The sequence below is a fragment of the Nothobranchius furzeri genome, chromosome 4 (genome assembly GCF_043380555.1).
Source record: "Nothobranchius furzeri strain GRZ-AD chromosome 4, NfurGRZ-RIMD1, whole genome shotgun sequence".
In the NCBI taxonomy this organism is placed as follows: Eukaryota; Metazoa; Chordata; class Actinopteri; order Cyprinodontiformes; family Nothobranchiidae; genus Nothobranchius; species Nothobranchius furzeri.
The window spans coordinates 12,462,331-12,518,517 of NC_091744.1; the positions used below are offsets into that span (position 1 = coordinate 12,462,331).

Sequence of the window (56,187 nt, forward strand, 5' to 3'; positions counted from 1 at the left end):
GCTGGATCCATCAACGGGTTCGGGTGGAGTCATTCTGTCACGACGTACTGCGGAGTGGAGCGGAGATAAGGCGAGGATCCAGACCGGGGAGGAAGCAGGCAGGCAGACAGGTAGAATTAACTTCACAGGTTTATTAGGACGCACGCTGACAATGAAACAATGACTCCACACAGGACACAAAACAGACAGGTATGGCGTCAGAGGCATGCCACAACACGTGCACGCGGATTGGGTCCACATCGCGCGTGTGAACGGGACTCGCGAGTGAAAATATACATAGCGAGAGGTCATTTGTGCACTGAGAGGGAGCAAACTGTGTCTGTGAGCGCACAAGGATGTGCACAAGTGACAAACCTGAGTGCGCGCGTTGCCAACGAGCACACGGCAGAGGAAAACGTGCGCGCGCGGCAGCCTCTCTGCGCGCTCGGCAGCCTCTCTGCGTGCTCGGTTTCTGACTCTGCTCGCTCGGCTGTAAGGGGTTTTGGCACTCTGGAGGCGTGGCCTGTGGCAGATCTTCTCCGTCCTCTGATTGGTTAGTTTACCCCGCACTTTACCCTCTACCTATCTATATAAAGAAATCTGATATTCAGTAGTTGTTGTCATAGCTCAGCTGGTAGAGCTGGTGACTCTCCCCCCAGAGGATCCAGGTTCGAGTATGGGCAAGGTAAATAGAGTAGATGTTGTGTAATTTTTTCCTAATTCCTGTGATATTATTTTACAGTTGTGACCGTTCAACTGTCATTAAACGTCCGAATGTTTGCTGGGCAGTGTTTTAAAAAGTGCACATAAGCTAGATGATTTTAACCATATAAAATTAATATTTTTTGTGATACTGGAAAAATACATACTGAAATAAAACTACTGATTGAAAACTTTATGACTGTGGTTGTATAATATATGACTCACTAATACACTGCAAAGGCCCTTAGAGTGGGGCTTCCAGAGAGAAAGAGAGATAATTTGTATTCTGTCAAAGTAGTAATATTACTTCAGCCACTCTTGAGAGGAGACTCCAGGTAAAAATAGACTTGTGGGTGTAGGTATGTTCAAGTTTAAAAAGTTCTTGCTTCATTAATGTATTGTTTATTTTTTTCAGCATTTAATTGACAAATTATCCTTTCAAATAATTAATTGATGAGTTACATAATTGTCCATTTAGAATTGTTGAATGGACTGAGTCAAGTTTGGTGCACTTTATATATTTCAAAACATGTTTTTTTATTTATTTTAATGATTCATATAAATAATTTAAATGTTAATTTAATGAAATATTTCTATTTTTTCATTACCTCACCCTTGTTTTGACAAAAACGGGACCTTGCTGGATAATATCATGGAGAAACTATTTGTTCACAGTACTTGGCTCAGTGAGGATCTGTATACCAAAGGAGGAGATACTCAGAAATCTGTCTGCAGATTGTTACAACCATGGACGTCACTAGGATTGAGAAATAGGGGGGGCTTAGCCCCAGGAGCTTGACCTTGAACATTTTTTTCACACCCTGCAAAAACTTTGTCAATTAATTCATTATCTGAAGAACATTTAACAAAACCTATTATTTCATCACTTTCTTTTCCTTTCCTACCTTTGTGCATTTTCTCTCTTCTTTTTATAAATAATAACGCTTAATCAGTTCATTGGTCGGGTCTATGTTGAAGAAAGATTTTATATAAGTCCATTAAAAATTAGATATGTTATATTTCCAAATAAAGCTATTCATTTCAGTTTACTGCACTTAACATGGGGAAATGTTGCAGTCATTTGTTTAATTACAACTTGCTTAATTATAAATGTTACTGAAATTTGACAAAGAACAAATGAATAATTGTCAAACTTGTATTCTGCCAAATGAGTGTGCAGTTGACAGTTTTAATATATGAATAACACTGATATGATATGGAATAAAGGAGTATGTAATTAACAATTACAAGACAAAATAACAATATATATATAAATTAGGGCTGGGACTTGATTAAAATTTTTAATCTAATTAATTAGAGGCTTTGTAATTTATTAATCTAAATTAATCGCATTGTAATCGTTCAGGAAAATGTGCTCTCAAAGCAAAACTTAATTAAAATTATGAGACAGAGAATTAAACATTAGACATAGTTACAGTTGTGGTCAGAAGTTTACATACACTTGTAAAAAATATAATATAATGGCTCTACTGAGTGTCCCGTTATTTCTAAAACTCTGATTTTTCTCTGATAGAGTGATTGGAACAGATACTTCTTTGTCACAAAAAACATTCATGAAGTTTGGTTCTTTAATGTCTTTATTATGGGTTAACATAGTCACTCATAATCACTCACAAGAAGTTAAGAGGCCATGCTATGAAGCTCAGTTCACTGACACGTTTCTAAGTCACCAAAATTGCTAGTTCATGTTGCTGTATGTATATTTGTGACCCAGCAAATGTGATCACTTTTCTCTGTTAACCCATAATAAAGACATTAAAGAACCAAACTTCATGAATGTTTTTTGTGACAAAGAAGTATCTGTTCCAATCACTCTATCAGAGAAAAATCAGAGTTTTAGAAATAACGGGACACTCAGTAGAGCCATTATATTATATTTTTTACTAGTGTATGTAAACTTCTGACCACAACTGTATTACTGTAAAACTAAAGATTTTAATAAAAAAATGCATTTTAATTAATCAAATGTCACTGTGTGATTTGAAACAAGACCCAAATCAACTAAAATTTATTATTACAAATAGAAAATGCCTGCAAAGGGTTCCTGAGCCTTTAAATAGTCTGTCTAGTTGAATGACTGAAATAAATTTGACTTTGCACCAGATTCTAATTTTTCCAGTTTCACTTGTTTGTATAATTGGGAGTTTTTATTAGCATTTCTGCTCATAATGTAGTAAAAACACACATATAAATAATAATCCTTCAAAATGACAGTAGAACAGGCACAAATATGATCTAGGACTTAAATGTGCTAACTTTTAACACCAGAGCAGGCATGGCATATTCTGAGAATGGTCAGGAACACTAACTGGTTCCAGTTGGATGACTGGAGGATGATGGGAAGATAAAAGATCATGGCGAGGAAATAATGATCTGACGAACAGGTGAGCGGACCTTCCTTACATGGGAAGTCCTGCTGTCTCAGGGATGCTGCAGACCCGCAGATTCACGCCTGCAGCAGCGAATCTGGTGTGATCTCCAGCCTGATCACAACTTCCTCGTTCCTCGCTGCCCCTGATGCACGTAAGCATCCGCCCCTTAGCTGATGACAGCTTCAACACACCTGCTGCTTAATGATAGTAATGCATGTGATGTTTAGACAGAGACTCGTCTCAGAAACGTATGACTCCCCGACAGAATTGTTTAGAAAATCATCAGAAAAGTTTCAGAGTGTTTCTGTTTTAACTTAAACTTCTGTTTTCAACTTTAAGACACGTTGTTTGTGATTGTTTACAGAGCAGTGAAAACACGGAGCGTTCTCCCAGCGGCAGCCAGGTGCCTCTCGTTTGTCTGACTACTTTCATAAACTACTGTTAGGGCACAGAATTATTCTGTCTGGTGCTTTCAGCGCTGCACAGATGTTACGTAAATGTTAAAAATATAGCTTACCACAACTTTTGTAAAGTTTCTTGTGCCACCGGACAGCTGCAGCAGTAACGATTTCTGAAAAATGTCCGTGACACGGACTCCGTTGTTGTCTGGAAGTTTTTTTTTTTCAAGTTAAGAAAAGAGGCGGACGGGTTTCCTAAATCCTGCATCAGTCCAAGCAAGGCAACTTCTTTCCGTTTTTATTCCGTTAGTAGCCATTAGCACTGTGCATTGTTGTGTGCGTCAGTGATATTCAGTCTACGAGGAAGTCGTGCAGTGACAAAGGTTCCGCCGTGCTCGAAATGCAAGCTGCGATTAAATGCGTGGATTTTTTTTAACGTGTCGTTTTTTTATAATTAATCATAATTAACGCGTTAAAGTCCCAGCCCTAAAAAAACTCAAAATGATAGGGGGGGCTTGTGATTATTTTAGGGGGGCTGAAGCCCCCCTAAAACGGACCTAACGACGTCAGCGGTTACAACCCAGACTGGAAGTGGTGGGCTGTAATAAGAAAGGAGACCAAACAGAGGAGTGGGGGGTTCAACAACTGATTTATTTAACCAAAGTAAGGATTTACTAAAGCAAGTTAGTGAACAGAAAATGGCCATCTCAAGGTTTTACTCGGATGTCCCTCAGCAGGGTGCAGCACTGTTGAAGGTCATCTGAATGAAAGCTTGATATGCAGCTTCTTTATGAAAGTGTGTAAATATACAGTGTGGTTGCTGTACATATGTTGAGGTTCTCAGACATCAGGCGTCTTTGCCCAGGCCTTCACTAGTGGGCTATTTTAAAAGTTGGTAAGGAGAAAAACCACAGCATATAGCTGATTGTTTACAAATGCAAGGAGGGGAATAACAATCAAAAAGCTTGTGTTCTTGGACCAGATGAATGGAGTGCTCCACATGCACTCTCAGACATGTTATGGCTTCTGTTTCTATAACTTCACATGCAGACATTTGAGTTTTGCCAGAAAGGAAAGGACTAACCTGGGAATCTGGTGTGTTGAAAATGCTACAACTAGAGATGGTCATCATGGTAGACAGGGGTTTCTTCATTGATGACATTGTGCCCTGCAAAGTGTACAGGCCAGCTTTCCTTTCTGGCAAACCTCAAATGTCTGCATGTGAAGTTATAGAAACAGAAGCCATAACATGTCTGAGAGTGCATGTGGAGCGCTCCATTCATCTAGAACAGCTGAAAAAGAAAAAGAGATATTATGGGTGGTGTGTGTCAGCCTTCAGAAAGATGCTGATCAACTAGCTGAACAGGCAGAAAATAAACCGAGCACGCTCATGGCTCAAATGATAACAAAATCTAATACTCTAAGGAAGAGATACAGGGACAAATGCAGTGAACTGACAGATGTTGAGTCAGAGCTGGAATCAAAAACTAGTGAGCTAAGGCACATGCATTAATCCTGTTGTGTGTGAAAAAAATGCTGTAGCATGTTCAATAACATGTAACTTTCCATGCAACTATGTATTTGCTATGTTCCAGGCATACATTTTTTTGTTGTTTATCTCAGGGTACATTATAATACATTGAATTCTCAGAGGATTTTTTTATGTACATATATATCCGTGGATTCTCATGTGTGTTTCTTTATGGCATTAAAAAGGTTAAAAATGGCATTAAAATGGCATTAAAAAGCATTAAATTTGTTTTGCTGATTTCTGCAGAAACCCTGGATAAAGAAAGTCACTCATCCTGCCGGAAAGATTACACACGAGTGTAAGGTGTATGGAGCTTTCAGTGAACTATTTTCAGTTGGTGAAAAAAAAATCATGAATGAAAGAATTTGGAAAATCAACAGTTCATAATTGTTTTTAAGAATAAAAACAACAGGTTTTTTTCAGTCATTCTTGTGAAATTGATATTACTAATATTATTTGAAACACATGATCAAAATACAGTTCAACCCCAATAAAAAACATAAGAGATGTTTGATGCTTTTGGTGCTAAACTTTGGATCCATGACAGGTGGTCACTAGACTTTTAAAACCAGTCTAGAGCAGTTTCCGTTTTTATCTGCATGGCACAGCATGATGGTTGTTTCTGTCCTCCAGGTAAAGGCACAGTTGAAAGGAACACAAGGAAATCATGGATGGATTGGATGATTTTACAGTATCGATTCTAAATGGTATGTCAACCTTGTGTTTCAAAATATATTCATCTGTGTAAACTGCTGAGTAACTGGATTGTTTATGCTCACAGTTGTTTAATTTAACTATGTTCTGTAATCCTTATTCACATAGATTCTGAGATTGGAGATTCTCCTATGTTTTTTAAATGTTTGTTATGTTTTTTTAGCTGACAAGGATAGTCGAGTAACGCAGGCCAGGCATTACAAGACTCTGCAGGCAATGTATAAGAAGCCAAAGCCCAACCAAGACGCTGTCCGGCAAATCCTTGACCTTGAGTTTCAATCAAGACGAGCCTTCATTGACAGTGATGTTCTGAAAGAAGAGGAAAGAGCCGGAAAGATTCTCGAGGCATACCCATGTTTCAAGGAGCTTCACAATGTAAGTGGCTTATTTTTTATTGTTTCTTCCCCATAAAGCAAGCATATACTTTTTTGTTTCTTTCACTATAGGTGATGGACGAGCTGAGGCGCATCCTGGATAAAGGCAACTGCACATTCCTGACAGAATTAAAGAAGCGATGGGATGACTTCTGCTCCACGGTTCAGTTTTACGGTGTTTGGAAGAAGGTGTTGAAGCCACCCATGAACCTGGATGAAGGTTAGTCATTGTGCTGTCAGCCACACACCATGTAACTGTTGCTACAGATATAAGTATGATTATCGTTATGTATATTGTTAACACTGATGAAACTGGAATAATTGTACCATATTGGTTAGAATGTCAGATGACCCCTCTTTAATAAAGTATATAGTTAAATATTTCTTAAGCTGAGGAGACCAAACTTTCTCAGAGAAAAAGATGATAGCTGGGGTGCACTGTCACATCCACTCCTGCCGGAACCAACCGGACTCCACCTCCCATCAGGCCAGGAGTCGAACCTACTGCTCCCGTCAGAAGCCAAATTTCCCGCTCCTCTCGGAAGCACACACCTGGAGCAGCTGGCTTTTTCCTGCCTCCCGCTCCAACTCCAGCCGTGGGGTAATTCACCGTCTGTGACAGCATGACTGAGCCCTGTCACGGATGGTGACTTACCCCACGGCTGGAGTCGATGGAGCGGGAGGCAGGAAGAAGCTGGCTGCTCCAGGTGTGGGTGGAGTGTGCTCCAGAGAGGAGCAGGAGGTTCGGCTCCGGATCGGAGCAAGGAGTTTAGAGTCTGTTAAGGTAAAAGAGGCTCTAGTCTTGAGCTTGAAGAACCCTCGATGACTGACGGCGTCTGGAAGAATGCTTCCGGCTTTTATGAGTGGCGTAGGGAACGTTGGCGAGTGCCGGAGGCACGAGGCCTGATAGGAGGTGGAGTCCGGTTGGTTCTGCTGGGAGTGGATCCGGCAAGAGTGGATGTGACAGTGCACTGTGTGTCCTTGAACATTGATAAGTTCGAGGGGCAACAAGAACAAGAAGCTTGACCTTTCTGTACATTACATCAACTACATTTAAAATTAAACACAACAAACCATAAAAATAGTCTACAGTGTTTAAATTTATTTATAATTTTATTTATATTGCTCTTTGTGACTGCTAGGATTCTGGGGCCTCATTCACCAAAACTTTGTAGAAATATTCCTAAATTCGTTCCTATGAAAGAAATTTAGATTGTTCGTACAAACAGTCAAAATCCTGATTTATGAAACATGCGGTGGCCTCTCGTACACACGTTCCTCTATACTCGTCTGATTAAAAATCACACATGCATACCCAGGTGCTCATGTCTGTTCAGTCATTTATATACAGAAACACCCTCAATTAACCATATTTGGTCACGCTACGTCCTCAGCACATTAAGGGATTCCTGTGTTCTACCCAGAAAAAAGAAAACTTGCGAGATCGAGACACTGGCTGCCAAAGTGCAAAAGAACCAAGCTAGTTGCAGAGGTTATAAACACAGTCGGGACAGAGGAGAGGTTCCTGTCGGGAATAAATTAAAAATAGAATTGAATAGCTCGTAGAGTAACGAGTTGTTATTTACATTTAAGAAGTCGATCTGCCTGGTGTTTGTTTTATTTGGAAATGTCTGAGAGTGCAGCCTCTTCTGAGCTGTCATTCAGTCTGGTTACCTTGAAGCGTGTGATTGGGGAGCAGAGGAGGTTCTGGAGGGTTCTAGTTGTAAAATAGAATATGGACTGGATTCGGATTTGTGCGGTTCATCTGTCGCTCCACAATGGATCCCAAATCACAGCATAGCTCCAGATGGATCTCCTGCCAGTGCATTCAAGGACTCGAGAGCATGCTCAAATCCTTAATAATAACATAGAAACAATCTTTTATTTAATTCAGGCAGTAAGCAAGTGCCGACTGGCTTGAGATCCAGTCAGCTGCGGAGTCGATGCTCTTGTGATTGACTCTTGAATGTCTAGACCTATAATATAAGATGAACAATTTTTGTCAAATGAGTGTACAAAATAATGCTTTCTGGTATTTAGAAAAATACAGGACTGTTAATGGTGGCACGGGATTATTTGTGAACTCAAGATGAAGCTGTCAATCAGATTTAGGCAGAGTAATGTTGAACTAAAAGTTGATTTACTGTGTTCCAGTGAAACACAACATAGCCCTGTTCAGGGCACTCCCCATGCTCTTCCCATCACCAGCTGTACCCCCCAAGAAGCTGGGACATGCCAGTGAGGCATTAATTCATGTCCTTCAGGTTAGTTTTCTCATATCTGTTGAATGTCTGCAAGTGGTTTTATTTTGTACATGCAGGGTTTTTCCTGACTCAAATTGAGGCAGAGGTGGTACCATCCTGACCATGCCCCACCACATACTCTGTGCATTCAACTGCCTCAATTTTTTAAAAGCCAAATATGTTATCGTTAAGTGTTTGAATCTAAGCTTCTGTGGATTAATTGAATATTTCATTTGACAACGTTTCAAGTGAAACAAAACTGGTTTGCTGCTAAAAAATATGAAATAAAACATCAAAATGATCAGGCTGAAATAACAGACTCTTATTATGAAAGGCTCAATAATATGCATTAGATTAGTGTTTATTTCCTTTTTACCATCTGATATTTATAGTTAAAATATTTTTATATATTTGACCCACATTTCAGTAACGTTTTAGGTTTGTATTAATAACACTCATCTTAGTCTAAATGACACATAAATATATGCAGTAAAATATAATGTATTTCATTAACATGCATTTGTATTGGAAATGGTAACAACATTTAATTTCTGCTGCTAACAATGCAATGATGGCATGTCTATTATGTACGGGTTGGCAATAATACAGTTTAAATTATGTTCACTACAACGGCTTGCTGTACTTCCTGCTCCTGTGTGTGGAGCAGACTTGTAGCAGTAATGTGACTCGTATCTGCAGCGGTTCTGATCCGTAGTGCTGCAGGATGCAGAATAAACAGGATGGTGGGGACTTTTCATCTCTCTCTCTCTCTCTCTCTCTCTCTCTCGAGGACTTTTCATCTTTCTCTCTCTCTCTCTCTCTCGAGGATTTTTCATCTTTCTCTCTCTCTCTCTCTCTCTCTCTCTCTTGGGGACTTTTCATCTTTCTCTCTCTCTCTCTCTCTCTCTCTCTCTTGGGGACTTTTCATCTTTCTCTCTCTCTCTCTCTCTCTCATAATGTAATGTAATTAAAATTAGTATTAGACAGAGTCTCTAAGTAATTAAAATTAAATGGTCAGTCATGTGGGGACAGCAATTGTGTCTCAAGTAGTTGGACTGCACCAGTAACATTTCAGATTCTCTGTTCTACCATGAAGAAATAATTTGTCCTTTTTCTTTAGCCAACAGAAGATCCAGCCATGTACCTCCAGAAGAGATCCCTCTTGGGCCCGGTTTTGCTGTTTGATGGGTCATCCTGTCTTGTGGCACTGGAAACCACTCCCATCACCACATTTGCAAAAGAAGACCTCGGTCAAGGTTTGCTGTATCTAATGGCATACTGCTACACCCTGCATCTCACTTATCCAAAGTGTGTGGCAACCCTTCTGTCTGTCATTCAGACTGAAGTTTTAAAGGACAATATCCATGAGCAAGACACCACAGGCTCATACAAAAAAGCCATGGCAGAGTGGAAAAGTTTTTGTTAGAAGTAGCACTGTCCAAGCTAGACTGTCATGTTTGTTCAGAAAAGTTCTTACCCAACATTTAGAGGTTGTGATGTAGACATTTACAACTACATTCTTAATTTTTTTTTGTTAGATTCTTCCTGACACTGTATACGTTACCAAAAAAAAATCGGTGTCTAAAATGTTCATCTTAAAACAAAGTTTTAGTATATGAAATGTTGAGGTTCTTCATGTGTTAGAGGAATACAAAACAATACGCTTAAAATTAAGATTTGTTAAGAAAGTCGTTGATCTGTGCGATGTTTGGAAAAATTTTTGACATTTGAAAAGAAATTTCAAATAAAGGTTGTTTATTACACCCTGTGCCTAATTTCTTTTATTATAAATTCTTTGTCTTGATTTAAAACAAAACCTATTAATGATTCTTGATTGCAGAAGATTAATCTTGTACAGTTGCTTGTTCCAAGATTGTTCATCTCAACATGAGAGGGATAAAAAACTGAAAAAAGCACCAACAGGCTAGTTTTGAGTTAATTTTATTTAATTTTGCACTTGAAATTAGTGTTTCACTACTTGTATTAAGAAATCTGTCACTTGTCTAAAGTGTAGATATTTTTTCTTATTTCAAGAAGTCTTACCAAGTGCAATTATCTTGCTGCACTGGCAGATTATTTCACTTAATTTAAGGTCATTTAGACTAAATTCAACTATTTTTTAGCTTATTTTAAGAAACCTTCAACTTGCGTTTTGGATCCAATCCCATCCAAATTATTTAAAGAAGCATTTCCTTTGGTTACTGCCCCCATTCTACATATAATAAATCTATCCTTAGTAAATGGATATGTACCACAAGATTTTAAGGTTGCTGTAATCAAACCTTCACTTAAGAAGCCTTCTCTGGATCCAGATGACCCAATGAATTATAGATCAATATCTAACCTTCCATTTTTATCCATAGTCCTGGACAAAATAGTGGCCATCCAAGTATGTGAGCATTTAAACACTAATGCTCTGTTTGAGGAATTTCAGTCTGGTTTTAGAGAGTATCACAGCACTGAAACTACATTAGTGAGAGTTACAAATGATATTCTCATGGCCTCGGATAAGAATCTTGTATCTGTTCTAGTCTTGTTAGATCTCAGTGCTACCTTTGACACAGTTGATCACAATGTTCTTTTAGAAAGACTTGAACATGTTGTAGGGATCAAAGGAACAGCGCTAGGCTGGTTTAAATCCTACCTGTCTGACAGATTTCATTTTGTAAATGTACATGACAAATCGTCTTCATACTCCAGGGTTACTTGTGGAGTACCACAGGGTTCAGTGCTTGGACCAATTCTTTTTACTATATATATGCTCCCAATTGGTAAAATCATTAGACAGCATGGGATAAACGTCCACTGTTATGCTGACGATACTCAGTTATATTTATCCATTAACCCTGATGAACCTAATCGGTTGGGTAGATTACAGGCTTGTCTTGAGGACATAAAAAATTGGATGACTCTAAACTTTTTGCTTTTAAATCAAGACAAGACGGAAGTTCTCATCTTTGGACCATAAATCCAGAAAAGGAAATTGCTTAGCCAATCACCTGACCTGAATGGCATTACATTAATCTCCGAGAACAAAGTAAGGAACCTTGGTGTTATCTTTGACCATGACATTCAAATCCCAGGTTAAACAGGTTTGTAGGATTTCCTTTTTCCATGCACCTTCGGAATATTGCTAAGATTAGAAGCATCCTTTCCAGGAGTGATGCTGAAAAACTAGTTCATGCATTTATTACATCAAGACTGGATTACTGTAATTCATTACTCTCAGGAAGTCCACAGAATGTAGTTAAAAGTCTTCAGCTTGTCCAAAATGCTGCAGCTAGAGTTCTGATGAGAATTAAAAAGAGAGATTATATCTCTCCTGTCTTAGCTTCCCTACATTGGCTACCTGTTAAATTCAGAATAGATTTTAAGATCCTTCTTCTCACATAAAAAGCTCTTAATAATCAAGCTCCATCATACATCAGTGATCTGATTGTTCCATACGTTCCTAACCGAGCATTTCGCTCTCAGACTGCAGGTCTACTGGTGGTTCCCAGAATATCTAAAATTAGGATGGGAGGCAGATCTTTTAGTTATCAGGCTCCTCTCCTGTGGAACCAGCTCCCAGCCTTAGTCCATGAGGCAGACACTTTGTCTACTTTTAAGAATAGGCTTAAAACATTTTTATTTGATAGGGCCTATGGTTAAAATCTGATGTTAGCCTAAATCTGGACAAGTGGGGGAGTAGAGGGAGGTGGAGTGTACAGTCGGTAAAGACGGCTCTCCCTTGTCCTGACTCCAACATGCCTCCATCTAAATAGGATAGATTATCATGAGTTATCTCTGTAGTTATGCTGCTATAGACTTAAGCCTGATTTATGCTTCTCCGTCTGCGTCAGTGCGGAGACACGCAACGCCATTATCTGTCCTTGCGTAGGGCTTCGGCAGGCACGCAAGTACGTACGGAGTCGAGCCCACTTTTTTAAACATCCGTCGAACGAGACGGATTACGCAAGCTTGTGATTGGTCAGGACGCAGCTGTTGTTTACAGCGCCGCCATTGCAAAGAGAGCCGAGTTTAACTAGCGGCAGACATGGAGAAGCTTGAAGAATACCTCGCGAAAAAACTCTAAAAATATGAACGTTTAAATCCCGTGACTGGAGGAGTGAAAAGATGCGCAGCAAGCGTTTTATTTGTGGACGGAAATGACAGGAAACGTGGGTTTAGAGGTGGGGAGCGCATGAAGAGGTGGGAGAATGAGAGACAAATATGTCCGTGTTAAAAGTCTCTTATATACCCAAAAACACAATATAAACACACGATCTTGGACCGATACATGACAGGATACCACAGAACAGCGCTGCACCCTCTGTTGTCCTGCCCGGCAATTGCTTTGCAACACTCTCCAGGAGACGGAGAAGCACGAGAGCAAAACGCTTCCGTCAATCCGTGCGTATCTGTCCCTTGCGGAGCTGACGGAGAAGCATAAACCAGGCTTTAGACTGCTGGAAGATACACTGACCACTTTTCACATTCTACTGCTTTCTTCCACAATCTGCTCTTTAACTGTATTATTTTCTGCAATTTCAGCTGTTAACTTTATTTTCTCTCTGTTTTTCTCCCCAGAAGAAGCTACAACAATGTTCTGCTGAGCTGTGGTGGCCTCATGGAGGGGGCTATTGTCTAGCACACTGCTGCTAACCACTTAAACTTTCTCCCTCTCCTGATAATAACTTTTTGCTTTCCTTGACAGTGGATGTGCTACTACTAGTTTATCTGTTTAATTATAGATCCACTAGGATAAATATAATAAAGTTTATCTCTCACCAAATTGAATATTTACTAAGAAATCACAATATAACTATAGACATATTACTTTGTCTTTGTGTGTGTGTGTGTGTGTGTGTGTGTGTGTGTGTGTGTGTGTGTGTGTGTGTGTGTGTGTGTGTGTGTGTGTGTGTGTGTGTGTGTGTGTGTGTGTGTGTGTGTGTGTGTGTGTTCTCGATCCCAGTGAGTCGTGGAGGATGGCTGCTTATACTGAGCCAGGATTCTCTGGAGGTTTCTTCCTGTTAAAAGGGAGTTTTCCTCTCCACTGTCGCTTTATGCTTGCTTAGTATGAGGATTGCTGTAAAGTCATTGACACTAGTCAGTGACTTGATGCAATTTGCTGGGTTCCTTATATAGGAAACATTTTTTCTGATTGGCTCAATGAACTGACCTGAATTGGAATGTTTATTATGTGAAATGCCTTGAGACGACTCTTGTCGTGATTTGGCGCTATATAAATAAACTTGAATTGAATAGAAGAAAACTCCCCAGTCACCACTAACTATCCTGTTTATTTATTGCAGATGGCTGCACTGATTATTTTTACATGATTTGTTCTGTAAAAGTTTGGCATTTTTGGTAGTCTACAGTTTTTTTTGTCAGTTTAAATTACAATTACAGAGGTAATTCTAAAATATTATGGATCATGATAAAGATCTATTGGAGGGGGGGGGGGGGGGGTTCAAAGGGGGCCTCGCACGGGGAGTAATTCCATGTAGAACCGCCACTGGTTGTACCTCACGTGTGTTGGTCTCTTATTATTATTATCAAGCATAAAACCTTCATGTGTAGAGATGAACACCGGCGATCTGATTTATGTGCAAGTGTCTTAAGAATTCATAGCTGGTCTGATCCTTAGCGTAACTACGTACTGTACGAGCAGGAGGACACTGACATGAGCAAAAAGCAGGGACTACGCACACGCTCGAAACAACAACACCAACAATAACAGCAAGAGCACCAACAACAACGTGAGAAGAGACGACACGCGGGTCAGGAAGTCCAGCGAACCACTGGCCTCCACTCGTACAGAGGAGAAACGGAGGCTACGACGAATCTGGAAAAATGAATCCTTTTGATATTTTAGAGGAGAGACGGACGCAAAGAGAGCGGTCTGTGTTTCAGTGTGCTTTTATAAATCCTCATCAGAGCGTGTCGTGTTTTTTCATCTCTCCGTCTACTTGCCTTTGAGACAATTAGTGTGCTTAGTTTCTTAAGACTGCACCCGAAAGTTTGTCTAAGCCAGCCTTTTTTGTGTTGAGATGAATTATTGTGCTTCTCGGTCCACGCAGCAGTCTGAGGCTGGGTGGAGGTAACGCGCTGGGCTGCAGAGGTCAGAGGTTGTGTGGGAGCAGCTTCCTCGCATCAGGAGAAGGAGCCAGAGCTACTGCACCAGATAAAGAGGACTCCCTCTTCAAGGCTACTCAGGAAGCACTTAACATGGGAGGGCCAGACGCTCAAACACGAGCTCCCCAAAGCGCCAGCATTTAGTCTTGGGAGCGCCGTCTTCTCACACACCTACATGTCATGAGGGATGGGTCAGGGGGAGGGGGGCTGGAGTGAGATCAGTCGAGCATTGCATCCAGTTTGTCTGCCAAGTCGTCAAACATGCTGCCGATGTCATCCAGGATAGAGACGGTTCCTTTTTGGCTGGAAAATTTTGAAAAAGAAAAATGGAATAATTAGCTTTTATTGAGGCTTCGATAAACATGCTGACAGAATCAATGAGTCAAGTGTGGAGGTGAGTTCCTCCACTGATGGAAAGCATCTTTAAGATTCAGTTTATGGGTGACATTCAATATTTTCACACACACACACACACACACCTGACAAACTCAGAAACATACAATAGAGTCGACTAATTGTAAAGATCAACAAAAAGTAATGATAAATCCCAAAATAATAATATAAATCATGATTTTTGTTTATTGTTTATACTTAAAAAACTCATGTTTTACAATTGTTTTCATTTTATAGGAGAATGACGTTTTACAAAGACCAGTAAAGTACATGAGAAATCATGTTTTTATTAGGTGTCATGGCTGCCATGGAGCTTCATAAAGAAAGTAAAAATCGATTAGACTATCTGGACAATGACTGTTTTCTTCATTTGAGTTTTTTAGTTTTAGGTAATGTAAAGGGGGAAACCTGGAAGTAAAGATGATTTTCTAGATTTTTGCCCCTCATCCAGACCTAATTTCTGAAATTTCATATTAGACTTGTTTATTTCAGAAAACAAAAAGATAATGTGATGTGTTTTATTTACCCGGACATCCTATGTAGAGGATTCTATTTGATTCTACTCTCTAGCATGACTTCATACTCACTCATTTGGCTTGTCCTCCTCCTTTATTTTGTGCTCTACAGCCTGCAGAGCTGCAGCCAAGGAGGCGCTGGTCTCCTCCAAACGATTCTGAATCTCTCCCTCTTTCTCCCCTTCCTCCACGTGACCCACCATCTCCTCCTTCGCTCCATCCCTCCTTAAAGGCTTCCTCGGGTTCTGCCTCCTTCTCTCTCCTCCCCTCCTCCTCTTCCTCCTCCACCTCCCTTCCTGCCAGGAGGTCAATAGTGAGGCCAGCGATGGAGGAGCGAGGAGGTTTGACGGGGTGAGGCGACGGAGTGGAGGGACTCTGAGCTGGAGACGGGGAAGTAGGAGGGAGTCCCGGAGACAGACAGGGGCCGGAGGGGGTGTCAAGAGCTGGAAGAGGGGCTACAGAGGAAGGCTTAGGGGCCGAGGTGGGACTGGCTGCAGCCGGGCTCATGGTAACTGGAGACGCTACAGCTTTGCCGGGTTTGGGAGCTGTCGGAGGCCCGCGAGGCTTCGGTGATACTGGAGGAGGAACGCGCTTTGGCTCTAGACAGAGAAAATGGCAGAAAATATTTTGAATTGAATTAAAACAAAACCAACTGGGTTATAGGTAGGGCCAGATTAACACTTTGTTGTACCCTGGGCAACAATATTAAAGGGCCCCATCATCACGACCCAAGGATCACCATAATATGGTCACATACAGAATATTTTACTGTAATATGCAGTAAATATACTCAATACTTGAATGCCTGACATCACGTAACCCGCTCAGGGTATGTTTATGTTTATGCTTATTTACTTAGCAGATGCTTTTATCCAAAGCGACTTACAATTTATAACCTATAGGGCATATTGTGATCTGTGGGAGAAACCGGAGTACCCGGAGGAAACCCACGCATGCATGGGGAGAACACGCAACTCCATGCAGAAAGGCCACAGCCGAGTTTCGAACCTGCGACCTCCGTGCTGCAAGGCAACAGTGCTAACAACTGCGCCACCATACAGCCCAACCTTTGACCCACCTCGTGTGGATTGACCAATGAGGAGAGGTTCTTAACTTGAGGCCCTCTCTTCATTGGTCAGTCTGCATGAGATTGACTCTCAACCGCTCTCAACTGACGTTCAAAGTCGTAGGCAGCGAAGCGTCTCTGTGCAGTGCAAAAGCTCGGGTGGACAGTTTGTTTATTATAGGGTGACCATATTTCCATTTCCAAAAAAGAGGACAGGGGATCTGTGCCTATGACGTCACACTATGGCAACGCCACACAAACCATGTTGGGACCCATTTTTTGTAAGAACTAAATTAATATCAGATTCTGCCAATAAAAGGGCTCTAAAACAATTCATGTGTAAATATTTAGCATATTTATTACAAAATGTCATTTTCTGCTGTAGTGCTGCAAAAAGGTTTTATTAATAAGAAATTATTATACCTTTTGTTTTACTACAGCATCGGTAAGCTTCCTGTGCACAGATTATTAAGGATGCTTGTTTCAGCTGTGAGATTAGACGATAGGATCAATGAAAAAATAAGTTGTCACACACTCCATGGAAACTTTCAGAGAATCCACAAATAGTGGCTTTCAAATGGTTTTGTTACTTTTTGCAAGTTTAGAAAAGCAGCAGATGAGACATCATGTCTGATAATTTAGTTCTATTTCGTCTAGTCTTAGCCCTTAAGCGAGCTGCTATTGGAAGGGTGATCTCAGCATCAGCCAATCATGAAGAGCTTAAATGTACGCCCACCACGTGGGCACCCCTTGTGGGTTATATAAGTGGAACGACCCCACTGTTCGCCTCCGTTTTCTCTTCACGCCAAGCTTAAGAGCTTCCTTTAAGAGCAATTATACAAGAAAAATCTACTCACCGACCATGTCCAGCGACGCCAGGATCTGCCCGGCCTGCCAGACGGGCTCCATCTCCAGCTGCGACCTGCACGCCAAGTGTAAGGTCTGTCTCGGGGCTCACCACGCTGGCCTGGCCTTGACCCCCAGGCCTCGTGCCCGTTTTGTACCGCTCTGCCCGTGGCTGAAAAGGTCCGCCGGGTCGAGTACTTCACCCCCACCACCGACGAGGAAATTCCGGTGGCTGGCATGTACTCGCTGGACAAAGCGTTACAGTTCTTCAACGTTGGCCAGGAGCCGGCTGGCTCCTACCGACTGGACGATGTCATCGACAGCAAGGAGTACGACGAAGCTGGCTGCCATAGCCCTTTTTCCCTCTGGTACGACACGGAGGTCGACCGCAAGGCTGGCTGCCATAGCTCTTCTTCCCTCCTGTACAACACGGAGGTCGACCGCGAGGCTGGCTGCCATAGCCCTTCTTCCCTCCTGTACAACACGGAGGTCGACCACGAGGCTGGCTGCCATAGCCCTTCTTCCTTCCTGTACAACACGGAGGTCGACGAGCCTCGTGAGGAGTACGACGAGGCTGGCTGCCGCAGCCATTATTCCCTCCTGTACAACAAGGAGGTCGACGAGCCTCGTGAGGAGCACGACGAGCTTGGCTGCCGTAGCCCCTTTTCCCTCCTGTACAACACGGAGGTCGACAAGCCTCGCTCAGCGGGTCCTTCTGCCCCAGTGGCTTCTCGCTCCTCCCTGCCAGCAGTTAGAGCACTGCTCCAGGAGCTGCCCACCATCATCTCCGCGGCTGCGGCCCGCAAGGGGCTAGCCGTTCCAGAACCGGCTCCGCCTGAGGCAGATGAATTGACGGGAATTTTTGGGGCGACGCAGACGCGCTGTCCAGACCCCGTCTGGCCACGCTTCCCCGCTGCCATGAGCTGCTGGTCCGCCGCCTTCTCCGAGCCTGCCGGGTTCAAGGCGCCAATTTCCACATATGTGCCCATTACCAAGGTTGAGGGCTTCTCCGACCTGGGCTGGCCATCCGTTCCCTCACTGGAGCCGGACTTGGCTTCGCTGTGTGGCGTCGAGGCCAAGAACCACCTTGTTGGACCGCGAGCAGTTCCCTCTTCTAAGCATGACCAGCTGCTGAGGCAGCTCGCCGATCGCACACACCAGTGCGCCTTCCAGACCGGCGCTGCAGGAAATAACATCGCCTTCTCGCCTTTGGCGTTCCCAAAATGGTGGAGGAGGTTGACGCTCCTGTCGAGTCAGAAACCATCATTACTAAAACTGCTGATGCCATCCTCAATCTGTGCGTGGCTGTACTCACCGGTTCTCCTCGCATTGCTGCCTGGCAGACCCTTATCCAGCGGGCCTTGTGGCTCAAGGCCCTGCCCTCCATTCCTGAACACCTGCACAGGGAGATGCTGGAAGGCCCCATCACCTCTGACGTTCTGTTTGGTCCCCATCTTACGAGCGTCATCGAGAGGGCTCAGACGGCGGCTGAACTTTCAGCCACGGTGCGAGACCTGGTCCACTCTTGGTCAGCCTCGCACTCCGGCCGTTCCCCCAGAGGATGGGACGAACGGCGAGGAAACTCCAGGCGCCCAGCTGCATGGCCAGCCCCGCAGAGCCGGCCTCCCACTGAGGCGGGACCAGGGAGTTGGCGGCCAATGGTTCCGAATGAGCCAGCAGACACAGCCTTGGCAGTCTCAGTCACAGGAATCTCGCCGAAAACAACCACGAAAATGACTCGTTGGAGGAATGTGTGTATTTATGACTAATGTTAACTCTGTGAATGATTTTGGTTTTGAAATAAAACCCAAAAAACGTCACATCGAGAGCACAGTCCTACAGTCCTCTGCAGAACCCTCTGCCGAATCCTCACACATGATGTTCCCCGCACCAAGCACTGCAGCACATCTGCATGTTCACACAGTCTGACTCGGTCATGTTACACGGCTTGCTGTAAGGGTGCGCTCCATTTGCGCAATGGCCCCAGCCTACGGCCGGGCCCGACTCATCCCGCTTCCCCCACAGCGTTGGGTGGGACGGGATGTCATGGTGCTGTCGCGACCAGGCGCAAAGCGCGCATGTTGCGCGGCTCCATCCGCTGGCACTTTGTCGTTCCCATGCACGGGCCCGGCTCCCACTCGTCCTTCATCCTTGGACTCCACGCTCTGCGGTGCGGATCAGCCTCTTCCAGCTGTTTCACACTCGCCCTTTCGAGCACAGCCCTCCATGGGTCGCTCCCAGTTCTCTGGTACAAGCGACGGCGGTAAGGGCGCGAACCCAATCCTCACGTGACCTCGAGCACACGTCCGCTGTCGAAACGCGCGCACGAATGCCTCCCTTTCGGCTACTCGCTAGCCCAGCGCACTTTCTCCAAATGTCTGGAGACCGCGCTGCAGCCACTGCGCACGGCGGGAACGAGGGTTTTATTTTACCGGGACGATCTGCTCCGATGCGCCTGGTCCGAGGACGAGGCGTCAGAGCAAACCAGGAAATTAACAGAGCATCTGTCAACCCTGAGGTTTTCTATAAACTGGGGGAAGAACTCCATCCTTCCATCCCAGTCGATTGTGTTTCTCGGGGTGGAGCTGAACGCCTCCCTAATGAGAGCACGTTTGTCGCCCGTGAGAGCGGCAGATCTCACCACGGTGATCTCCCGCGTGCAACCCCGCAAGATCGTGAGAGCCCTGTTAGTCATGAGACTTCTGGGCATGATGGCTGCAGCCCACTCGGCGGTGCTACTAGGGTTGTTGCGCTCGAGGCGCCTGCAACGCTTATCCGCCTCCGGGTACACCCGATACGTCAGAAGAGACGTATGTTGAGGGTTCCCCCCTCAGTGGGCGGGGGCCTCGCTCACTGGGGGAACCCCTGCATCCTCTCACACGGGGTCCCCATCGGAAGTCCTACGTCACACGTATCTGTGTTTACGGATGCGTCACTGTCTGGGGTGGGGGGCACGTGCTTGTCCCATACGGCGGCAGATCGCTGGCCCTCCCACACGCACGAGCACATAAATGTGTTGGAGCTTATGACAGTGAGGAATACACTCAGACACTTTGCTGCCCTTCTCGATGGCCGTCATGTCGAAGTTCACACAGACAGCCAGGTGGCGACAGCCTACATACATCGCCAAAGGGGAGTTCGATCCCTCCCACTATTGCGCGTAGCCACAGGTTTACTGTGTTGGGCACATGTCCACCTGCTGTGCCACCTACATTCTGGGGATCCTGAATGTAGCGGCAGACATCCTGTCGAGAGGGGTCCCCGCGACTCCGACTGGCGTCTGCATTCCGCACATCTGGATAAAGTTCGGGGAACTGTCTGTGGAGCTGTTCACGGCTCGCGAAAACGCTCAGTGTCGCCTGTGGTTTTCCCTGAGTCCCCGGGACCAACCCCCGTTTGGGGCGAACGCCTTCTCACACCAGCCCTGGCCTCGAACGCTCCTGTATGCGTTTCCACCAGTTCCTCTGATTCCCCGTCTCCTGGACCGAGTTTGGTCAGAACAGCTCTCGGTAATTCTGGTGGCTCCCAGACGCCTGTCTGCGTCATGGTTTCCGGACCTGCAAGCGCTACTGTCCGGCTCCCCGTGGAGACTCCCGCGAAGGGAGGACGCCCCTCCCCAGGCGGATGGGATAATCAAACATCCTCCAGAAATAGGCCAACGGCTGTAAGTCTGGCCGCTGAGCGGTCACGCTTAGGGGTTTGTTTCTGGGCTGCCGCATGATGTGGTCACCACGATTCAGAGTGCGCGGGTGCACCATCACATCTTATGCTGCTAAATGGGCAGCTTTCCAGAAATGGTGCACAGAGCGGAATTTTCAAGCGCCCTCCTGCCAGCTGGCGGATGTCCTATCGTTTCTACAGATACTGATGGACAGGGGCCTCGCATTCAGCACTATTAAAACATGCTGCAGCTATCTCATCCTGTCACCAGGATTTTGGTGATGGGTCTGTTTTCAGTCATCCCCTCACAAAACGTTTTCTAAAAGGTGTCAGAAGGCCTGTGTCCCGCCCGCTAGTTCCCCAGTGGGATCTAACGGTGGTTCTGCGTGGCTTATTTGAAGCCCCATTTGAACCCTTGGACCAGGTCTCACTCAAGTTCCTGTCACAACTGCCTTGCTGCTGGCACTGGCATCAGTCAAGAGAGCGAGCGACCTAACTCGCCCTCTCAGTGGCTCCCGCATGCCTCAGAATCCGGGAAGATGGAGGGTCTGCTGTTTTATGCCCCAGCCTTTGTGCCCAAAAACATTAATACTTCCTTCAAATCCAGGTCAATTTTCATTGGCTGAACTTTTTCCTCCTCCCCATAATTCTGATGAGGAGGCGACTTCCCATCTTCTCTGCCCGGTGCACGCGCTCGCATGATATGTGTCACGCACTTCAGGGATTCGCCGCTCACAAAGCATGTTTGTGCGCTACAGGGAGTCTTCCCTTGGGCACGCGCTGTTGGCCCAGTGCCTTTGACTCTGACTATGTGACGCCATTTCACGCTTACACATCAGCAGGGCGGGATCCCCCTGAGACACTCAGGGCTCACTCAGCCAGAGGGATTTCCTCTTCTATGGCGCCCCACAGTGGTGTGTCAATGGAAGTCATTTGTCAGGCTGCTTCATGGGCTTCACCCTGTTCCTTTACTTGTTATTATTTATGAGATGTGTCTTCAGGATCCATCACTCGTTCAGTGCTTGGACCTCAGCAGGCTGAATGAATGCATTATGGCACCACATCAGCCTTACTTGAATGAATTTCATCCTCTTGTGGATGATATTTTTTAGTGGGGGCCTCACTCTTATCTCTGGCTGCGTCAGCCTTTTAAGCCCTGGGCTGAGGCTGAGCGACCCTCACTAAAAGGAGACTTGTTGGGTGTGTCCATTGGTTGAGCTAACCAGTGTGGCGTAAACCCATCCAGCTGCGCATTATTCCAATAGCAGCTCGCTTAAGGGCTAAGACTAGACGAAATAGAACATTGGTTACGTATTGTAACCCCAGATTCTATGAGTCTAGTTGCAGCCCTTAAGCCACTGGCCCCACTGGTTCTGTTAGGACTAAGAGCCATCGGAGGCAAACAGTGGGGTCGTTCCACTTATATAACCCACAAGGGGTGCCCACGTGGTGGGCGTACATTTAAGCTCTTCATGATTGGCTGATGCTGAGATCACCCTTCCAATAGCAGCTCGCTTAAGGGCTGCGACTAGACTCATAGAATCTGGGGTTACAATACGTAACCAACGTTTTTCATCTGATGATATTAGAACATGTCAGTGATGTCTGAGGAGCTTTTACAAACACTGTATAACTAATACTCCTGGAGAGGGTATGAATTACAGAGGCTTCTGGGGAGCCCAGTTATTGGGGGGGGGGGGGTGTCATTTTGCCTTGGCCCCCAAAATGTCTTGAAACAGCCCTGGGTGTGTGACTGAGTTTTGAAGGTGATCTGAGCTGTATCAGATGTATAAATGTGACATGTGTATAACTTATTGCTTTATACAGGTAAAAACGTGTAGTGGAGATAAATCTACCTACATTTTACTTTTTGTTTTGTTTTCTTGTTTTTATTGAACTATTTTCCTGTCCTGTCTGTCTCTCATCTTCCTGCATCTCCTCTAAACTCTCCAGAAAAACTGCTGCCTGGATTCTTACTTTTTCACCTTATCACTGTAAACCCGAATAAGTTGACTGAACTTAAAATTTTTGAGGTAATCAGTTTCCACAAAAGTTTTAAGTAGACAAACCATATGTTTTATGGTTGTACTCAAAATTTGTATTTATTGTTAACTTAAAATTTTCAGATAATATTCTATATTTAAATAATTAAGATAAACTTAAAACTTATATATTTTAATTTTAACATTTTTGTGTTACTTGTAGTTAAATTATTTGATGCAACAGAATGTAATTATATTACAACCTAAACTCAAGTAATATGATTATTAACTAATTAAATTACCTTTCTTTTTTAATTGTGTGTGGACCACTCAAAAAAAGTATATGGCGATTCACTTAACATTTTGTTTATTAACATTTTTATGGACTTGTGAAAAACATCACATAAATGTTTTTTTTTATAAAACCATCAACATGGAACCACTGACATGGACTGGAGCACAAGTGAGCGTACAAAATGCTGCTAATAACATTTAATAACATTTTTATAAAATCATAAAAGAACATCAGTCCTAAAAGTCATCTTTCTTCTAATATATAAAAATGAAAAACAAAAGGTCAAACACAAAAGAGATTTTTTTAAATAAACAAAAATTAAATAAAATAAATATTTTTTAACAGGTTCAAATAATGTTTATCGGCACCCAAATAACCTTGTATAAAAAAATGAGGTAAACTGATGGGAATTACATCCACCCAAAGCCTGTAGAAAACTTAAAAGTGCTTTAAATAAAATACTTCAAAGAAGGTGCTCAGTAACAGTGTGCCTGTCCTAACAACCAGTTGCCTTGCATATCTTTCATAACTACTTACTCTGTAACAAATCATTTCTAAGAGCATGAAGGCTGGGTTTCAGTGGTTTGCCATCATCAAGCCCCATGAAGACTTTCTGGACAAAGGTGAATGTGTGAACTAGTTTCCTGGGGTAGTCCAAATGCAGAGCATAGATCAAGCCAAACAATAAGGCATATGCATCAGCAAATCTGGCAATATCACGGATCACCAAGTCGCCTTCCACCACAACAGCCATGCTTGAAGGACTGAAATGGACTGGACTGGTCTCAGCAGAGCCGTCAGCAACCACTGTGAGAAGGGCAACTGGAGTGTCAGTCAGGTTCGTCTCATCCAGCGTGCCCGCCTGGAATAAACACAGTATCAATAAGTAAGGTTGACTTGAAGGGCCGTGACAAGCATTATTTGTAATCTAGCAAAATGTTCTGCAGTCTTGTGGGTAACACGTTAGTGACACATCAAGAGTCCTCTATTTACTATTCTTTTAGAAAATGTGTAAATTAATTAATTAGATTTGTGTGTTTATAGCAACTAGGGTTGGGTATCGAGCGGGAGACGAAGGCGGGCAAAACAGGAAAGGAATCTAGTAGCGGACGGACATTGTTCCGGGTCTTCGGTAATTGGCGGAGATGTTAGTGAAGGCGGAGAAGAGGGCGAACTAGAGGAAAAACAGGCAGATTCCTCCTCTATTTACAAACTCCTGGGGATGCAACAAGTGGGCATGGTGCGTCGACTACTGGATCTGACGTCAACGAATTTTTAGAATCAAGCCGTCGACGTCATCAACGCTTTGCTACAAATCTACCAACAGGTATGGTTTTGTTGGTGCGTTAACGCAAAACTGCAGTAAAACATAAGTCGGAGAAACAGGATGCCAACTCATCACATGAAAAAGAGAACATCAAAAAGAATGTGAGAAAGAAACAAAACGAAGACACAGGAGAGCAACAAAACAGGAAGCAGAAAGTTTGTGCCCCTGCCCCGCGAAATAGGAAAATGAGCGCCGACCAGAATTAACGAGTAGCGTTTAGACTACCGCGTTCTTGCTTCAAATTTAAGGAAGTACCTGGCTGATGCAGAGTTGATGAACTTTTCATGGACAAGTGTTTAAAATATAAATATATGAAAACACATCATGACATGAGAATAATACTTGTAAAACAACGTGTTTTAGCTCTGCTTGTCAGCTACAGAAGAACATTTATAAACATAAGACGTACAGTCGCCATCTTAAAAAAACGGGGCGACGGAATTCTGGTGTAATATGCATGTTCACTACAGTGGACGGTACCGCGGTATGCGTGCGTCTTCCATGGTGAAATATCCATCAGAAGAACGCATCACATTTGTCCCTGTCCTCGTCTTGAATTAAATAAACGTTAATTTTACCAGGTAAAAACACATTCGCTGTAAACCTGAGGGTTGCTAGTCCGTTTGATTGATAGCTGTAGTTCATCTCCGTCCTCAGTCTCAATCAACGTTATTTGAAAAAAAAAATAAAGAAATGAGTTGACTTTACATCCTTCTGTTAGTGCAGCTGGCCACGTAGCAAGTTGTTACCATTTTACTGTGAAACCAAGTAAATAAAAGCGATAAAGGGCTACAACGGGCTTGTTTTGACTAGCTTCACTGGAATTTTGACGTGTAAACGGTCTTTTTGCCGACCATCATGGAGAACGGGGCAGTCTCGTGCAAAGGGTCAATAGCGAAATCAGGGTTTCTGTGTGTGCGCAATCTATTTGGGTTTGCCTCCTCCCACCCCCACTTGTGACACACACACCCTAATTTGAACCCAGGTTTGATCCCCCCCAACACACAAGTCTAATGCAATGTTTGTTAAAGCAATTGTGAAGCTGCTTTGTAATAAAACCATATAAAATAATCCATGGTATGTTATCTCACTGGTAGAATTTAAGTAATGCAAGAGACACTTACATCACATGTCTTAAAGAATTCTGGGTCTTCCTCCCGCAGGTATACTGGAAGGGCACGTAGCACTGCAGTCCGTTTCACATCGACATCAGGTGCTTCCTATAAAGGGAAAAGAAAATAAGAGTTAATTTAACACTAAGTTTACAGGTGTCATTGCCTGGGAATAATACATGTTTATGACACATTAGGCTCTGCATAATTTTGGAGACATTTATTTTGAGACACAACCTGTCTCTCATGACAAAGAGCTTGTTTCTTACTCATTTGACAAAAATCCTAAACATTTTTTTTCAGGGTTATCTAGACTAACACTTTTGTTTTTGCTCCCATTTTTTAGGCCTGTTGGATATACTGCCAAGTTCTCTGAAACGCCTTTAAAGACGGCTTATGGTAGAGAGATGAACATTCCTTTCATGGGCAACAGCTCTGGTAGACATTCCTGCAGTCAGCATGCCAATTGCACGCTCCCTCAAAGGTTGCAACATCTGTGGCATTGTGCTGTTTGATCAAACTGCACATTTTAGGGTGGCCTTTTATTGTGGGCAGTCTAAGGCACACCTGTACATTATTCATGCTGTCTAATCAGCCCCCTGATATGCCACACCTGTGAGGTGGGATGGTTTATCTTGGTAAAGGATAAGTGCTCACTAACACACATGTAGACAGATTTCAGAACAGTATTTGAAAGTCATGGGTGTTTTGTGAATGTGGACAAAGTTTCAGATGTTTGAGTTCAGCTCATGAATAATGGGAGCAAAAACAAAAGTGTTGCATTTATATTTGTCTTTGGTGTATATAGAAAACAGATGTTCCCAGCAATTAACAGTAGCCCATAGGCAGTCTAAAAACAAGCAAAATTGAGTGATTAACATAGAAACTTTTTACATTTGTGGTAGCAATTTTATCTTTATCAATATTCACCTGATGATCATAATGATTCAGAATGTTTCGCAGAGCCTCCGATATCTTGCCAGTGCATGTGGCCTTCTGTCTGTATAGAGCCATAAGTCGTGGTGTGTGTCTGTCAAGTTCAGCATAGAACTGTTTCTGCAGGTTGATGTTTGTGACTCGGTGGAACTCCGCACAAACCTAAAAATACAGGAACATGAAAACATCCAATATAAAGCAAAATTACTGGCCAAATTGAGAAATCTTATATTTAAAGAGGGATTTCCAAATTTGTGCCCAGTTTTATCTTAATGCTGTCATTTTAACATTTGTTTTTCAATTTGAACTTAACCTTTCCAACACAACTGTATCACAAATCTGAAATAAATTTTTTGGCATCATGAGCCTAATGAATGTAAGAAAACTTCTCTTTAATTCAAGAGAACATCAGTTCCTACATTATAGACTCAGCAAGTTTTATCTGTGGTTGCCTGTCTACTTAAAGCCGGGCATACACTGTGCGACTTTTTCACTTTTTTGAGCTGATTTTCCACTCGTGCGACAATCCACAAGATCGGGGCGAGTTTTGCGCCGAGTGTCGTGTAGTATACAGGGGGTTACAAGAGGCAATTAACACCACATGACCAGCTATCGAGAGCTCGCACAAACTTCTGGCGTGTTTAATATTTTGCTCGTCCCTCGTGAGGGTATCGCACTTTTGAAGCGGCGCTGCGAGCAGCTGCGACGCAAAAAGTATCAGAACCGCTCACGACGCATACGCAATCCTGCATCAACACCGCTCGCCCGCTATTTCCCTAATAACACACTTTGTTCATTTTAATTTCTACACGTTTTTTACTCACAAAGACTGTCAAGAAAGAGTGTTTGTCGTGTTCATGTCAAATTAAACTGATCACAAAACACAGATTTACTTTCTTTATTTCATTTTACTCATCCAGCCCCCATAAATCCCTGTGTGTCCTGCAGCACTCCCGAAGGACAACAGGCAAAACAAGACAAAAAAGTCTCACGTGTTGAGTAAAAACTGCTATTTTTAGCATATTTTAGGGCCGACGTGTTGCTACCAGACGTGCAGTGTGAGCAGTCAGATCGCATCCAAGAACTGGGTCGTGCAGTGTGAGCACATGACTCGTGAGATCTGCCCTGCGAGGAAGTCGTACAGTTTGAGCTGAAGCTGAGTGCTACGAGTGAAAAAGTGGCACAGTGTACGCCCGGCTTAACTCATTCACTGTCATTGATGACTAAAGTCGTCATTTTAGATCCCACCGTTCACTGCCAATGAAGACTTAAGTCGCCATTTGAATGTTTTTACTGTGTGGGCATTGGAATGAGCCCCCGCATCGTGACTGAACCTCTCACCTCTAAAGCCGATCTTCATCCGCATATATCACACATGACGTGATCAGGAAGTAGAAAATCCATGTGTTAGATCGTTTTGGGTGGCTGCTGTAAAAAAACTGTGAGGTGCGAACCGGAAAAGCTTCTGCCGATCACAATTCAACAACGGATTATGAAAGAACGGATAATGCTCGAAATGCGCAGATTCTTCATGCTTTAAGGTGAGTCTCCACTTTGTTTTGGTTGTTTTGGCGTCAACATCCTAGCACACAACGTTCTGTGACTCTTAAAAAAACTATAAAATTGGTGAGAAACACTGGCAGCGAAAGGGATTTACCGATCAGGAAACGGCTGGCAGCGAATGAGTTAATGTTGAAGCACCACAACTAATAGGGTGCTTAGTTGTAGCGCTTTAAGATATTTTTTCTACCTATTTGAACAATGTTTATAAGAAGTACTTTGTTTAACATGTTAAATAAATAAATCTGAATCTGAAGATCTGCTGAACTTGCATTGTTTCAAGTTAAATTGAATAAGAAAAAAAAATCAGTGCAACACCAACCTGTGAGTGAAATCGCAGAGCTGGCCATTTCTCTAAGAAGTCCTTCACCGTTGGGTTTTCTTGAACGATCTCATGGCGACGCAGTGCAAAGGTTGTTTGCATCAGTTTTTCAATCATTACTTTGTTGGGCTCGGTCTTCTCAACCTCATTTTTTATCTGGACTCTCAATTCCTCCAGACTGGCCTTATCTTCTCCTCTTGGAAAGTTTGGGAGGTAGTTTACCTCAGCTTTTCGTGCTCTTTTTATGTTGGAGTGGGGATACTCTCCTTCTGGGTTGTTGATACTCCTTCTACCAGCATTCACGGACACCTCCGCGCATCCGGCTCTGGCTAGCTTGGTGCGGTAATTTCCCATCTTAAATTTTAAACTGGTCTTCCAACCATAACTTCCAGGCTCATTAAGACATGGATGAGTGGTAACAAGAGCTTTTGCTGCCAAACACACATCTCTGTCACTCGGATAGGCTTTGAAGGTGTGCATCACTGAAGCCATGGTCTCCAAGATGTTGTGCTTTTGGGCTCGTGTCAATTTCAGTTGCTTTCCAGACATCTCGTAGGCTTTATTTCCCTTCTCAAGGACATGTTCGACTTCGTAAGAAAAGGTAGGTACTGGGAAAGTGTCAGGCCAACACTTCAGATGCTGAGCTAAAGGCACATGAGGAAGGATGTCTGTGTCAGAACTTGCACAAGAACTGGCATCACTTTCGGATCGCACTATTTTTAATGTGCTCTTCTCTAGTAGCTCTTGAATATCATGTAGACAGGTAAGTTGCCCATCAAAGTCAGGGTCTTCGTATTGTAAGGTAAACTCAAAGTCCAGCCTTGGGTTGAGCTTCTCCCGGAGTATGGTGATTAGTTCTTCCACTGACTCAGGCCGCTTAGTTAGAGAAACCTTCACAACAACATCTGTAGTGCTGTAAACTCTCAGCAGGAATTTCTGAGATGCTGCCATCATCCTGTGTATAAAGCAAGGAATGGAGATGATTAAAAAATACTACAATGGTCTCAACACATATAAAAACAATGAACATCATACCATTAACCTTTTTTATGAGTCATTTTATGGCAGAGTGGTACTCAGAATTGGCATCTGAGTACCAAGCAATAGCCCAAAAGATTTACTGTCACAAGTGGAGCAGTACCTCTTGTGGTAATGCATACACATAGCCTTTACAAGGTCTGATAATTGTATACTCAGCAATCATTACAGCTGTCAAAAATGGGGGGTCAAATATACTATAGTCTTGTTTTCCAATTTTAATTTAAAAAGTACACTGTAAATTTCATAACAAAATAAACTTACTATTTATGCTGGTTACTTTGGGTGCATTCTAGCATTTTATGGCCAATCTTTCAACAGTCCAGAACAAAGGTAAGTATTTTACATGTTACATAGTCACAGGCATAGGCGTCAGTTTAACCGGGGACACCGGGGACATGTCCCCGGCAAAATTTGTAATTGGCAGCTGTGTCCCCCCCACTTTCAAAAAAGCCTGCTGATGAGGATTTTTGTTTTACCAGCTCAGATCTTATACCAGGGGTCGGCAACCTGTTCCCATCAAAGAGCCATTATTACCCATTTCCCACAGTAAAGAAAACACCGCAGCAGTCGCATCGTTGTGGGCAGGGCCTACCCTCAGACAGCAGAGAGCTGCTCACAACCAGGTGACAGCAGCCGGTACCATGGGCGTCGCACCCGTGGGGGATTCAACACCCACACTTTTCCAGCTGTTTTGCTCACCTCCACACCAGTCTGGTTTCTTTATGTCACACTCACTCTGTTTGCCTCATCTCCTTCTTCACCTCCGCTTCTGACAGCCGATGTCGGGTTTCCAGGAGAGCAGGAGAGGGAGGGACGGAAGAGCTCGACTGAATTCATAATTTTACATCTTGACATTAGCTGTACAAAGTCTGAGTTTGATAAAGTGAAGAACAACAATTTGCAGAGGTTTATAACTGGCGCGGTGCCAGGTTTTCATTTTTGGGTGGGCCACGGTAATTCTGGACCTTAATAAGCAGTGACTTAGTGAAGCAGGCAGGTCGCGCTAGGAAATTTAGTTTAAAAAGACGTCATAAATGTGTTCCCCCGTCCTTTTTATTTATAAAATATGAAGTAAAAACTCCCAATTTAATTTTCATTCATTTGTCATTAATATTTAGTCTACACCCGTGCGTTAAGTGGACCAACTTTCAGTAAACGCAAAGCATCCAGCCCATCTCTCCAAATGCGTAAAATGTGCATCAGCCGTTAGGCGTGCCGCGCGCACCATCAGCTACGCTAGCCCAGACAAGAGCAGAGCAAATAGAGAAAGAATAGAGGATAATTGTGTCTGGATGTGGATGGAGATTACATTTTACAGCAGCCTAATCATCATTTAAATACGTAAACCATCACCTGTCTTCTAGTCCATGCTATCAGCATTGTTTTAATTGGTGTGTGTGTGTGTGTGTTCCACTTCAAACACTGGTCTAACCAACCAGACCTGCGTGTCCAGTAACATATTAATGTTACAATTAAACAGTTTCACTTCATGTAGGCTAGGAACGTTTCACCTGCCGTGGCCCGACCGCTTCTGCTCCACATGAACTTTGTGCGTGATCAAATGTCTCTACAGGAGCTTTCTGAGCTGAAGAGGCGACTGGATGTGTCATGCGTCTCCATATTGGAGACAGGAACAAGCGCTGTTCAGCCAAACTTTCATAATTTCATAAAAATAACATTTTCCAAGTGACACATCCCTCAGAGACCGGGTTTCCTCTTCAGTGGGAGGAAATCAACGAACATCCTTGAGTTTATCCGTCAAAATAAAAGTCAAATGGAAATATCTGTAACCTGTCATTTAACTGTTTTGCCTTCCTGTGAAGATTGTTGCAAAGAGAAACAACTAAACTTGATTAACCCCAGAGCCATGCGCACTGCGCTGTATGTCATGACTGTAAATGAGGGGGAAACGATTTAATGGGATCCTTTTCTTTTCAACATGGTTTAATGTAAAGTTTCATTCAGTACAAACTTTAGTTACACCAATCTAACGAGACAGAGCCTGGATTTGTATTCTGAACAGTTTAAACATGTTTAAAGCGGAGACATGCGTGACGCATCTAAAATTCGCACCTGCTCCGCTATTATGGAAATTAAAATAACAAGATGAATAGCATGAACTTATTTTAGGCACAGACAACATCCCCCACACTTTTGAAAAGTTTGCAACGCGCCTGGTCGCTCGTGTACGTCAAAGTTATCTTTCGTAAGACGATAATGAATAAAACGATTTATATAAAGTGGATCCAGAAGTTGTAGCCCGTCTCTGCCTACAATATTTAGATATTTTTCACCCTGTTGGTGGTTTTACTGAGCAGGTGCCACTTTTGTCACGCGATTCTTTTTAAAACATGTTTAGACTGTTCAGAATACAAATCCAGGCTCTCAGAACCAGAGCGCATGCGGGAAAGTTCCTCCCACTGAAGCGAGTGTTTTCCAAACCCGGTCACTCAGAGACTTGTCACTTAGAAAATGTTCCCTGATTATGAAACTTTGGCTGAATAGTGCTTGTTCCTGTCTCCAATGTGGCGACACATCCAGGAGCCTGTCTGAGGAGAAGCCCAGAATCTGACATCCTCCAGCTCAGGAAGCGCATATGATTACGCACAAGCGTGACGCGTCAACCCGGTCTCACAGTCAGACCGGGTTGGACCTGTTCAGGTTTACGCAGACAATCTTTACATTTAGAATTGGCATACAGATGTAAAATTAATGCAGTAAAATATAAAGCATTTTATTTAAATATCCATTCATTATTTTAAAAGTACAGAGAGCCGCATCAGATGGATGGAGGAGCCGCTTGCGGCTCCAGATCCGCGGATTGCCGACCCCTGTGCTAGTCTACTTTATTGTCCCCAGCAATTTTTAAACCCCACTCAAGTGTATGGTTATTGTCCCCAGCAATTCTGAAAACAAACTGACGCCCTTGGTCACAGGCCATCATTTAATTTAGTCACGGTAAAAACTAACCCTATTTCAACATCATAATCTACATTTTCTCACCAGGCATACAAACAATACATAAGAATTTACACAGCAATTATTTTACAAAACAGAGACAAACTGCAGGAGAAATATTTGGAAAAACACATCATGTGATATTAAATCAGTGAGATACATCTAAAAGGAAACAGAACTTCTAGTAGCAAACTACTTTTTACAGACTACTGTCTAATGTTGCTCTCTTAACCCCCCCCCCACCACCACCACCACCACGCACACACACATAGCATCTGCATTTTGAAACTTTGGGGTGGAACAAATCTTAAAATATATGTAAATCACATAATGCAAATTCACTTTCAGTGTAGAAGTATAAAACGTTTTGGTGTCAAAAGAAGTTTCCCTTCCACGTAGTATGCAGAAAGGGGTAAGCGGTCATTAAACTCTGACATGCAGTGGATAGCCATACAACTTGGGTAGAGTTCATATGACCTCATATGTTCAGTGTAGTTTGACCTGTGTTCTTTGCAAAGAAATGCAGCATCATTGTTAACAAGGAGGATTTTTTTGATCTCGCTAAACTGTGGCAGTCCCCCATCCTCCCCCACAGACACAAACATTCCAGGGCTGTAAGTTGTGACATCAACAATGATCTTTGATGTGCTGTAAATAATTCTGCTGTCAGTTTTATCCTTTATGTATTCTTGTGCAACTTCAGGAAGATCTGAAACCATGACAGAAGTAACGTGTGTCGTCTGCTGATGCGGCTGAAAAAATGAAGGTGCACTGAGGTAGTAGGCCACCATGTGTTGGTGCCGTGTTGCTAATGTTTTTAACACATTCTTAAAGTTTTGTGTGTCATGTATTACCCTCTTGAAAAAGCGATGCTTACCCTCGAACCTCATTGTCCATAAGTGAACAAGTGGCCCAAAAGCACGTATAAGAGCTGGGTAGTGCTCTATATAATGATGTTTTGGAAGCAGTCTTAACTCAGGAAACATGTCCTGCAGCACTTTTCTGTGGTCATCTATCTTTGATTGCAAATACTGTATGGACTCTTCATCAAATCTTGGGCACAGCATAAGCTCAACAACCTCTTTCAAATCCATTAACACTGTCCAAGCAGCATCTTCCTCAGGGACTACATTACCGTTCATGAATGGCAGTACTCTCAGCAATGTGATATTTTCATGACCATTGCCACCAATGGTCCTCCTTGTAGAGAAGTTCTTTGAGATGGGCTTTGGTTTGTCAACTTTATCGGAGTGTTGGTAAGGAAAGGACAAGATTTTTCTATTCAACTGCTCCAGAGTAAAGTATTTCTGCCGGATCATCTCCTGAATACACACGGCCAACTCCACTGGTACAATTCCCTCAAAAAGGTCATGGAGGACATCAGGAGGGAAGCCTGTGGTTGTATGAAAATACTGCAAACTTTCCGTCAGGATGCAGTTCCGTTGCACACCTGCCTGACTATGACCATCCCCATGTAGAACTTCCTGCACATTTTGGTCATAACTGGCTTTTGTTCTGAGGCTAAACTTGCCATCTCCAACATCATGAGACTGAATTAGGTCTCGTGTTGCATTGCAAAACCTACAAATAAATCCAGTTCTGAAACACTGACTAAACCCAGCCAATGAGTGGGCTGCCAGGTTGTCAGCTACAATGCACATGATAGTCCCTTTAACAGATTTACCGAGGCACTCAATAAATACACCATCTTGCTCAAGAGTTTTTAGATCTTGTAGCAAAGGACCAAATGCTTTTTCATAGCCACACCTGTGGAGATCAGGTACCTTACATAATGCTGCTAGCTGAATGACATGCAGACCTGAACGATATTTACTTGGCAAATCAGCAAACACCCAGCATACTGCACACAGTTTGTGTATTTTCCTTGAAGTGCCCAATGGATTGGCAATTTCAAGGTCTTCAATGTACAGTATCAGTGGCAGTGAAAGCTCTGATGAAGAAAACAACTCATTTCCTTGGAAATATGACCCATCTCTGTGGCTTGTGTAAAGACCCTCATAAGAGATATGTGTTTCCATAATTCTGTTAAGAATGTCTGTATGTTGGAACATTTTTTGGATCATCTCAAATATAGGGACATGAATTGCTGTACAACCAGGCTCCAATACATACTGAACAGGCATTACCACAGGGTAGTTCTTTTCAATAAACGTTTTTCTATGTTTATTTGAACAAAAGTCCTCCCCTTTAGCTGTGGCACAAGCAAAAATATTTGCATTATTTACAGCATTCAGCAAATCATTAAGGATAGCCTTGGAAGGAGTAACCTGATGCCTTTGTAATACATCATGCAGAGTCTTTTTAATGAGAGGCTTTGACAATGAAATGATTTGTGCCAGAGTATCAACTATTTCCTGAGATGCCATTTGAGAAACATGAAGAATACTTTCCATCTTCAGGAACAATGAAGACAAGTTCTTGTGTAACTGCTCTCTTAACTGCCTGGTATCACAAACACTGTCTACCTCAGGAAAAGCCAAGTCATCCAAATGCTCATCATTAACATCCTCAATGGCAAAGTCACTAGTGCTTTCCACTGGCCTGCTGTTTTCGTTTGACACAAGGACATCACAAATATGGGGTGCCATTTGTAAAGTCAAACAGTCATAATCTAACAGCAATATTTTTGGTTATTTAGCATATCATTAATTCACTAACTAAATATTTAATTTACTAATTAAATATTTATTTTGGAACTAAATATTTAATTTGTAAATTAAATATTTATTTTCCGAAATAAATATTTAGATCCCAGCTAAATATTTATTTTGGAGCTAAACATTTAGTTTGCAAAATCAGTATTTGGGAAATAAATATTTAAGTCTGACCCAAAAATATAAACTATAGTGTGGAGCTAAATAACATCATGGAAAAGAAATATTTAGCTGGGATCTAAATATTTCTTTGGAAAATATTTAATTTACAAATTAAATATTTAATTTAAATTTTAAATATTTATTTCCAAAATAAATATTTAATTAGTAAATTAAATATTTAGTTAGTGAATTAAATATTTATTTTACAAACTAAGTATTTAGATCAGACCTAAATATTTAGTTTGCAACATAAATATTTAACTATAAATTAAATATTTAGTGTGCTAACTAAATATTTATTTGGAAACTTTAACATTTATAAATGTATGAATAACATGGTGAAAATATGACTTTGAAAAAGTGAACTCTCAATTTTTTCTCTTATGATATGCTAAATAACCAAAAATATTGCTGTTAGATTATGACTGTTTGACTTTACAAATGGCACCCCATAGAAAAACACTATAGTTTGAAATGAAGTAAGAATGTAAAAACAAAAATAACATTTCTTCCCGCTTTGCTGATTTATTGAATCCTTTTTGTGGGTTTTTTGCTCATGAAAGTTAAGTTATGCTTCACTAGTGACTAACTGCAGTAAATGATGCTTTGCTGCAATTATTGTTAACAATATTAAAGTTAGACGTAATTACCACTTTTATCTGAAGAAGCGCGTCTTTATCCCCGCTCCAGCTGCTGAGATCAAAGTTGACAGAAACGGGGATCCGTGCCTGCAACCCGAGCAATTAATCCGCGTATTTCCAGCAGAACACGTTTGCCGAAAGATTTGTGCGATAATCACACTTTCATTTTCCTCATACTCGACTCACGTGACCAGGCGCAAATGTCACGTAACCAACGCAATTGCGTCATGAATATGCAAATTAGAACGTTGCGACCTCTAGTAACCTCTGAGCAAGCGTCAGCAAGGCAGATCAGAACGCTTCATAGAAGCACGTGATCATAAGCTTTGATACGTCATACAGAGAACATCATTTCTTACTACAAGTCATTGTTGGTCAGAGCACTCGACGCGATTTTAAAATGCAATACGATATAGAAGAATACAACTGGGAGTTGAAAAACAAAATAAGCCAAACTGAGAGAGAAATTCAGAAAGTGAAAGATGAAATTTCAGCATTTAGAGAAAAATCTGCTTTTGAGTATAAAATACGAGAAGCCAAACATGCAGAAAATATGCAACAGAGAGGCTTGAAACATGATGCAGAAATGAAAATCCTCCATCAAAAGATTTCTACTCTAAATAAACTCGTTTTAGAGAATGACAGTCGAATAGCAGCGCTCAGAAAGGAAAATGACAACCTGAGCGTTTACAGAAAATTAAAAGAAAAACGCGATTTTGACACAAATAAGATTGAGCGACCTCCGAACAGACCTGAGACTAATAGAGAAAGGAAGATCAGCCAGTTACATAAAATGAGTCAGCTAGCTTTGAAGGACGCCTCAACACAAAGTAATGAGGTAAAACCGGCTGCATTGGGAAAAGATAATGCTAGATATAATATTTTAATTCAAGAAAAGATGCGTTTTTGTGAAAACATGACAGGGGAACTAAAGAAAACAGACGAGAAATTATTAAAGGTAGATGAAAAAATGGCTGCACTCAGGCACATCAGAAGGCTGCAGTAAAGTGAAGATGATTTGAAACAAGAAAGAGAAGAAGCTTTTGTGTTAAGATCTTTTAATCCAGAGACGAGAAGAATAATGAATTTATTTCCCAGGGAGGTACCGATCTCTCAACCAAAAGAGGCTGATGTAAAGAAAAAAGTTAGAGATCCAATGAGTTGGTTACGGGAATAAGAGGGTTAATCCCACAGTGGGGGTGTCATTTTTAAACACAGATGAGGGGAAAGTGTCGAAGGGGCATGCTAGCTCAGGCAAATAAACACGAGCTAAACTTTCTAGGGTCATGGGTCGGGTTGGGGTTGGGAGAGATAAGGCTGAAAGAGAGATGCTAGATCTTACCTTACTGACTTTGTCTCTGCGACACCAGGTTGGAGTAATAGACAACCCTCGCATCTCTGACTACAGAGTTAACGGATGTCAGAATGTGGACGGGGAGACGTGTTTTCATACACAGGCTGCAAATGCTGTAATTGAGCCTGGGAGTTTACTGCAGGAACTGATCTGGTTCTGAAAGGACAGATGTTGTCCAGAGTGGAGAGGCAATACTCGTTAACCTGAGAGGTTAATGATGATAAAAGATAAATGACCCGCTCTTTCTAACACCAGCTGAAAGCTCATTCACGCAGAGTCTGCCTCTCAGGGGCCACGCCCACAGGGCCAGCCTTTCTGGATGTGGGTGGTGTGTCTCCCCATGAGCCTGGGACAACAGGTCCTTGCAAAGCGGCAGTTGCCATGGGGAACCTCACAGGAGTTGGGAGATTTCCACCAATCAATTTTTCCCCAGCCACTGTGGGATAGTTAGCATGGCTAGTTAGTTAGTTAGTTAGTTAGTTAGTTAGTTAGTTAGTTAGTTAGTTAGTTAGTCAGTTAGTCACTTAGTCACTTAGTTAGTTAGTTAGTTAGTTAGTTAGTTAGTTAGTTAGTTAGTTAGTAATGTGGCTCATAAAGCTGAGTGCACCACCACAAATGTCATCAAAATGACTGACTCAGACAATATCAGCCTCAACCCAAGATGTAGTTAGCTAGTATCCCAGTTAGTTAGTTAGTTAGTTAGTTAGTTAGTTAGTTAAATAGTTAGTTAGTTAGTAATGTGACTCAAACAGCAGCATGCATCCCCACAAGTGTTCCATCAAAATGGCCGGCTCAGCCAACATCAGCCTCAACCCAAGTTAGTGGGATGTGTATCTCCCCATGAGCCTGGGACAACAGGTCCCTGAGGAGCAGCAGTTGCCATGGGGAACCTCACAGGAGTTGGGAGATCTTCACCAACCAATGTTTCCCCGGCCACCGTGGTGCTATTAGGATCATGGACAGGCCCTGCTTCCTCACCCTGGGTAAAGTGGGGGCTATGGGGGCCTCTGGAGGGAACGCATGAAGGAGAGACCTTGGCCACTTGTGCGCAAGAGCGTCCCAACCCCCCACCCACCCCACCCCCCACCCCCCGTGGGGCGCCACGATCCTGCAGGGGGAATTTAAGTGGGCACTGAGAATTCTCTGTTGATGCAAACACATCCACGACTGCCTGACCGAACCTCATCCAGACCTGATTCACCACTTTAGGATGAAGCCTCCAATCTGCGTAGATTGGATTGCCTCTGGATAGCAGATCTGCTCCGTAATTCAGAATTCCTGGTATATGAGTCGCTCTCAGGGACTGCAGGTTCAAACTGCTCCAAATGATCAGTTTATGTGATCATGTGTAAGCAGGTGGACCTCAGACCTCCCTATCTGTTGACACATTTTTAACACAGTGGGGAAATTCACTAGTTACAGGTGTCTTTAGCAACAGGATAAAAACACTTTATGAATTATTTAGTTGGATTAAATCCTTGGTTCCTAAGGCATCTGTTCCTCATGACCTGATGGGAATCAGCCTGTACAGACTTTCCCTCCTGATGCTTTCCAACAGCTGCTTTCCTTCATCACTTTAACAGTCAGTGAGTCACTATGATTTTCCTATATTTCACTCACATTTATGGTGGTGGCAATGTTTATGAAACTTCAGAACTGCTGTATTTGATTTCACTTTTGCATCAACAAGAGTTCAGCAGTACTAACAGCAGTCGTGTGAGCACGGGAATAACACAACAGTCTTGTGTTTCGGTTTATCGTGTGTGAAATATTCACCTGAAATGATAAAATATATACAGCTACTTACAGATAAACATCAGCACGCCACACCTAGCACTACAGCTTTGTCTGCTGTCTGTACAAATTATTACATTTACCTATTTATTGAATCTGAATTATGACTTCAGTTCAAACCAATATAGGGTCTTGAAATGTATTTTCACTGAGTTACTTTTAGCTACTCAAAACACAAACCTAGAGTTATTAGGCTACTTAATAACAACGCTTCATGATTCTTTGAAATTCTTCTACACTTCTTGTCACGTTTAGGAGCAGGAGGTTAGGACCCAAGATGCAGACCCAGGATGACACGAGGCAGGAATGTTAAATAAAGAAGAATCCTTTATTTAGGATGACAAAATAAAAATCCAAAAGGGGCAGGAGGCAAAAAACCCAATAACAAAATGAAGCAGGGAAAAATCCAAAAGCTCACTTCATGAGCAGAGAACCAGAGACCAGGAGGGAGAGACAACAAACAACGCTGACATAAAACAACAATGGACCGACAAGAACAATGAGACAAGGAGGGCTTATTTAGACAGGGAGGAGCAATTAGGGAAACAGGAAGCAGGTGTATGGAGTGAGGCTGGAGGAAGGCAGGTGACAACAATTATCTGGATGGGGAAGAGAACCAGAGGAGGGCAGATAAACCTAACACTATATAAAACACAAAACTAAACCTAAAGACTAAGGGAAGGACTCACACAAACACATACACATACTGACACTCACAAACTCATACACATACAAGAGGCTGTGGCTACAACTTAAGACACACAACAGAGATGCAGACAAAGGACACATGAGGGCGCTAAGAGAACACAAAAGGAGAACCTGGAGTGGGAACTGGAGGAGCTGGGGAACAAAGGGACACAGAACATGACACTTCTATCTCTAATAACCTAGTGAATAACTTCCCTCAGTCCGTTTCTAATTATTCAATCAACTTGCAAAAGCAAAACTTCATGAAGTTATTTAATTTTTTATCTCATTGTTAAAAATCAAATGTTATTGTCCTAAAAATCTTGTCATCTTTCGACTGTAGCATTAAATATTCTTAATAACTAGAAATGTAACATCTATAAAGCATCAAATCAAATAAATCTGACAAATAAGGGAAAAATGTCTGTGTTTATGTCCCCATCTTCACAGATTTAACAATTAGTCTTAGATACATTCAATTGTGGTGAACTGTTTATTTGCGTTTTATACAAACAATTGTCTGACATGTAAAATAGTAACATTTAAAGTTTGGATGTAAGAGGTGAAAATAAAGATTTTAAAAGTTCCAAATCTCCCAGTTGCCCCTCCACCTTCTACAGGTAAAAATTACATCTAGTTATAAATTTATAAGTTGGATTTGACTGAAGATTTGTGTTTTTTTATCTGAGATTATTGTTTTTATACTTTTATTAACTGATTCAATTATGTCCTCCCACTAAAACTGACACAACCATTTCTTCAGGTCAAACACCTCCAGATCTTTTTCTGAAGACAGTAGGATAAAGACCAGTGCTGACCACTGAGCAGGAGACAGTGTCTGTAGAGAGACGTCCTGAACTCAGAGACTGTTGGATCTCCTCCACCAGACAAAGATGATTCAGTTCATTCAGACAGTAGAGCAGGTTGATGCTTGTCTCCGCAGACAGACTCTCATTGAGCTTCTTGTTGATGTGATCAACTGTTTCCTGATTGGATCTGCTTCCTGTCTTCCCCAGCAGGTCTTTTAGGAGAGTCTGATTGGCCGGCCGGGACAGACCAAGGAGAAAGCGTCCAGGTGTCCATTTGGACTCTCAAAGGCCTTGTTCACAGCACTCTGATAGAGATCATTTAGATTTGGACCGCTGAAAAGTTTAGACCACAGAGAATGTTGCTGTTTGTCTTCCATTAGATTGACACCAGAACTGATGAAGGTCATATCGACATGCAGAGCAGCCAGAAACTCCTGAACACTCAGGTGGATGAAGCAGAAGACCTTTACCTGGTACAGTCCTGTCTCTTCTACAAAGATCTGTGTGAACACTCCTGAGTACACTGAGGCTGCTCTGATATCGATGCCACACTCTGTCAGGTCTGATTCATAGAAGATCAGGTTTCCTTTCTGCAGCTGATCAAAAGCCAGTTTTCCCAGAGACTCAATCATCTTCCTGCTCTCTGGACTCCAGTGTGGATCTGCCTCAGCTCCTCCATCATACTTGACCTTCACTTTGGCCTGAACAACCAGGAAGTGAATGTACATCTGAGTCAGGGTCTTGGGCAGCTTTCCCCCATCTTTGTTTTTAAACACCTCCTCCAGAACTGTAGCAGTGATCCAGCAGAAGACTGGGATGTGACACATGATGTGAAGGCTTCGTGATGTCTTGATGTGGAGGATAATCCTGATGGCCTGCTCCGCATCTCTGAATCTCTTCCTGAAGTACTCCTCCTTCTGTGGGTCAGTGAACCCTCTGACCTCTGTTACAATGCCAACACACTCAGAGGGGATCTGATTGGCTGCTGCGGGTCTTGTGGTTATCCAGAGGCGAGCAGAAGGAAGCAGGTTCCCCCTGATGAGGTCTGTCAGTAGAACTTCCAATGAGGAGGACTCTGTGACATCAGTCAGGATCTTACTGTGGTGGAAGTCCAGAGGAAGTCGACACTCATCCAGACCATCTGAGATGAACACGACCTGGAACTCTTCAAAGCTCCTGTTATTTTTGGTTTCAGTGAAGAAGTGATGAACAAGTTCCACCAAACTAAACTTCTTTTCTTTTAGCACTTTCAGTTCTCTGAAGGAGAACGGAAACATGAAGTGGATGTTCTGGTAGGCGTTGTCTTCAGCCCGGTCCAGAGTGAACTTCTGAGTTAAGACCGTTTTGCCAATACTAGCCACTCCCTTTGAGATCACTGTTCTAACAAGTTCGTCTCTCCCAGGTGGGAGTTTGAAGAGGTCTCGTCTGATTGTCGTTTCTAGTTTTTTTAGTTTCCTGGACGCCACTTCAATCTCTCTGATCTCATGTTCATTGTTGACCTCTCCAGTCCCTCCCTCTGTGATGTAGAGCTCAGTGTAGATCTCATTCAGATGTGTTGGGTTTCCTGCTTTAGCAATCCCCTCAAACACACACTGGAACCTCTTCTTCAGGCCAGATTTAAGTTTACGTTGACTAAATGCAACACAACATAAAGTATGTCAGGGTGTATTTTATGTAAGTACACGGGAAACTTGATACTTCTGCAAATAATTTGTTTGATTAATCTTTGTACCTGTTTGCAGATGGTCAGCCAGCTGGTCCTGCTTCATTCTTTTGAGGAAGTGTTATGGGAAACTTTATGTTAATTAATTCTTGATCATGGACTCAATCAACTGAATGTAAATGTATTGTTCTATGTCTCTTTGCATGACACACACACACACACACATACACACACACACACACACACACACACACACACACACACACACACACACACACACACACACACACACACACACACACACACACACACACACACACACACACACAATCTCTCTCTCTCTCTCTCTTTTATCTCTTGGTATAAATAAACTCTGTGACCTGTTGTTTGGGGCATTTTGCCACAGTTATAACTGTTTGACGTGTCTGCTCATTGTCTCCTTCTCTCTTCACTATAGGAAATGGGTTATTGATAAACATATTGATAAAATCCATGACATTTTTTGGTCATTCAAAAGCCATAGTAAATCATCTTTACTTCCAGGTTTCCCCCTTTACCATTACCTAAAACTAAAAAACTCAAATGAAGAGAACAGTCATTGTCCAGATGGTCTAATCTATTTTTACTTTCTTTATGAAGCTCCATGGCAGCCATGACACCTAATAAAAACATGATTTCTCATGTACTTTACTGGTCTTTGTAAAACGTCATTCTCCTATAAAATGAAAACAATTGTAAAACATGAGTTTTTTTAAGTATAAACAATTTAAAAATCATGATTTATATGATTATTTTGGGATTTATCATTACTTTTTGTTGATCTTTACAATTAGTCGACTGTATTGTATGTTTCTGAGTTTGTCAGGTGTGTGTGTGTGTGTGTGTGTGTGTGTGTGTGTGTGTGTGTGTGTGTGTGTGTGTGTGTGAAAATAGTGAATGTCACCCATAAACTGAATCTTAAAGCTGCTTTCCATCAGTGGAGGAACTCACCTCCACACTTGACTCATTGATTCTGTCAGCATGTTTATCGAAGCCTCAGTAAAAGCTAATTATTCCATTTTTCTTTTTCAAAATTTTCCAGCCAAAAAGGAACCGTCTCTATCCTGGATGACATCGGCAGCATGTTTGACGACTTGACAGACCAACTGGATGCAATGCTCGGCTGATCTCCAGCCCCCCTCCCCCTGACCCATCCCTCATGACATGTAGGTGTGTGAGAAGACGGCGCTCCCAAGACTAAATGCTGGCGCTTTGGGGAGCTCGTGTTTGAGCGTCTGGCCCTCCCATGTTAAGTGCTTCCTGAGTAGCCTTGAAGAGGGAGTCCTCTTTATCTGGTGCAGTAGCTCTGGCTCCTTCTCCTGATGCGAGGAAGCTGCTCCCACACAACCTCTGACCTCTGCAGCCCAGCGCGTTACCTCCACCCAGCCTCAGACTGCTGCGTGGACCGAGAAGCACAATAATTCATCTCTACACAAAAAAGGCTGGCTTAGACAAACTTTCGGGTGCAGTCTTACGAAGAAACTAAGCACACTAATTGTCTCAAAGGCAAGTAGACGGAGAGATGAACAAACACGTCACGCTCTGATGAGGATTTTTAAAAGCACACTGAAACACAGACTGCTCTCGTTGCGTCCGTCTCTCCTCTAAAATATCAAAAGGATTCATTTTTCCAGATTCGTCGTAGCCTCCGTTTCTCCTCTGTACGAGTGGAGGCCAGTGGTTCGCTGGACTTCCTGACCCGCATGTCGTCTCTTCTCACGTTGTTGTTGGTGCTCTTGCTGTTATTGTTGGTGTTGTTGTTTCGAGCGTGTGCGTAGTCCCTGCTTTTTGCTCATGTCAGTGTCCTCCTGCTCGTACAGTACGTAGTTACGCTAAGGATCAGACCAGCTATGAATTCTTAAGACACTTGCACATAAATCAGATCGCCGGTGTTCATCTCTACACATGAAGGTTTTATGCTTGATGATAATAAGAGACCAACACTGACAAAAAGCACACATGAGGCGCACAACAGTGATTTCAAAAATATATTTCTTTACATTTCAAGGCTTTATATAGCCCATCCAATCAATATTCACACATACCGTAAATCCTCTAATGATAGCCTGTATTTAATTAACTGCCAGGTATCACAGTTTGGCCGGTGTCGGAGTTGGCGGAGGTGAATAATGGCCCGTTTTTTTTTATTGTGGCCAGGTGGAATGTGGTAACAAGCAAGTACGGGGGGCGGTTGTGTCATCCGTCTCACTTTTGATTTGCCAGTGATAGACCGCGAGGGTAACTTTAACCATGGCAGGTGCGGAGACAAAGAGGAGGCGAAAATTTGATATCAAGTTCAAAGAGAACGTGCTGATTATGCTGCAGAACACTCTGGGGAGCAATAGGGGTTATATGAACTAGTCACTAGTCGACTTCACCGCTCTATAGTGACTTTTTATGCCCGTCATCAACTAGTCGCTGTCATGTGATAATGACCGGCAAGATGCAGTCCTCGGAAAAGACAGCAGCCTGCTGTCAGAAGGTGAGGAGCTCCTGCACGTCTGGAGACAACGCGCTGTGCCAGAGCGTCGGTACTGACACCCGCCGTAAAACGGTAATTTAACCAAATTGTGACATTTACCCTCTTGCAATTTAACCTTCCCCTCACCCCCATCCTAACCTTAACCAGCTTGTGCATGCAAAGCTCTGATTGTTGACGCGCTCCATACATCTGCGTCCTGAGCACGGCCACAGTAACATTATCAAATTAGGTGTCGCCACCTCAAAAACTAATTTAACACGCGATCGTTCATGTCGGCTCATTTCCTTTTATGTTTTCTGTCTTTTATGCTTTTATTTGTGCCTGATGCGTTTCGCTGCTGTGGATCAGGGCGAATCACCTGTTTTGTCCTCGGTGACGCACCTCACTGATGTGGCCGGCGAGCACTCCGCTGTTTTTGCGGTCGGTAGATCTTTTAGAACTGCAGTTCAAAGGTAACTCATAAGGTGAATATATATGAACCCAGGTAGCAGTTTTTCTTTAGGATTGAGAGGAGATGCAGGAAGATAATAAACAGATACAGGACAGAAAAATAGTCAAATAAAAACAAGTTATTTTTTGTACCTGGTGGTTGCAACAAACAGACGCCATTGAAGGTAATCAGAAGTGAGGAACAGAAAATGAAATAATTATTTTAATGTTTAGAGCAGCAGGAACTCCGAGAGGCTGCAGGCACATCAGTGAGTTTGCGGCCACTGCGCAGGGGGAGGGGAGAGGGCTGAAGCAGAAACTACTGTTGTTAAAAGAAATGTGTTTAACTTTGAAAATGTGGGCGCAATTTTAATTGTCAAAAACTCCAGCAAACCATTAGTTCATTTTACTCAAATAGAAATTGAGGCCTGCCTCTAATACTGGCCCTCCTTCCAATAAAGGCCTGGAGCTTGATGAGCTTGAGTCAAATACAGGCCCGGGCCTGTATTAGAAGATTTACGGTAGGTTTAAAACAGGCGCTCCTAAAGCGCCCTCTAGCTTTTGGTTAGTAAAATTGCCTTTAATCAACTTAACCTCCTTCTCGTCTTCCTCATTTATCACAATTATTTCTAAATTTGGTGTTTATTCTGCAAATCTCCGTGCCTTCGTATTTATCTATTCCTTTTGTTTAACAGCTTCATGATTTCTTTGACAACGCCCCTTTGTGTCAGTGATGTCCAAGTGATTTAACCCTAAAAGTTAACCCCCAAATGTCTGCAACCTTCTGTAACTACTGCAAAGCCTTGTAGGAGCTAATATAAATACATAAAATAACAAAAAAATCTGGTAAGCTGTAATAAGTTGGCTTCACTCCTCCAGACGCCCCCATTTTTCAGTGTTTTCCCTTCATATAAGCCAAGGCGGTGGATCAGCCACCAGTTTTCATCCTAGTGAAAAGTCCACTTGTATTTTTATGCTCTTTAAAACAAAGATCTATTTGAAAGACAGATAGTTCTATGTGAATAATAATAACTATGATGATAATCAAGAGGAATCTAAATGTTGAGATGAAATGATCTGAGCCTGTACATTTCTGTTGGAGTTCTGGATGTGTTGTGACGGCTGTTGTTCCACGGTCAGGTTTAGGTTGCGTTTCTGCTGTGCCGATACATTCCTGTACAGTTGTGATTAGAATAAATGTATAAATTATACCTCGCTTTGCCTTTTTAATGCTTCATTTACGGCAATGTGCATTTTGTCTTGGGGCTTATTGGAGAACTGTAAAGGACTTCCTGCTACAAAAGCACATGTTAAAGGGGACGTGTTACGAATATATTTTTAAAGTTAGAACAATTTTGTGGTCTATACAAAACAGGAAAATGAAGATTTTTGCACAAAACCCCTTTAAGCAATCTCACCAGCTCTTTTTGACATTTTCAGTACATTTAAGAATACACGCTTGCTGGATCACAGGAGACTGGGTTTCCAGGTTGCTGGAGGACTGGAGGAGCTGAGCACGGAATAGGGAGCAGGATCCGGTAAGGTAAGGTCAATATGGAGCGGACAGCCAGGGAGCGGCTGGGAGACAGCGGGACTGGTCCGGTAGGTTGCAGGACGGTGTGAAAGGTGGTGGTGGAAATCTGGAGAAGAGGCAGCTTACAAAAATCAGGCAAGCTTGGAAAAACACACAGGAACCAGCAATCTGGCTAGAAGTACGACTTGGACGATATCTACTCGGATTACTCAGTAATCAGGCTCGGGAGTCGTAGATACCAAAGTTGAGTTAATCATCCAGCGAATAAAGATGTCTCCCAGCAGCTTATATGTCCCTGGCCAACTGATGAGCAGATGGGCTGCAGCTGGTCCACTCCTTGACACGCCCACCTGCAGGAGAAGCTCAGAGAAGGTTTAGCAGAGAGAGGAGGACTCACCCCAGACCATGACACCAAGATAACTTAAAGTGATACTTTACAACTTTTTCGTATTTTGAACTCATTTTCTTGAGCCAGCATGTGCCAAAATGACCCTTTACATGGTGAATGAAATGTCACTCAGACCCTCAACACTCTGTGGCCAGAATACCACACTTGCAACTTCAGATTGCCGGTCAGGTCTGTTGGAGTTAGTAAAGCTGATATGCCTGGTTCTGCAGCCTAACCCCCGGGTTTCCACAGGAGCCATCAGCAGCACGTTACTGCAGCAGCACGTCTTGCTCACGTAAACTGCTGCCTGGCCCTTCCCACGAGACGCTAAGCAGCAGGGGAGCAGCTGTCACCCGAGTGACTTCGTCAGTAAACACAACAACAAGCAGGAGAAACCTACAACATGGCTCCAAAAGGTTTGTGTTTTATGTTCTGTCCGTTTTATAATTGCCAATACGGACCTGAAAAACAAAGGAGACCGCTAGCTAGGTGATAACTTCTCACGGGGCCGCACAGTTAGTAACTATTTTTAAAAGTAAAGCAACCGGAAGGCAGTACGTTTCTTTATTCTGAAAATCTCGGGAGCTTCGCTCCATTTCCGCATCCGATTTCCTGTCTTTCCTTCCCCAAAAATGTTGAACTTGACCCGTTTCAGAGGCGTCGCACGTAGAAAATAGAACCGGCGCGTAAAGGCTGCGACATGCTGCTCCTGAGACGCGGCTGACTCGCACTGCTGATGGCTGCTGACGGCTCCAGTGGAAAAGGTTCTGTTGACCACAGCGGCTCCTATCAGCAGCTATGACGTGCTGCTGACGGCTCCTGTGGAAAGCCGGGGTTAAGGTGCTTTTCCAGGAACACTACTCAGGGCAACTCGGACCGATGCAGTTCAGCCCGACCACGGTTTCCAAGGGCACGCTTTGGTATTTTCTCCCCTATTTTTAGTCCCTGCTCCATTGAGGTACCTGGCAAGGCTGAGTTGGGCCGGTATCGTGATTCTGGCCGCTGATTGGCTAGGGGCTTCATGGAGCTGGCGTGGGAACAAAACTGCTTTCAGATGGGCTGACTCAAACCACGCTGTACAGAGCTGTTTTAGGCTGAGTAGTGCTCCTGGGAAACCACCCTCAGTGTCTACATGAGTGATTCATCACTAAATTGAACAAATCAGCAGCAGCTCCTAGATGTTACTACTGGGTATGGAATGGAATATGATTTAAAATATAACTCGAGCAAAAGTGTTGTTCTAACCTACAGAACCACCCAGGATAAAAGGCTTAATTTTCCTGTGTTTAAGTTGTCCAGCAACAGTCTTGCAGTCTGTGAACAGATAAAATATCTTGGACACTTAATCACAGCCAATATGAGCGACGATGATGATATTTACAGGCAGTGCTGCAAGCTATATGTGCAAGCAAACACCATTGCACGGACATTCAGCTGTTGTTCCACACCTGTTAAAGTGGCATTATTTAAACCATACTGCACACCACTCTATACTGCACATCTGTGGTCATTCTATAAAAAGTCTAGCTTGCACAGGTTACAAGTGGCATACAATGATGCAACGAGAATCCTCCTCAAAACTCCCAGGGGAGGCAGTGCTAGTCAAACGTTTGTTTCTGTGAGCGTGTGCACATTTAAGGCACTTCTAAAAAATTTAATGTTCAAGTTTATGAGACGGCTGCAAGAGTCTTCCAATAGTATTATAGTCGCACTCTCAAATCCCACTGTGAGCTGATCTCGTTATATGTCTAGGCTGAGAATGCACTGGTTAAAATGTTTGGGTGGATTTATCTCAACTAGTTAGTTTTGTTGTCCCTTACCTCCACTGCAGTTATATCCTGTGATTTTATATAGGCTTTTATTGGTATCAATGTTAATTGGTATGCTTTCTTTTCTTGTGTTTTTCTTGTATCTTTTTCTTTTATCTGTATGTTTCTTTTAAAATGGACTTTAAGTCTGGCAATAAACATATTATAAATCAGCTGCGTTCATGATTTAAAACATGCAGGATATGTGCTGGAAGCAGACTGCAGCTCCAGGTATGTCAGCTCAATATTTGTTTAAGTCCCAACAGAGCCAACTGCCAGTCTGGAGTTGAAAGTAGAACATTCTGGCCAAAGGGGTGCGATGTGTGCTGGGTGGCTGTTCATTAACCCTCTAAAACAGGAGTATTCGATTCCGGTCCTGGAGGGCCGGTATCCAGCAGGTTTTAGTGGTTTCTCTGCTCCAATATGCTTGATTCAGTGGTTTAATCACCTGTGCAGCAGTTCAGGCTCTGCAGAAGCTTAACCCCGTAAATTTCCAGCGCAATGGGGTTTTGTCCCTCGGGCGGGACGCTGGAATGCTAAGGAGTTAATCGCCTGCTGGTTGAAATCAGGTGTGTCTAAACGGAGTTAAAACTAAAACGTGCTTGATACCGGCCCTCCAGGCTGGGAACTTCATACCACTGCTGTTAACGGCCATTTTAGCACACACTGGCTCAAGAAAATTTTAAAATATAAAAATTTCATATCATGGCTTTAAAATGTGTGTAGGACTCCGACATAGGGTTCAGACGTTTTGCTGCAACTGTAAACACAATTTTCTGTAATTATTGAATTTGAAGTTGATTAAAATACAGCTAATCACGACGTACTAGCGGCATGAGCTGCCCTGTAAGACATCTTTTTAGTGACGTATGACAAACAGCTCTTCACTGTTTAGAGGAATTTAGATTTTTATGATGATTTATGACAAAATTCCTTAAAATGAATAACTGAACCTAGTTTATCTTTATGTAGATGGTAAAGTGTAGTGAAACAGCGTTAGGCTCAGTCGGCATAAGCAGCAGGGCCCTGCAGGGAATCGAACCCCGTCTCATTACTGAGAGTTCCGTTACCAGAGCCTTTTGCTTTGGGCGACCGGAGACGGTAAAGCAAAACCTGCATCAACAAAGCATTTAATGTTGGAACATAAATTCTGTCTTGAAGCAGGAAAAAAGAAACCGTCAGACTAAAAAATTATTTCTAATTAAATTCATTTTAGTATTTTATAAACGTTTTACAGATTTAGAGCCTCCTTTGACTTTTATGCTTTTAGTTAACTTCTCGTTCTTTTACGATGTTTATCCGTTCTTTAGTCGCGGTCAAAAGCATCGTATTTTTGTTCTGCGGTGAATCTTAAAGTTATGTTGAATGTAAATAATCTGAGTCTTTATTGCTTTAATCATTTACATGTTTAGACTATATTTTATTAGCCTTTAATATTTTAGTATTTATTGTTTAACTTTTGTAAAGAGCTATTTTTAAACGCGTGCACATTTAAACACTAAAACCTTTGTTTGCTCCGTCTGTGTCAGAGCTCTGCTGTTCAGCTCCTTCCTGGTTCCTGCAGGACCACAAAGCCCAGAGAAGCTCAGTCCAGCAGGACGTGAGGACACAAACAGACACGGAGAGCTCCTCCTAAACCTGGAATCAAACTTTTCTACAGATTATTTAGAACAGTTTCTTGTGACAGAACAGTTAGTGAAACAGAAAGGACCTGATGAAGATGATGTTATCGTCCTTGTCTTTCATACGGATCAAAGATCACCCCAGCTTATGCTCATGTCACCAAGTAGACGTCCCATTTCTCACTAAGACCTGCTCTATCTGCTCTACCAGATTATCAGGAGCATCACTGTAGTTGTAGTTTTGCCTCCATCTTCCTGCCCTCCTTGGTCTCTTGTTTATCTTCTACCACCTCTCACCATCCATCTCAGGTGGGATCTTGTTTGCTCCGATGGCCTCTTGTGTTCCAGGCTTACATCTTTTAGTGAACGTTAGAATATCATGTACTAATATATATGCATGTGTGTGTGTGTGTGTGTGTGTGTGTATGATGCTAAACCAGACTGCCTGCTCCATCAGATGAAAAGGAAATCCTCTCAGGACCCAAATAAAATAGAAGATTTAGCAACCAGACACAGAAGCCCAGGTGAAACCGTCCACATCAGCATCTCCAGTTCTACCAGCTCTAAAAACACACTTCTTAAATAATAAAACACTAAACTCAGCCAAGGGATGAAGACGTCCTGGTGCCAGATGCTACCTAAGACATCACCAGTTCAGCTGACTTGATAAAACACTTGGTGACTAAAACAAACATCTGGTGACCTGGTAAAAAACAGTCCTGGTGCAACAAGCTACCTGAGACAAACCTTTCCAGTCGACCAGTTCAAGAAAGAAAGAAATGATCTTCAGTGGCGCTGCACTGGAAGAAAAAGATATGTCTAGTCCGAGTCAGAGTCCTCCGAGTCGTCCCATCTTGGTCTCTTCGGTGGGATGTACGGGAAGCGCTCTCCAGTCCTCTTCTGGCTGGATCCAAGGACTGAGGTAGAAGGACTGGGTTCTTCTACATCCTGGACCTCTTCAGCGCTCCCGTGGGCAGGCCTGGGATCTTCTGGAAGCTCTTCCGGTGGGGCCGGAGGAGCTACCGCCAGCCAGAAGTCTTCTGGTGGTGGAAACTGCTGGTCTTCATCGCTATCCAGAACTGAGCTACCATAACCAGAGTCCACACTAGAAGCCATAAAACCTTCTAAAGCTGACCAATCTGAGCTACTGTTAGTCTCCTCCAACTCCTCATCACTACTCAGACCCTCAATAGCAAACTCTGCCTCTACTGGAGGAGCCTGACCATGACCCACAAACACAACATCATCATCAGGAATGTGAAGGGCTGGGTACCTACCTTCATCTTCATCGAGAATCCGGATGACCTCAGGGGCCACTGCAGTCACGGGATGCTCCACGATGAAGATGCCTGTGAGGACAAAACAAGACGCATTAAATCCACTTGTGTCATAAAACAGTTATGAAAAAGCTACAATGACTTGTTTACAATACAAGAGATGTGTGTCTGCATCTGCATGTGTGCACAAGACACACTTTACTAATCTGGTTGTTTTTGGGGTTTAACAGGTTAAAACCGAGTTCTGCTTTTACTCAAAAAGTTTCCATTTTTAATTTATGTGATTGTTTATAATTTATGTTTCATGTTTATAGCTGATGTATTTCTAAAAAGATGTAATGTTTTACAGCTTGTAGACACAACACTGCTCAAATAAAGTTGTTTTAAAATGGGCTCTATAAAAATAAACAGAAGACTCATTAAACTGGTGAAAACTGTTTAAAATAGATTCAAACGGACAGAAATGCATTTATAAACCTGAGAACCAACTCAGAGAACACATCAAACTTTCTACTTGGATAAAACAGATGAAGTCCTTAAAGATCAAAGGTCTCTAGTTCACTCAGATTAATGGAAACAACTCATGTTCACCGATGCTAACAGGCTGAAGCTAAAGCTAGCTGTACGTTCTAGCATGTTCTACGTCATGATGTTTCATACCTGGTTCATGCGTTGCTATGGTCACGAAAACAACATGTTTTTGTTTGAATACAAAACATCTGATGTATTCAAACTGGAGATTACAAAAGCACAACGGCACTAAAAGTCCTCACTGCTATTACATAATTAGCTAAGTGACAGTTCGAAAACAGCTGCAGTAATAGCTTCTGTCCACCAGAGGGCTGAGAGACCTCTCGGGTGCACCTGCTGCAAAGAGACGGGTTAGGAATCTGTTGCACGCATGTGCGTGTATACGTCATAGAATTAGAACATGCTCGGCTATAAAAGCTCATCGAATTTTTAAAAGTCTTTCTTTCGAACTTGCGCTAGAGCAGGCAGCACTTGGTCGAGAGAGTCTCTGGAGATTTGCTTCAAAAGTAGCCCTTGGACGAGCTTGGAGAACCTCTGCAGAGCAGAAATCGCTGAAGAAGTTTGTGGCTAGCTGAAGAAGACCCGAGAACCAACCTACCAGAGCGATGTTGGTCTTCAGGGAGGAGCACAGTAAGCTAACATCCGTTAAATTCTCCATCTGACTTATTTCATGTTTTCTAAAGGACAAACTACTGAAACATTATTATAATGTTAAATTTGTGTATTTGAGAGACCGAATGTGTGTTTTAAAATCACATTTGGTGTTTTACTCGTGAACAAGACCCCGAGATCTCCTCCACTTGAGGCAGGACCTCTCCACCGACCTGGAGTTGACAAACGCTCTTTTCCGATTGAGAACCGTGATCTCAGACTTGGAGGTGCTGATCCTCATCCCAGCCTCTTCACACTCGGCTGCAACCTCCCCAGCAAGAGCTGTAGGTCGGAGCCTGATGAAGCTGGGAGGACCACATCGTCCGCATAAAGCAGAGATGAGGGTGCGAGATCGACAGGCGGATTGGGGCAGCGTCTGCAGTGATGCGGCCGCTGAACCGGTCAGTTGTGGGGAAGAAGGAGCTGAGCCGGAAAGCAAGGCTCTCGGTTTACCAGTCAATCTACCGCCCAGTCCTCCCCTGTGGTCATGAGCTTTGTGTAATGACCGAAAGGACACGATCGCGGATACAAGCGTCTGAAATGAGTTTTCTCCGCGGGGTGGCTGGGTCAGCCTTAGGGATAGGGTGCGGAGCTCGGACATTCGGTAGAGACTCGGAATAGAGCCGCTGCTCCTCCATATCGAGGAGTCAGTTGAGGTGGTTTGGGCATCTTGTTAGAAGGCCTCCTGAACGCCTCCCTGGTGAGGTGTTTTGGGCATGTCCTGCTGGCAGGAGGCCCCCTGGACGGCCCAGGACACGATGGAGAAAGTACATATCCGAACTGGCCCAGGAACGCCTTGGGGTCCTGCCGGAGGAGCTGGTGGAGGTGGCCGGAGAGAGGACGGTGTGGAGCTCCCTAGTTGGGATGCTGCCCCCGCGACCTGGACACGGATAGCGGAAGAAGACGAGACGAGATTTGGTGTTTTATGGAGGTGAAACATGTTTTCTGTGGACAAGTGACGCTCAAATTCCCCTGGAACAGTTTGAACACATCAAATATTTTTACTAGTTTTGTTCTGGCATGTCGGTTTCTTTTGTATTATTGATATAAAAGAGGATGGACAGCCGCGAGGTGAGTGAGCGCGAGGAGCGCCTATTGGTTTTTGTCAGCTGGGCAAGCAAAATAAAAGCTGAATATGTGGTTCTTTTAGCGGGATAGACAAAAGGTTTCTCACATTAGCACCGACCTGTGACTCAACCTCATCACACAGCCTCAGCATCTTGAGAGTCCCAGCAAGTCGGTGGGATGACTATATCATACTAGAGAGGACCGTTAAAAGAAAACCACCAATTTGGTTTCAGCAAATCCATTTAGTTCAATTTTACATTGAAAATTTTTTTCGTGACCATAGCAACGATGAACCAGGTATGAAACGTCATGACGTAGAACATGCTAGAACATACAGCTAGCTTTAGCTTCGGCCTGTTAGCATCGGTGAACATGAGTTGTTTCCATTAATCTGAGTGAACTAGAGACCGTTGATGTGTTCTCTGAGTTGGTTCTCAGGTTTATAAATGCATTTCTGTCCGTTTGAATCTATTTTAAACAGTTTTCACCAGTTTAATGAGTCTTCTGTTTATTTTTATAGAGCCCATTTTAAAACAACTTTATTTGAGCAGTGTTGTGTCTGCAAGCTGTAAAACATTACATCTTTTTAGAAATACATCAGCTATAAACATGAAACATAAATAATAAACAATCACATAAATTAAAAATGGAAACTTTTTGAGTAAAAGCAGAACTCGGTTTTAACCTGTTAAACCCCAAAAACAACCAGATTAGTAAAGTGTGTCTTGTGCACACATGCAGATGCAGACACACATCTCTTGTATTGTAAACAAGTCATTGTAGCTTTTTCATAACTGTTTTATGACACAAGTGGATTTAATGTGTCTTGTTTTGTCCTCACAGGCATCTTCATCGTGGAGCGTCCCGTGACTGCAGGGGTCCCTGAGGACGTCATCCGGATTCTCGATGAAGATGAAGGTAGGTACCCAGCCCTTCACATTCCTGATGATGATGTGGTGTTTGTGGATCTTAGACAGGCTCCTGCACAAGTGGTAGAGTTTGTTATTGAGGGTCTGAGTAGTGATGAGGAGTTGGAGGTAGAGTTTGCTTTTTTTGAGGGTCTGCGTAGAGATGAGGAGTTGGAGGAGACTGACAGTAGCTCAGATTGGTCAGCTTTAGAAGATTTTATGGCTTCTAGTGTGGACTCTGGTTATGGTAGCTCAGTTCTGGATAGCGATGAAGACCAGCAGTTTCCACCACCAGAAGACTTCTGGCTGGCGGTAGCTCCTCCGGCCCCGCCGGAAGAGCTTCCAGAAGATCCCAGGCCTGCCCACGGGAGCGCTGAAGAGGTCCAGGATGTAGAAGAACCCACTCCTTCTACCTCGGTCCTTGGATCCATCCAGAAGAGGACTGGAGAGCGCTTCCCGTACATCCCACCGAAGAGACCAAGATGGGACGACTCCGACTCGGACTAGAGATATTTTTTTGTTCCAGTGCAGCACCACTGAAGATCATTTATTTCTTTCTTTCTTTCTTGAGCTGGTCGACTGGAAAGGTTTGTCTCAGGTAGCTTGTTGCACCAGGACTGTTTTTTACCAGGTCACCAGATGTTTGTTTTAGTCACCAAGTGTTTTATCAAGTCAGCTGAACTGGTGATGTCTTAGGTAGCATCTGGCACCAGGACGTCTTCATCCGTTGGCTGAGTTTAGTGTTTTATTATTTAAGAAGTGTGTTTTTAGAGCTGGTAGAACTGGAGATGCTGATGTGGACGGTTTCACCTGGGCTTCTGTGTCTGGTTGCTAAATCTTCTATTTTATTTGGGTCCTGAGAGGATTTCCTTTTCATCTGATGGAGCAGGCAGTCTGGTTTAGCATCATACACACACACACACACACACACACACACATGCATATATATTAGTACATGATATTCTAACGTTCACTAAAAGATGTAAGCCTGGAACACAAGAGGCCATTGGAGCAAACAAGATCCCACCTGAGATGGATGGTGAGATGTGGTAGAAGATAAACAAGAGACCAAGGAGGGCAGGAAGATGGAGGAAAAACTACAACTACAGTGATGCTCCTGATAATCTGGTAGAGCAGATAGAGCAGGTCTTAGTGAGAAATGGGACGTCTACTTGGTGACATGAGCATAAGCTGGGGTGAT

General features: G+C 43.0%; 3 protein-coding genes and 1 pseudogene across 4 annotated transcripts in view; 1 reads left to right on the forward strand and 3 right to left on the reverse strand.

The window, feature by feature from the left end:
• Nucleotides 1-10,097, forward strand: part of LOC139069588 (uncharacterized) — a 15,483-nt gene extending 5,386 nt beyond the window's left edge. Inside the window, exons 2-7 of one of the 2 annotated variants that reach the window (XM_070550094.1) lie at nucleotides 5,250-5,306; nucleotides 5,637-5,710; nucleotides 5,881-6,092; nucleotides 6,164-6,311; nucleotides 8,246-8,355; nucleotides 9,455-10,097. In XM_070550094.1, the coding sequence (XP_070406195.1) occupies nucleotides 5,671-5,710; nucleotides 5,881-6,092; nucleotides 6,164-6,311; nucleotides 8,246-8,355; nucleotides 9,455-9,760 (816 nt within the window). In that variant the 5' untranslated portion in view covers nucleotides 5,250-5,306; nucleotides 5,637-5,670 and the 3' untranslated portion in view covers nucleotides 9,761-10,097. The remainder of the gene's footprint in view (nucleotides 1-5,249; nucleotides 5,307-5,636; nucleotides 5,711-5,880; nucleotides 6,093-6,163; nucleotides 6,312-8,245; nucleotides 8,356-9,454) is intronic. The other variant, XM_070550093.1, reaches the window with a different exon arrangement.
• Nucleotides 10,098-14,693: 4,596 nt separating this feature from the next.
• On the reverse strand, nucleotides 14,694-18,071 carry LOC139069589 (uncharacterized). Its single transcript, XM_070550095.1, has 3 exons — nucleotides 17,283-18,071; nucleotides 15,432-15,958; nucleotides 14,694-14,754 (listed from the first exon to the last, which is right to left on the reverse strand). The coding sequence occupies exons 1-2, from the start codon at nucleotides 17,332-17,334 to the stop codon at nucleotides 15,432-15,434; spliced, it is 579 nt and encodes a 192-aa protein (XP_070406196.1). The 5' UTR covers nucleotides 17,335-18,071; the 3' UTR covers nucleotides 14,694-14,754.
• A 4,973-nt stretch (nucleotides 18,072-23,044) lies between these two features.
• Nucleotides 23,045-38,286, reverse strand: LOC129159801 (uncharacterized). Its single transcript, XM_054737004.2, has 5 exons — nucleotides 35,952-38,286; nucleotides 28,466-29,420; nucleotides 26,578-26,745; nucleotides 25,660-25,755; nucleotides 23,045-24,070 (listed from the first exon to the last, which is right to left on the reverse strand). The coding sequence occupies exons 2-5, from the start codon at nucleotides 29,417-29,419 to the stop codon at nucleotides 23,738-23,740; spliced, it is 1,551 nt and encodes a 516-aa protein (XP_054592979.1). The 5' UTR covers nucleotide 29,420; nucleotides 35,952-38,286; the 3' UTR covers nucleotides 23,045-23,737.
• Nucleotides 38,287-38,552: 266 nt separating this feature from the next.
• LOC129159811 (protein NLRC3-like) lies at nucleotides 38,553-42,355 on the reverse strand (annotated as a pseudogene).
• Nucleotides 42,356-56,187: the final 13,832 nt, after the last annotated feature.

Coding starts and splice junctions, on each gene's coding strand:
- LOC139069589 (XM_070550095.1), bottom strand. CDS start 17,334: ATGGAGCCCGTCTGGCAGGCCGGGCAGATCCTGGCGTCGCTGGACATG. Junction 15,959..17,282: donor GGCGTCGCTGGACATGGTCG/GTGAGTAGATTT, acceptor TTCTCTGTCTAG/AGCCAAAGCGCGTTCCTCCT.
- LOC129159801 (XM_054737004.2), bottom strand. CDS start 29,419: ATGATGGCAGCATCTCAGAAATTCCTGCTGAGAGTTTACAGCACTACA. Junction 26,746..28,465: donor CTCTGCGATTTCACTCACAG/GTTGGTGTTGCA, acceptor CTGTATTTTTAG/GTTTGTGCGGAGTTCCACCG. Junction 25,756..26,577: donor TGAATCATTATGATCATCAG/GTGAATATTGAT, acceptor TTCCCTTTATAG/GAAGCACCTGATGTCGATGT.